This window comes from Pipistrellus hanaki (genome assembly GCF_964339955.1).
Source record: "Pipistrellus hanaki genome assembly, chromosome: 1".
Classification (NCBI taxonomy): Eukaryota; Metazoa; Chordata; class Mammalia; order Chiroptera; family Vespertilionidae; genus Pipistrellus; species Pipistrellus hanaki.
In genome coordinates this window covers 188,044,806-188,107,975 of record NC_140503.1, presented here as the reverse complement: position 1 = coordinate 188,107,975, position 63,170 = coordinate 188,044,806, and the positions used below count along the sequence as shown (strand labels likewise).

Genomic DNA, 63,170 nt, shown 5'->3' with positions numbered 1-63,170 from the left:
GCCCCCAACTGCCTTCCCCTGCTGGCCCGGTCGCCCCTAACTGCCCTCCCCTGTTGGCCCAGTCACCCCTAACTGCCCTCCCCTGCTGGCCATCTTGTGGTGGCCATCTTGTGTCCACATGGGGGGAGCCATCTTATGTGTTGGAGTGATGTCAATTTGCATATTCTGTCCTATAAGGATTATATAAGATAACATCCTATTATCCTCAACTAAAAGATGTGGCTCCAGCCGAAACTGGTTTGGCTCAATGGATAGAGTGTCGGCTTGAGGACTGAAGGGTCCTGGGTTTGATTCCGGTCAAGGGCATGTACCTTGGTTGTGGGCATATCCCCAGTAGGGGGTGTGCAAGAGGCAGCTGATCGATGACTCTCATCGATGTTTCTAACTATCTCCCTTCCTCTCTGTACAAAATCAATAAAATATATTAAAAGATGTGGTTCCACAGTATATGTCTCTGAAAATCTGTCATTTATATATCTGCCTTCTTCCTTTATCCCAGGGAAACTAGTATTACAGTTTTTTCCAATGCAAAGATAAAAGTTTATTTCTCAATATAAAATTTGAGATGTATAGAGTCTAGGACTGATTGGTGTGCTCTTATACATGAAGTTTTTTTGGGGGATTCTAAGATCATTTTAGGACCTTGTAAGTTCAGCTTGTGGTGCTGGCCTTTTAGGAAGAACAGGTGGGTCTCCAGCAGCATCCGTGTCACTGAGGTCCAACCTGCACTGGTTTTTACAGCCCATAGTTCTGACTACAGGTGGGGACTTCTTTTCCCAGATCTGGAACCATGGGCTGGGCTGGGACCCCTTGCTCTTCTGGGTGGTCCCACAGAGACCATCTCCCTCCTGATTACAAAAGCGGCACATGTGGGTGCTGTTCGGGGCCTCCGCACCTCCCACCAGTCTCAGTGTGCTTGCTTCCTAACTTCTCTAGTTGTAGGAATTCCATTCAGCCAGCCTTCCAGTGGTTCTGGATGGTGGTAGTTCTATATTTTAGTTGAGATTTTGATGTGGTTGTGGGAGGCGGGGCTTACAGGCGGTTACATACACTGACATCTTAGTTCCCTCTCTTCAGAATGTTACAATCTTTAAATAGAATATAGCCCTGCTAGTGTGCCTCAGTGGTTGAGCATTGACCTATGAACCATGTCTGAAGAGCAACGATTGCCACAACGTGTCTCTGATGCTGAAAGAATGTGGTGGCGGTGTGGACGGGATGTCTGAAGAACAGACATGGACGAGTACTACCAATAGTGGTGTGAACTGCCTTCCCTGCAAAAAAGGGAGGAAATGAGGATGCAATTATCGCACACAGTTGTGGTGGAATGTAACACGTGTGGTGTTACATGTCAGTTTTGCCTATCCCTAAATTTCTCCAATGAAATGGAGTTAGATGTTGCTTTCTCTTGAGTTCGAAGAGAGTGTGAGGTTAAAGTTGTAAATACTTCATCCCAAGGAAAGTTGGTCAAGCACTCTGAAAGTGTTTTTACTCTTAATGTGGTATACAGGGAGGAGATATTAGAATAAGTTTAATCAATATATCAGTCATTGTTTTTACCAAATTGTTGTTATATCATCTCTTTGTTGTTTTCATGACTTTGTTGTTGTATCATGTTGTTATTGTTTATTTATTAATTTATTATTTATACTAAGGTGACCAGACATCCTGCTTTTGGTGGGACAGTCCCAATTTGTCCCACGTCCCGCGGCGTTTTAAAAATATTACAATACTATTTTTGCATTCTATGAAAATTTTTGTTGCTCCATATAGACCAAATTTTTAATAAAGAACACCCCCTCCTCTCCCCCCCCCCCCCCCCCCGGTCCCACTTTACCAATGTTAAAAAAATCTGGTCACCTTAATTCATACTAATTTTTTTTCTATCTAACTTTTATTGATCATTGTTGAATAAAATATTACTTTTCATTTGCTTAAAAGAGAAATGAATTAAAAAATAAAAAGGTAACAAGAATTGGGAAGTAAAATCAAAAGCTGCTTTTCAAAATATATAAATGTAATAGAACACTGGAAAGACTCGCCAAGGAAAGGAAAGAAGAACACATTCGACGTTAGGCACAAAACCATACCCACAGACCTGGAAGGAGATGAAAGAACTCTGAGAAGATCTAGCAGAGCTCAGGGCTGCGTGTGCCTGTCGGGTAGATTCCAGTGATTATTAACAAAGCACGGGCACACGTGGTCTTTGTGAAAACAGTCCGCAGTCTTGGTCTTCCAGCTGCAGTGCTTCAGAAGGACAATGATCAAGCTCTGGACAATGACACGAAGTTGCCCAGGACTAACAGAGTTTTTGGAAGGTTTGAACACGAGGTTGCCCAGTGAGCCTTGCTAAATGTATTGGCTAAATGTGTGGGGACTGAGCTGCCTTTGAGCAGAATGGCATGCTTGTCTTGGGTGGGATAAGACAGGTTTCTGCTGCTGCTGCTTAAGAGCCCTATAGGCATAAGACTGACAGCTGTAACACATTGTCCTCACTTAGGCGCTCTGGTTTGCTTATAACTTGTTGAGTTTTTGTAGCTGGTACATTTCAAAACTATATTTTATTGATTTTTTTTTTTTTTTACAGAGAGGAAGGGAGAGAGAGAGAGTTAGAAACATTGATGAGAGAAACATCAATCAGCTGCCTCTTGCACACCCCCTACTGGGGATGTGCCCACAGCCAAGGTACATGCCCTTGACTGGACTTGAACTTGGGACCTTTCAGTCTGCAGGCCGGCGCTCTATCCACTGAGCCAAACCAGTTTCAGCTGTAGCTGGTACTTCTATTTGATTTGTTGTGTGGCAACCTACCCTTCTCATTTGCAGTCTTCAGTTTTTCTGTCTGTCTTCAGTTGCAAGTTTCATTTTTATTGGTGGCAGAAAGGCTAAGACCATTTTTAAGGATGAGATGCATTTCTGGAGTGTTCATTTATGGGTCATATCATATATGAAAACACTTTGGAAAACTGTCATAATAGTAACTGATGTTTACTGAAACTCTGTGTTGCAAGGAGGGTTGCAAACATCTGGTATGTACCAACTCATTTAATTCTCACAATAGTTCTCTGAGGTGTAAATGCTGTTATTATCCCCATTTAACAGTTCATTTGAGAAAGTCAAGGCACATATAACTTTCTTGAGGTTACACAGCATAGTCAAGATTTGAACTCAGGCAGGTTGGTGCTAGAAGATTGCACCCTTCACTATTAGCAATTTTGAAAGAATGATAGATCACAAAATTTAGGGAAATACTATCTACAGTTTGAATGGTAAAATCTTTCTAAGGAATCTCTAAAATTAAAATGTGGGCATGGCAATAGTCACCATAAACAAAGACAAATGACAGATCTAGAAATATTTTTGTAAAATATATATAGACAAAGTATTGATAGCTTTAATATAGGAACAATTTTTATTTTATTTTAAAAAAAATCTTTATTATTCAGATTATTACAAATGTGTTCCTCTTCTCCCCCCTAATTGCTCCCCTCCCCCAGGTTCCCACCCCACCCTCTGTCCTTCCCCCTTCCCCCATTGTCCTCATCCATAGGTGAACAGTTTTTGTTCAGTCTCTTCCTGCACCCCCACTCCCCTTTTTCCTGAGAATCGTCAGTCCACTCCCCTTCCATACCTCTGATTCTATTATATTCACCAGTTAATATTGTTCATCAGATTTTTTTTTTAAATTCCCTTGGTTTTTAGATTCACTTGTTGATAGTTACGTATTTGTTGTTCATAATTTTTATTTTTATCTTCTTCCTCTTCCTAAATAACCCCCTTCAGCAATTCATATAATTCTGGTTTGGTGGTGATGAACTCTTTTAGCTTTTTTTTATTTGTGAAGATCTTTATCTGGCCTTCGATTCTGAGTGATAGCTTTGCTGGGTAGAGTATTTTTGGCTGTAGGTTCTTGCTATTCATCACCTTGAATATTTCTTGCCATTCCCGTCTGGCCTGCTTGATTTCTGTTGAGAAATCAGCTGACAGTTGTATGGGTGCTCCTTTATAGGTAACTACCTGGTTTTCTCTTCTGCTTTTAATATTCTCTCTTTGTCTTTTGCTCTTGGAATTTTAATTATGATTTGTCTTGGTGTGGTCCTCCTTGGATACCTTTTGTTTGGGGTTCTGCGGGCTTCCTGGACTTGTAAGTCTAATTCTTTCACCAGGTGGGTGAAGTTTTCTGTCACTATTTCTTCCAGTATGTTTTCGGGTTCTTGCTCTCTCTCTTCTTCTGGGATCCCCATAATTCTGATGTTGGTTCGTTTGAAATTGTCCCAGAGGTTTCCTACACTATCTTCAACTTTCTGGATTCTCTTATCTTCTTGCTCCTGTGGAGGAGCGTCCTCTGGCTCTTTGTGTTCTAAATCTTTGTCTTGATTCTTGCGATCTTCCATTCTGTTTTTAGGACTCTGTGTAATATTTTTTATTTCAATGTTTTCTTCATTTCTAGTTGATCCCTTATTATTTCTAGTTGCTCCCTTTTCATATCCTCATAGGTCTCATTTATTTTATCGGCCTTTTTTTTTTTTTTTTTGATATTGTTGAGTACCTTATAAATGTAGTTTTGAACTCAATGTCCAATCTTTAATTTTCCTCCATCTCCTTCCTTTGTGTCCTTCCTCTTGTCTGCATTTTAGTTGTTTCCCTGATTTGATGGAATAGTTTTGTGTGCTAGGTGTTCTGGTAGAGCCCAGTAGCACAGCCTTCCCAGTTACCTGCGGAGGACAGTCTTGGTGTAGCCCTTTGTGGGCTGTGTGTGCAGTCTTGTTAAGCCTTGCTTATTGTTGGTATCACTGGGAAGCGTTGATCTCCAAGCCAATTGGCTGTGAGGATCAGCAATGTCTCAGCTAGGAGGTCTTCTGTATTCTGCTTGGATTGGGCTGGGTCTCAGGGTGGCGCAGACAATCTTTGGTTCCCTGTTAGTCTCACCTTAGAAAAGTCCTGTTCCTGGTGAGTTTTGGAATATTGGTTGCAGGCGCACGCACCTCTTTGGTAAAGGCGCAGACAAGCTTTAGATTCTGGACAGTCCCTCCTTAGAGAAAGCCAGCTTCTGGGAGAGCTTCTGTACTCAGCTTGGATGGGGCGGAGTCTCGGGTCGGTGCAGACAAGCTTTGTTTTCCCTTTGGCTCCTCCCAAGTCCCTCAGTAATGGCCTTTGGCTTCACACACCTCCGAGAGATCTCTGCCTGCTGCCTGACAGTCTGGCCTCTCCCTGACTGGGGCCATTTATCAGAGCAATAGGGTGATTCTGTTTTCCTCTCAAACAAGAAAGCCAGCCGAGCTTTAGCTGTCCGCCCTCTCCACTACTGAGTAAGCCAGTAGCAAACTCAGCCGGGCCCGCCCTCTCCAAGCACTGGGAGTAAGCCAGCGCCTTTCCGCGTGCACAGTTCTCCGCACCTTCACAGTTCCTGAGGTTCAGTGTGTCTTCTCTCTCCTTCCCAGATGGCAGAGCCTCCTCTCAGCTAGCCGTCCGGTGCTTCAGGGCAATGCCTCCCCTGTTTTCCAGTTCTAAATTCAAATTTGTTGTGGTAGGCTGCATTCGGGTGTCTACCCTATCCTGCCATCTTGGTTTCTCCTAATATAGGAATAATTTTTAAAAGTAAATATGAAAATAATAACTCAATAGAAAAATGAGCACAGGTAAAAATATGCATTTCAGAGAAAAAAATATGTGAAAAGATGTAGAATCTCACTAATAACTAATTAGCATGATACCACTTTTCAGCTGACAAAAACTAAAATGATTTATAATGTTTAGTATGTTGGGAGTACAAGCCAAAAGACACTCTTATGCATCCTTGATGGGCTTCTCTGGGAAGTCATTTGGTAATATCTGCTATAATAAATATATTCCTACTCTGACCCCACAGACGCGATGTTCTTCCTGTAATGTAGTCCACAGAAATACGTAATAGCTCATCCACAATTGCATTCAAGTGTTACATTGTTTTGTACAATATAGCACCATTAGCAATAGCAAAAGAGTGAATTTCCATCACTATGGACTGGTTCCATAATGGTACTTATGTATGATAGAATCCATGCACCAGGCCTCTAGTCCTTTAATGTTATAAATAACAGTGCTATAAATAACATTAAAGGACTAGAGGCCTGGTGCATGGATTTGTGCACCAATGAGGGTCCCTTGGTGTGGCCTGCAGAGATTTGGGGAAGAGCTGCTCCTGCTCATCCTGGCCCTGATCATCCTGGTCAGCTGAGTGGCACTCCCACTGTGGAAGCACACTGACTACCAGGGGAGCAGCTCCTGTGTTGAGCGCCTGCCCCCTGGTGGTCAGTGCACATCTTAGTGACCAAACGGTCATTCGGTCATTCTGTAATCTGGTTGCTTAGGTTTTTATATATATATAGACTAGAGGCCTGGTGCATGAAATTTATGCATGGGGATGTGTGCCCCTCAGCCCAGCCTGCACCCTCTCCAATCTGGGACCCTTTGAGGGATGTCCGGCTACCCGTTAAGGCCCGATCCCAGGCAGCCAGGCATCCCTCTCAATCCAGGACTGCTGGCTCCCAACTGCTCACCTGCCTGCCTTCCTGATCACCCCCTAACCACTCCCCTGCCAGCCTGATTGATACCTAAATGCTCCCTGCAAGCTTGATTGCCCCTAACAGCCCTCCCCTGCAGGCCTGGTCCCCCTCAACTGCTGTCCCCTGCAGGCCTGGGTCCACCCCTAACTGCCCTTCCTTGCAGGCCTGGTCACCCCCAACTTCCTTTCATTACTGGCTTGTCACCCCTAACTGCCCTCCCCTGCAGGCTTGATCGCCCCCAACTGCCTTCCCTTGCAAGCCTGGTCCCTCCTAACTGCCCTCCTCTGCTGGCCATCTTGTTGGTGGCCATCTTGTGTCCATATGGGGGCATCCATCTTTGACCATATGGGGGCAGCCATCTTGTGTATTGGAGTGATAGTCAATTTGCATATTACTCTTTTATTAGATAGGATGAGTTTAATCTATTTGGAAAGATATCCATGGCATATTGATTGGTCAAAAGAAATAAATACATTGCAAAACTGTCTAGAATGACTCTATTTCTGGTACAAAAAAAAATATGCAGATATATGTAAATACAGCACTAAACATGCTAATATATGCACAATTTTGGCTCTAAAAATCATTCCAAATTGAGTGAGAAATACAGCCTTTCTATCCATTTCCCTAAGGATTTGGGGAAACTGATACTTATTTATAAGGTCTGATTTCCAGCTTTCACTGAATGTACAACCTTTGGTGTTTCATTTTTACTGTTGTTTTACTCTGACCCTTTTCCCTTGATTTTTCCAAAAAATCTCCTCACTCCAGGCTATTGTGTATATTAGATTTTTAACGAGAATTTGGTGGTAACATTAGTAATTATATTGTAACAGAGTACAATAGATGACTTAATAGTTGATATTAGTCGTCTTTATTTCTAAAACTTCTTTGGCCAAATCTTTGCCCCACCTGTCTCCCAGATGATCATTGGTGGCCCTGGCTTCTCACTGTATTGCAAACCCCCTCTCTGTTCTTCAAGCTTCTGTTTTCATTCGCGTGCCAGCCACAGACTTCTAACTTTCTGTTCATTTCTTCTGATTAGCAATTCAGATAGATTGTTGTCATCTCTCTTCTACCAGCATTTTTGTGACTGATTCATCTTGTGTGTTAATATCTCCGTTAGGATTAGGTTAGATTGTGTGTGACAGAAAACCAAAAACAATAGGCAGGGCATGCAAGATAGGGGCCTATTTCTCTCTGCTACCTATGGCTTTTATTTCATGGTCCAAGATGGCTGCTCAAACATAAGCATCTAAGAAGGAAAAGACAAAAGAGCATCTCTTCCTATTAAGAACATTCCTGGAGTTATCCACACCTTTGGTAGCCAGAACAAAGTCACAAGACTACATCAGCTAAAAGGAAGACTGGACATATGGCCTCTAACATGGGCTGCAATGTACTCAGTTGGAGATTATTTTCTATTACCGAGGAGAGAGATTTTGGGGAATAACCAGCAGTCTCTGCCACAACCGGCAATGTTTACCTTGCACACAAGGAAAAGCATGAGCACACACAGAGACACAAGACTGTTAACTGTGGCTGGAACAGGATGTGTGGTGGGTACCAGGGTAGGCATGTTGATGTTCAAGTGTTTTGAAAGTCAAGCGAAGGAGTATGATTTTGGCAATAGGTAAGCCAAACATATTCTTATATTTGATATAAAATCTTCCAGGGATTTATATTGTCTCTTTATATGCTACTTTATTTTATATTTTTAATGCAAAAATTGTAACCCATGAGGCCCAATATTTAGAAAAGAGAAGAATGGGTAAAAATAGTCTGTGAATACTATCTCTCTAAGGTAACTTATGTTAGTGGTTTGAATTTGTTTCCTCATAGTCTGTGAAAAAATTGCTATAATCAACAGTGCATATACAATCCCAAGTCTTTTTATTCTTTTTTCTTTTTTACATAATCCTGCATCATGAGCATCTCCTCATTTGGCCACATGGTCTTCCTATTTTTTTAAAAAATATATTTTTATTGATTTCAGAGAGGAAGGGAGAGAGATAGAAACATCAATGATGAGGGGGGATCATTGATTGGCTGCCTCCTGTATGTCCCCTCCTGGGGATTGTGCCCGCAACCCAGGTATGTGCCCTGACCAGGAATCAAACCATGACCACATGGTTCATAGGTCAACAATCAACCACTGAGCAATACTGGCTGGGCCTAAATAATATTTTTACAAAACTGCGTAATATACTAGTAAAATAATCTATCTAACCATTTCTTTATATTTCCATCTTTATTGAGCTATACATACAATTTGTATATTTTACCAATTCTATATGACCTTCTATACTATTGGCTATTTAGGTTGAGTATTGGCTAAGTTTTTTAAAATTACATTTTGTAAGATGTTGATACCTTCATCATCAGATTTTTTTGTTATTTTTTACTACTCTGTTGGAAGAAATTTAGTTTCAAGTATTAGTTGAGCCCTAACCAGTTTGGCTCAGTGGATAGAGCGTCGGCCTGCGGACTCACGGGTCCCAGGTTCGATTCCGGTCAAGGGCATGTACCTTGGTTGCTGGCACATCCCCAGTGGGGCTGTGCAAGAGGCAGCTGATCAGTTTCTCTCTCATTGATGTTTCTAACTCTCTCTCCCTCTCCCTTCCTCTCTGTAAAACATCAATAAAATATATTAAAAAAAGAAAAAATATTAGTTGAATAACTAACTGTGCCTTAGATAATACAGGTATTTAATGATCTCACATGATAAAAATTAAGAGGTGGTTAGTGGGTCAACAATGTGAGGCTTCTATCTCTTCATCCCTGTGGTTTTCATGGCTTTCCCTCTTGTCCTAGGGTGGCTGCCGATGCTCTCAGGGCATCACCTATGATAACACCCAAAGCGTGAAATGAAGGCAGGTGCTTTATGACCGTGTCTCTCTGATCTAACTGGTGAGGCACACCTTTCCTAGGAACACCCAAAAGACATTCTTGAACATTTCATTGAATAGAAATGGGTCACATGGGTACCCATAGCTGCAAGGGATGCTGGGAAGCCAGAAACTAGAAGATTCTTTTTCACTGTCTTAGACTGGACATCAAGGTTCATCCCCTCATTTAGGACACTGTGCCCATTTCAGAAGAAAGGTTCTTTTTAGCAAGAAATAATTATTGGGCAGGTAGTCAACCAAGTTAACAGTTAAACATTGGGGCTTATTGTAGAGACAAAGAAAACCATAGAGATGGTTTTTCAGGTTAAGGTCTCAAACCTGCTGCATATAGCTACCTGGACTAGAATAGAGAACCAAACCCTCAAAATACAGTGCTGTGATTTCACATTACTTTTTTTTTTTTTTTTTTTTTTTTTTTTTTTACATTGAAACCACATTTGCCTTTTTTAAAATAAAAAATTCCTAGCAAACCAAAAAACTGAAGCGAAACAGAATGCATTAGAGAATCACTGAAGAGAATAAAACTGTTATGTTTATAGTACTTTATTAAAAATAACTTGTTTACTTTTTCGATTTTAGAGTTAATACCTACATGGTTGAAAAAATTCAGAGTGTGAAAATATTAAAGAGAAGTAAGTGAAAAAATGATTTCTAATTTTACCATTCAGAGATGATCATTTTTATTATTTGGTATAATTATTTTTAGTCTTTCAGATATGTGAATATTTTTTTTCATATAAAATTAGAATTATATTGTATAGATACTTTAGTTTTATATCTTACTCTTTATATTAATAAATCAATGAACCTTTTAAAGTAACAGTTTTTCTCAAATTTTTACATGTCTTTCTTCCATTCAATGTGTACCTCTTATTGTGTCTTAAGGAATCATTTGGGGAAAGTAGTTTGTTTTCTGGTAGGGAAAATGCTGTAGAAATAAATTGAGCTAGAGAGCTCTCTCATTCACTGGCTGCATGGCCTTATATAACTTTCTTAGCCTTTTTTGAGTTTCTGTTTTCTCATTTTAAAAGAGATTTCTGAGAATGATAATACTGTTTTTTGCTATTTTATAGTGATCTTGTGAGGATCAAATATGGTAACATACATAAAAGAACTTTTTAAGTTGTAAATTGATTTCAAAAAAAGTTTGAAGTTAAGAGAAAACTTAGTAATTTAATATTTTACTTCCAAAGCATTAAAAAAATCTCATTATTTTAATTTAAAAGACAGGAATTATGAAGAGCAAAAACAATATTATTTTATATTTTGAATACTAAACATCATAGAGCTAGGTTTCTTCAAAATTATAAAAATCACTTTGTTTTTGATAAAAATTTGAAAACTTAAAAATTTTATTTGGAAAAAAAGCTTGAATAGAAATTTTGCTTTTTAAAGGTTTATGAGATTAAAAAGGTAAAAAGAATAGGTATTTGTTTATGACTAATCTTGAAATTTTATGTATAATTTTCAATGTCATTTAAACAGCAAGCATTCATAAAGGAGAATTTACAAAAATACTCCAATTTCTCCTAAATGATCAAAAGATACAGAGGGCCACAATACTTTATGTAATAATACCAAGAACATAGCAAGTTTAGTTTGAAACCAAGTCTTGCAATCGTTGACTGCACTTGGCACAAACATGTTTTCCTCTAATAAGCATTAAGCATTTCCCACTACCTCTTTCTTTCTGAGTTCAGACACTGAATAAGTTTCCCGGAAACCTTGCTTTTATTTCTGAGTGCCCCTTTGCCTTTCCCATGAGAAGACAAAGCTACTAGACAGACTAGGAGATATTCCTCCAGCTATGATTTTCATCTCAAAGGAAATTTAAGAGAGGACAGGAGGCTTAATGCAAAAACCTCTGGAATCCCTTGTTTTGGAGTCCATATGGAGGCGGAATTTGCATCTGGTTGGAATCATCTAAATGTGACCCTGTAGGAGGAAGCTGACTTTGCAAGGTTCAGCTACGGTTCAGTGATTCTCCTCAGAATCAACTGCTATGAAATCACTGGTTATTACGTAAAACATATTGCAACTGAAGCAGTGATGAGTTGCAATATATTTTATTGCATAATGCCATATAATATGTTTATGGAGAAAACTTAGGTAAACTTGCTCAATGCAGTTAGACATATAATATGTTTCTGGAGAAAACTTAGGTAAACTTGCTCAATGCAGTTAAAAAAATCAGTGAAAAATTTTCCATCTAGCTTAAAAAAAAAAATAGGTGCTTATTATAGGAAACTTGGTTTTCAGTTGGAGGTAGTCCCATTGGTGTATTTTTGCTATTGTTCCCCTTGCCCTTGGAGTCAAATTGACAAAAACACATCTGAGACCAAGTCCAGAAGCTTAGTGCCTTTGTTTTCTTCTATGCATTTTGTTGTTTCAGGTTTTACAACCAAGTCTTCAATCTATTTTGAGTTAATTTTTGTGCCTGGTGTCAGATAGAGTCTAGTTTCACCCTTTTGCGTGTGGCTGCCCAGTTTTCCCAGCACCCTTTATGGAAGAGGTTTTCCTTTCTTCATTGTATGTTTTTGGCTCCTTTGTTGTCAATGAGTTGCCCAGATATGTGTGGGTTTAATTGTAGACTCTCACTTGTGTTCCATTGGTCTGTGTGTCTGTTCTTCTGACAATACCATCCTGTTTTGATTATTACATTTTTGTAGTTTGAAGTCAAGGAGTGGTATACTGCCAGCTTTGTTCTTCTCAGAATTGCTTTGACTAAGTTTTTAAAAAATAATTTTTATTTATTTATTTATTTTGTGGTGCAATAGAAATTTGAGGATTTTTTTTTAATTTCTATGAAAAATGCCATTAGGATTTTGATAGGGATTGCATTGAATCTGTAGATTGCTTTAGGTTATATGAACATTTTAGCAATGTAAATTTTTCTAACACATGAACATGGAATATTTTTCCATTTTTTTGTATATTTTGCAATTCTTTCAATGTCATAATTTTTAGTGTATAGGTCCTCTACCTCTTTTGGTTGATTACTAGGTATTTTATTCTTTTTGACAACATGAATAGATCTTGAGGATATTATGTTAGGTGAAATAAGTCAGAAGGAAAAAGGACAAAGACCGAGTGATTTTACTCATGTGGAATATGAAACATAAAAGTAACTAGCAAACTAACAAAACAAACTCAGAGATACAGACAATAGAATGGTGGTTACCAGAAAGGAATGTGGGTAGAGGGAGGGAGAATTGGGTAAAGGGCGGGGGTTAGAGGGGGGATACAGAAGGAAACCAGACTTTGGGTGGTGAGCATGCAGTAGAATACATAGCATGAATGATAATTTATACACACACAAAATGAAATTTATATAATGTTACCTAAGTAAATTTAATTTTTAAAAAAAAGGAAATTTGGGAAGTACAGAACAAGAAAAAGGAAAACATAAAAAATCACTAGTATCCTGTCAACCAGAGGTTAACCTATGTATATTTATATGCTAAGTCGAGTTCAAATTCAAGTTTTGAATCCTGCTTCTTTTTCACTTAACAGTAGTGTATTGTGAGCATGTTTTCATGTCATTAAATATTTTTTATTTATAGTTAGGCTGAAATTGTCAGCTTCCGAGGACTAAGCCACCAGCAGCAAAGAAGCAAAGTTAGTACGAAGAAAGTGATTTCCTCCACTGTAGAACCTGTCTCTCTCTCATGAGCACACAACTATCTTTCCTGATATGCAATGCCAGCTGGCGTCAAGTCTCGGCTGGATGCCATGCTGCGGCTCTTTTTTCTAACCCGGGGGCCTCACTGCAATGGATAAGTGAGTGCAAACGTTCACACAGATGTTTCAAGCCGGTTCCTTCCATGAAGGCTGCCTCAGTATTAAAGTGAATGGAGTTCACAATGTTACTTAGTTGACTCAACATTTATCATTTGAGCGAGCGGGTATTTCCAAGACACAAAGATACCGGAAAGGAAGAAGGGATCTGGTCATCTGAATCTGGCTTCCCGAAGCTGAGGCCAAATTATCTCAGACTTACCAACAAGCCAAATACTCATTTTCCTCTGAGGTGAACACCAGCACGTGGAGAATGCTATTTTCTGGTAAGCGTAAAGAGGTCCCCATTTTTCTTAACCATTTCCAATATTGTGAATGGAATCTTAAACAAACAAACAAACAAACAAACACAACTAAATTCAGCCAGAGCAAAAAATCTACACATACTCTGGGCATTTGTGCCAAAGTATTTGAAACTGCTCTGTGTAATAAAAACACCCCTGGCCATCTTATTTTCTTGTGTTAGTGATATGTTCCTACAAAATGTATTTTATTCATTTAAGAGGCCTACCTGGTTAGGTTGTGAACTGACCAGCTTTCTCACTTCTAGTGTTGTGTGATTTTCAGAAGACGGTGCCACATCTTTTCTGTACATCAGCACGTCTGTAACAGCTCCAGAACTCTCCTCGGGAGTGCCCACGAAAGTCATTTTTACACGCCCGTCACACGCATGCCCAGCACAACTACTCAGCAGCAGGTGAAATTTCTGTTGCTTATTCGTATAGTGGCAATCGCTAATAAAAACAGAACCTGAAAACAAATATGTCTGAAATTTATGTCTATGTACGAAAGCAGGAAATGGGAGGCATCTTAGGGGGAAAAAAAAGATGAAAAGGAACAAAGAACTATTCTTTATTTTTTATTTTATTTATCTTTATTGTTGAGAGAACTATTTTTTAAAAGTGCAAAGGAAAATATTTCTGTTGTTTTTTTTTTTTGATTGAGAACAAGGCAGTTGTTGAAGTTTAAAATGAATCTTTGTCAATGAACCGTGTGGAATTCAGGATCAGGCAAACAGGCTGGGGGTGTTGGAGTGCCCACCTGGAGTGAGAGACCTAACAAATGATATTTATTTAAAAAAATATATATTTTATTGATTTATTACGGAGTGGAAGGTAGGGGGATAGAGAATTAGAAACATCGATTAGCTGCCTCCTACACACTCCCCTACTGGGGATGTCCCCGCAACCAAGGTACATGCCCTTGACCATAATTGAACCCAGGACCTTCCAGTCCACAGGCCGATGCTCTGTCCACTGAGCCAAACCGGTTTCGGCACAAATGATATTTAAACGATATAGTTGTATTCTGTAGTTAAGATAGCGAACATATTGGCAACATTCAACTGGGCCCCATCGTAAAGAAATGTAAAGATGGACCGTGGAATCAAGTTGTACCATTTATTGCCCATGTGATCTGGAGCAAGATACATAAGCTCTCTGTGTCTCAATTTCCTCCTCTACAAAAAGAGATAACAGTGGTATCTCCCGCATAATTGTTGGGGTGGTTAAGTGAGGAAATGCATATGAAATGCAATAAATGGCACAGGGGACGTGCTCAATAAATGGCAGGCCAGTGTGCCTATTATTGAGTTACTAGAGGCCTGTGCATGAAATTCGTGCAAGAGTAGGTCCTCGGAGGTGCTGCGGCCCTCGGCCCTCGAAGCCCTGGCTCTGTCTGGAAGGTCGTCCGGAAGTTCATCCGAAAGGACGTCTGGACAGTCATTCCACTGTTTGGCTGTTCGGTCAATTTGCATATTATGCTTTTATTACTATAGATTATTATGACTTGGTAAGATGAAGGCATCTGAGACCAGCTGAAGGACAGAACAGCATTGTGACCCTGTGTCTTAAAAAGCTCCAATGACCCTGGAATTTTCCACCAGGTACTTAGCTCTGGTCAGATATTTTTCTCTCGATGTCAGCAGTCCATCATGAAAATGACTTATTATACAAGGACTCAGGGAAGAGGCTTATGAAGGGTCAGAAAGGTGGAGAAGTGAGCAGTTGGTGGAGGGCTGGGGCTGGGGCTGGGGAGTGAGCATCACAGAGCTGGCTGGTCAGCGCCTCTCTCCCTGGCCCGGGCAGAAGAGCAAACAGTTCTCTGTGTGGAGAAGCCAGGGGACCGTTAGGGACACATTGCTGATGTTAAGGACCATTAAACATTGAAATGTCGTATGTTTTTATAAAGACTTCCACTCTCATCTCACCGAGGACCTCTCCGACCATCCTGTTTATTTATTTATTAAAAAAAATATATTTTATTGATTTTTTACAGAGAGGAAGGGAGAGAGATAGAGTTAGAAACATGGATGAGAGAGAAACATCAATCAGCTGCCTCTTGCACGCCCCCTACTGGGGATGTGCCTGCAACCAAGGTATATGCCCTTGACCTGACTCGAACTTGGGACCCTTTAGTCTGCAGACCGACGCTCTATCCACTGAGCCAAACCGGTTTTGACGTGACCACCCTGTTTAAATAGGCACCCCTCCTAAGCTTCCTATCCCTCTCCCTTGCTCTATTTCCCTTTCAGTAATTAGCACACCAGAACATACTATATTACTAAATTATCATGTTATCTGCTTATCCCAACAATGGATGTGAACTCATGAGAGCAGATTACTTTACTTTTGTGGTTACTGTTCACTGCTGTCTCCCTAGAGCCTAGCACAGAGCTCAATAAATATTATAGCATTCAACAAATACTTGTGGAATGAGAAAAGAAAGGGTAAATTCTCCTCTGAAGGCATTGGTGGTGTGGTAAGCAGATGACTTCAGAAGGCATTTCTGAAGTGTCTGATTGTTCAGTGTATGCACAAGGAATAAAGTACCATTAACAGTTCGATTTGAGAATTCTGAAACTCAACATCTGTGATGCAAAGAGGAGGAAGGGTTAAAGGGAAAAAAACTCCAGAAGGCAAAAGTCCAAATAGCCATGCTGTATTGAGCGTCTACTGTATTTCAAGGACTATACAGCTTTTTTTTTTCTTCTTTATAAAACCTCTCTAAGATAGGTATCATTTATACCCATTTTCCAGATGGGAAGATCAGAGCCTCCTCCTGGCTCCTAAGGGGAGCTTGGATTTGAATCTTGCTTTGCCTGAGTCCAAACGGGTGCTTTCTCTAAAATTTCAGATCGTCTCTGGGGACAAGGTTCCCTGCTCCCTCTGAGTGGGGATCTGTTATTTTGAAAGATGACAAGCGAGCACTGGCTGGGCTTTCCCTTATAACTGAAACCTCCGCAGCCCCCGCCAGGAGCAGGTGTGCTGAGCTGCAGTTACCCTGTGATGTTTGTGCCCAAACCGAAGATCCCTATCAAGGCAACGGGTGAGACATGACTGCGAGAGGCAGCAGTCATGGCCTTCTCCCTCTTCTTTTTTAAACAACCCAGAATTCCTGCCTCCGAGCACACGGGGGCTGCTTTGCCGGAGTCCCCCAGGGGAGTTGGTGTGCTTGACCCAACGATGCTGCTCTTCCCTCACGTTTCAAACTCCTCTTCTGGATTTGCTCTCGGAGCCCGAGGCACGTTCTTCTGAATTTCTTCAGTGAGAGCAAACCTCTGCCCTTCCCCGCTGGATTTGATCTGGGGAGACAGCTCCTGGGAGCGACATCCAGTGACTAAGGTGGGTGACCACGACCCGGTTCGATGAGATTTGGAGCCAGGACCAAGTTGTGCATAGAATGCAGGGACACTGATTTTCTTGTGCAGCTTGTTATGTCGGAAGGATCTTGTCAGAAAGTTCTAGAAATGCTCTGACTAGAGTCTGTCACGTTGGAAAAGTGCACCAAACACCAAGGGGGCTGGCCATTTGGCTCCGTGAGCTGTGCTTAGAGGGAAAGGAAGAGCCGGGCCTTCACTGCAGAGCCGCGGCCCGAACGACGCCTTCGGGCGCTGCTGTCCTCTGCAGTCAGAGCTGCCTCGTGATGAATGACAGCTCTGTCATCACACGGGCCAGGATGTAGATGTTTGCCGGGCATACCCAGGGACACGGGCACATAAAATGGCAGTTGGGAGTCCTGAGAACCTAACGTTCACTGAAACAAAAAGCGGTATGCTATGTTACGTTAAAACAGCTACAGAGAAAAGAGAGGGTGAGAACGGCAGAGAGGGAAATGATGTTTTCACGGTTATGGCCAGAAGAGGAAGCTAGAAGAGGTTCGAAACGATACCCTCCTCTGCTTGGGGGAGGCCACTGCTCGCCATGAATTGAAATGAAACGTATCAGGAGGACATCAGCCATGCGGTTTCTGGCCTGTGGCATTTCTAAGATATCTGGACATTTAGAATCTTAAAGGCTACTTTATGTGAACTTTTTTTTTTTTATACACCGATGTATTATCTATCAGGATTAAGCGCTTCCTTGCATGAAGAGCTAACGTTTTACAACGCCTGTCATGCAATCCCTCAACCCGAAGGCATGCACATTGGGTTTAATAGGGCTGCTCATCACTTAGTCGGGAGGGGCGGGGGGTAAACACCATTACAGTCTGGCCAAATGCTCTGGGTTTGAAGCTCAAAGCCCTCAGATGAGGCTTTCGTACGTATTTTCCATCTTCAGAACCCACGGATACATTTTATTTCATTAGCGAGCATGGCACAGATGAGGGTCTGTGTAAACATTAAAAACTACCCACTAGAGATAAGAGATCAACCGAAGGACTTGTATACGTGCATATAAGTACAACTAATGGACACAAAACTCTGGGGAGGGAGGGTATGTACGGGAGGGGGGGCATTGGTATATGTACAAAAATAATAATTTAATAAAAAAATATATTTAAAAAAATAAAATAAAAACTACCCACTAAATCTAAACCAGTTCAGTTACTGAGCTGATAGTCAGAAGGGAGGCACTGACTAACCCAGGGGAGAACGAGCTTCGTGAAGGACTGATACGGGGAGGTTTGCAGGAGTCACTCTTCATTACAGTTCCCGTTGTCATTAAGAGTTCCCTCCGGTCTAAAGGGCAGGGCATCTGTGTACTGAGCAAGAGTACCACTTAAGCGTAAGTGCAGATACACACACAGTTGTCCTACGATTTCAAAACCCTCAGTAAAGAAGGTCCTTGTTTTTAGGAGGCTGTTAAAGAGAAATGAGCTGTTCTGCTGTCTAAGAGGACATGTCACACAAAGGTGTTTTGAGAAAGCGAGTCTCTACCTGGAGGGGATTGTGTTTGCCTGGGAATCTCAGAGGAGGGGCCCTGGGCAGAGAGAAACAGACCCAGGGCCTCGGGGCTCCGGCTGCCTCTCCCTCCCCACAGTGAGCTCTCTCCCCGGAGAAGAGTCAGGACAGACGGACAGGGGGAGTGTTTGTTTTGCTTTCCATAGGCTATAGAGTTTTATTTAACCAGTTAAGGTCTCTTTGGTTGTAAAGCAGACTGAAAAATGTTTACATTCTGGACAGGTGGCTCAATTGGTTGGAGCGTCAAGGTGGTGGGTTTGATTTCCAGTCAGGGCACATACCTAGGCTGTGGGTTGGATTCCTGATCGGTGCTAATGGGAGGCAACTGATTAATGTTTCTCTCACACAGATGTTTCTCTCTCTCTGTCTCTCTCTCTCTCTCAAAATCAATAAAAAACACATCCTCAGGAAAGGATGAATGAAAAACAATGTTTACCCCATAGGGCTATTGTGGCTATTGTGAAGATCAGCTGAGAGAGTCCATCTATCATTTAGCAAGTGGTTGATGAGTGACTATTTAGGGCAGGGGTCTTCAAACTTTTTAAAGTGGGGGCCAGATCACGGTCCCTCAGAGAGCTGGAGGGCCGGACTATATGAACTACTAATCCCTACTGTAACACTTTGGCTGCTCTCACTGCCCAAAAAACCTGGCGGGCCGGATCAGACTCCCCTGGGGGCTGCATGTGGCCCGCGGGCCGTAGTTTGAAGACGCCTGATTTAGGGTCTGAGATGCACCAGTGAGCAAGGCCAGGCCCTGGGCCTGGAGGGTCTCCCAGTTGGACTGTTGGGCGAGCACTCATAGGGGCGGTGGGAGCCCTGGGGAGGGTGTGGCCAAGGAAGGCTTCCGGGAATGTGGCTTGCAGCCAGGTCTGGTTCCTGCTGTGAACTCCACACCTGAAGTTTCCTTCCTCCCTTCCCGGCACCCCGGATTCCTCAGGCTTCTCCCCGCCTTCGTCTCAGGCTGGACTGTGCAGCATCAGAACGGGCACAACGAGACGTTTGGGTTTGTGTGTGTGTGCGTGTGCATGTGCGTGTGTGTGTGTGTGTGTGTGTGTGTGTGCGCGTGTGTGTGCAAGCCTGTAGTGTGTGCACTTACTTAAAGTCATTGGCTTCTTCCCCTCACCATTACTCCTGTCTGTTAAATGGGCAAGGGGGAGGGAGCGAGGGAGAGAGAGAAAGAAAGAGGCAAAAAGAGAGATTGCCACAAAAGGGAGAAAGTGGAGAGCTAGCTGCCCCTAACCCTCTCCCACCTCCACCAAGAAAAGACTCCCTGAGCTCAGATCACATGCGAAGAGAACTTCCTCACCGTCAGGAGCAGGAGGAGGCACACAGCCTGACTCTATGCGAACATCTAAAAGTACAGTTATGCCGAGACTGGTTTGGCTCAGTGGACAGAGCATCCGCCTGCGGAATGAAAGGTTCCCGGGTTTGATTCCGGTCAAGGGCATGTGCCTTGGTTGCGGGCACATCCCCAGTGGGGATTGTACAGGAGGCAGCTGATCGATATTTCTCTCTCATCGATGTTTCTAGCTCTCTATCCCTCTCCCTTCCTCTCTGTAAAAAAAATAAAAATAAAAATAAAAATCAATAAAATATATTTAAAAAAATTAAAATACAGTTATGTGCTCAGAGAGCAAGTCCATCGGGAGAGGATGGGTGGTCCTTGGGGAGCCAAGGGGGGCTTGCAGGCAGACGGGGCCCTGCCCTTCTCACTGCCATGTGATGGTGGGAGTGCTTGGGCCTGCGATCACACTCTACCTGTCCTGACAACCTCCTCCCAGTCCTGCCCCGCATATGCAGGACCTCCTGTGGGGGAAACATGTAAGGCCCCAGGCCCTGAACGTGTGAGCAGTGCTGGGGGGGCCTCTCCCTTTGATTCTGCCAAGGAGGAGGGGCTGTGGGCCCAGGCAAGGCCCTGGCCCCACTCCTCTGTGCCCTCACGGGACTGGGGCGGAAGAGGGAGATGGGGGGCATCAGAAAGGCCCGGATCTCTTGCTGGAAGTACAATCAACTTTGAACCCTTTGAAGCCCCACTTCTTTCAGAAGCTTCAGTGAGGAAACTCTTCTATCCTGGAATTTCTGGGCAGGTGGCTCAGTTGGTGTGCAGTCACTCTTCGTCTCTGCATTAATTCGTCTCTGCATTAAATTGAAAGGGCTAGGACGCTGCGTTAATCCCCAAGCACACCCTCCCCTGCCTCCTCCCAGGAATTCCTCTATAAATCGACTCCTTTGTGAGATGAAACCGGCCTACCCTGAGGGAGAATGTAAGGGACCACCCCCAAGACTGGGCACTGGCTGTGTTTGGTCTAAGGATGGTGTCCCCTCAGCGGTGATGTCCTCTCTGTGAGAATTCCGGTGCCAAGTTTCTCTCTAGTCTCAGCACCGGGAAGCCAGGAAGAGCTCACCGTCCTGAGCATTACACTCTCCCTACCCCTGGGCCTCAGTGTTTGCCGCTTCATGCCGTTGCTTAAAAGCTCAGGAACCGCAAGGCATGTGTTTTCGCCCTTGGTTTTAGCTTAAAATTTTTTTTGGTCTTTATTTCCTTGGGCTTTATCTTTTCAAAAATTTTGTTTTATGTTACCAACATGTATGTTATTTGTAGTAGCAACCTTCAGTCTCTTGATGATCAAAACGAGGTAAAACAAGTATCCTCCCGCACTATGTTCTGCTTGCCTTAAATATCAGGATGGTGAGCTGGCTTTTCAAAGAGAATTTTCTAGAAGATAAGGTGCTCATCAGAGGACTCCCAAGATCTCACCTGGCAGATTTGAGTTCTTCCTGCACAGGAACAAGTTGAGACGGGCTCATGTCAGAGTCTCTTATGGGCCTAGTGACTGTGTGTCCATCTCTGAGAATGCTCAGCCTGGGCTGTTTATTCTGCCACCTCTGCATGCCAGACGCATTCATCCCCTTCACTCCTTTGAACAACCCAAGCTCTTTCCTACCTCAGGGCCTTTGCACATGCTGCTGGCTCTGCTTGGACTCTTTCCTTCTACTCTCCCTAGTCTCCTCTTCCTCATCATCAGAGGGTAGCAACATTTTAGAATAATTGAAGGAGTTTGTATTGATGTCTAGGCGCCAACCCAGACAAACTAAAATCTCAAGGGTAAGGGTTGGGGGGTGGGTGGGTTAGGTATTGGTATTTTTAAAGCTTCTCAGGAGATTTTAATTTTTAGCTGGGGCTGAGAGTCGTAGCTGTAGGTCTCAGCTTAATTGTCAGTTGCTCCAAGAGGCCCTCCTTGGCCATCTCTAGGATGTAGATTTAGTCTTGCTCTCTAGCTCAGCTTTCTCCGATTCCTTTGTACTAGTTACTACAAGGTATGGTTACCGTGTTTATTAGAATGCTTTCATTTATCTTACCCGCTCTAGGACATAGGTACCGTGAGGACAGGGAGTATGTCTGTCTTGGTCTTGGTGCTTCTCTTCAGTGCCCAGCGGCAGGCACAGAAAAGGGTGAATGCATGGAGGGCTGCTTAAGCTCTTGGTATGGCTGAGTCCGTCCACTCTGCCCCAAATTATTATTTGGTAGTTATTCATAAAGCAAAGCAAAGCAAAGCATCCGCCTACTGCTTTCCCTCCATAGCATGCTCATCAAGCTGACTCGAGTTCCAAGGTGCTTTCTGCTAAGCCTAAATTAACCACGGCCCGTCAGAAGAGTGGACTTTTTAATTTCTTTTTTCTGCCTTATTTCACTTCCTTAAGGAATCATCTTGGTTTTTCACTCTTCCTTTCTTGCTTTATGTGGGTGATTTTGCTGGTGGGAAATGGGGGGACAGGGCAGAAAAAATGGTCCCGGGAGAGTTGATGTATGAAACACAAACCCAGCCATGCGGTACGGTCTCATTCTGCCTCTTTCTTATCTGGGGAAGTTTTCAAATTGTCATGGAGAGAAACGCACGTGCACACACCCTGTAACCCACACGAATGAAACCCCTTCTTCGGAGAAGCGGGTAACAGGAAACTGACTTCGGCACAGGAACTTGCTAACCTCTTTTGTCACATTCAGACGGTTCCTGCTGCCCCAGTCACCACGCACCCTCCACCCAACCGTCTTGGGTTGGGATTTTTACCAGCCCAGCGCTTACTTTGTTAGTCCTTCCACGGTGAATCAGTCGCAGTCTTGGGGAGGAAGGAAAAGGTTGATCGCAGAAGGAAATCCTCACAGTGAAAGGGCCTGCCTGCTTTTGTTTTTCCTTACCTGCCCCAAACAGCGCTGACTTCCGGAGTCAGTCATTTTGGTATCAAGAAATGTCTTTGGCTTCTACAGCAGGTAAGACTCTTGCTTCTTTAAAAATATTCCTTCAGTGTCAAAAGAAATCTTTCTAATTTTATTTAGCTTTTACTCTAAGCTAAACACAGTGATTACCCTGTTCTCCCTGATGTAAAATATGGAATGACTATGGGGAAAGGCGTGTTGCTTTGATGTACAATTACCACCCCCCACCCCACCCCGAAGTCCTAACAAGATGCATGTAGCTTTTGAAACATTAAATATTGTAATCGTTGGCTTTTGGTAATTGGGTAGTTTAGTATAGTTTCAGATGGGTACTAGCCTTATTGGGATGATGACTTCATTAGCTATAGGATGTCTATATTGTATCCCTGAAACAAATATAATATTGTATGTCAACCGTAATTGAAAAATGAAAAAGGGTAGTTGAAATACCAGCCTACATCTGACGAAATAAATCTAAAGATTTCCTAAATGGTTCAAATATGAGTTTTAAAATTTTCTAATTCAGAAAAGAAACAGAACCAAAATCCAGGTGATGTAGGTTTGGATCTGGAATTCCAGGCTTTTTCGTGTACTGCCAATGCTGAAGTCCTCTTTCTAAAAATTGTATATGATGTATACATATATATTTTTAAATTAAATTAATTTTTGAGGAGACATGCTGTGAAGTGCCCATCAGTAGCCTGGGTTATAAATAAATAAAGTTTGGAAAATCACTGGTTTTAGATGCTTTATTAAATGAAAACTGCCATCAAAGTAAACAACAAGTAGTCAATAATCCATTGTAAATTCTAAGCAGGTGTTGTGGAGGATGTACGCGAAATATAAAGAGTATAGAAATTCTGGAAGGACCTTATTACTGTATTCACAAGCAGTGTAAGAAGTAAAATTTAGGAAGAGTCTGAGATGGGAATTAGTGATGAATGCGATGGCAGAGGCTGTACGAATTATAGGAGTTCTGAGAAGGGAGTTTGAACTGGACTAGTCTGGAAGATTCGGGCCTTGGGAAGACAGAAGATTTGAGTGGAAGGAGAAGGTTAGTGCACCCTGGGAGGACTGTGGAGGCAAAGGCTCAAAAGTGAGGCTGACGAGCAGATGACCAGAGGCCCTGAGGAGACTGGCCCGAGAAAGGCAGAGAGTCTGTTTTACACCTTGGCCGGAAGTGAGCTTGGGAAGTTAATGTGAGGGCAGGTTATGGAGGACCTTACAGGCTGTTGAGAAGAACAGACTCCATTCAGTCACTGTCTTCTCATGTCCTTAGGCGTCTCGTTCTGGGCTTTCTCAGTTCTAACAATTCCGAGCAAGGGGAAGCCTGGAGGTGCTTGCTGCTTCACCCTTGGGACTGATTTATGCCCCGGGTCCCCCACTGGCCCTCTGCTGTCTTCCTTTAGTTCGCCATTGATGTGGAGAAAGGGTTGTGTGGCTTGGGGTGCTTGTGAGACCTCCATTTCTGGTTACTACTTCTTAAGAGACCCTTCACTCAGCTGGTAACTAAAGTAGCCTTCCTCTGGGGAGGACAAGCTGGCTGGCTGATGACAAGCAAATCTCTATTCTTCAAAAGCCTGTTCAAAAATCCCAGGAGCTATGCGATTTCCTTTGCATGTCTGAGTGAGAGTTCCTGCTGCTCTTTCCCTCATGATTTGGAGCACTTTCCTCCCGGACTATGAAATGCCCGTGAACACACAGCAACAAAAATACAGGACAGCGAGTAAGAACTCAGACTTTGGAGCCAGATTGCGTTGTGCCGAAGGCCGGCGCTGTTGGTTCTGAGCGATGGGACACTCGGACTCATTAGGACTGGACTTCTCCAGTCCTCAGACGAAAAAATCTGTTAAGTAGTTGTAATAATAACTGAAAATACCTGCTTCAGAGGGTTGTTTTAGGGATAAAATAAAAATATGCAAAGCATCTAGCCTAGCGCCTGGCATAAAATTAACTCTCAATAAATGTAGCTAGTGTGATTCTAATTAAGGACCTGACTGGGGACATTCGAATGATGTGGTCCCTAGTCTGGGAATAAGGTATCTGTAAAGTATATGGGGCGGATGGGCAGAGGCTGGGAATTAACATTTTTTGAGTAACAGGTATGAAATAGGCACAGCCACGGGGGTGGGGAACCTTTTTTTCTGCCAAGGGCCATTTGGATATTTATGTCATCATTTGTGGGCCATACAAAATTATCAGCTTAACAAGTAGCCTGCTATATTTGGTCAAACATTTGATTAACTCACCCCTAATGCTCTGGCAGGGCCAGATCAAATGATTTTGAGAGCCGTATTTAGCCCTCGGGCCGGCCGGACAGTCCCCACCCCTGGTTGATAGGGGTATGAAAAAGAGAAAGGATTAGAAACTGGCATGTTAAGCCTTTCCATATCAGACCCTCAGACATTCAGACACTCTCTGAGTGACTGCGTGCTCTTTCGGGCATCTGCATCGCCGAGTCTCTCCGAGTCTCTCCGAATACAATGGGTGGAATCCCACAGGCGCTTGGAATAGAGGCACCGAGGACTCTTCCACCTTGCTCAGCCTAGGTTAAATTATTTAATCTTATTATGTTTTAATTTTAATGCCAGCAAGGCATAGCTAAAAATCCATTCCTATTTGAGAGTTGGGACCATTTTGCAATAAGTGCCCAAGGTGCCCATTTAGGTTCTAGATGCTTGGGGTCTGGGTGAAAGCCAAGACTAAGAAGCACCCTGCTTTCCCGTCTCACTCTCCAGATGAGAAGTTGTTTTGGGTTAAAAGTGCAAATATGGCCTGTCTGTTCATTATGCAGGAGATTCTCAATTATACGTTACTTTAGTCAAATAGTAATATCGTTTTCCTTCCAGAGCCCCACTGATAACATAAGAGAGGGAACTTGGGGGCTTTGTGCATGGGATGAGGTGGACCCAAGTCAGGATGGTGCCCAAGTGGAGCATGCTGGAAGGCAGTAAGGCAGTATTGGGTGTTGGGGTTGTCAGTGAGAGATGAACGGTGAATAGATGGGGGGGGGGGGGGGGGGGAGGAGGGGGGAAGAATGCCAGAAAAAAGGCTACTCCAGGTTCTTTAATCATTTGACTCTTGTAGCTGCTTAAATACCCTGAACAACTTCTTGATGCTTTGTATAAGTAGATATCATTCTGTCCCCCTGATGTAGACAGCTGTTCAGAGACGATTTGCTTTGTCTGGTTCTGGCCCAGAAAAGTCATTCCTAAAACCACTTGGGGGGCTTTTAAAAAATAGAAATTCTCACCGAAACTGGTTTGACTCAGTGGATAGACTCTATCCGATAGAGCACATGTGTCAAACACAAGGCCCGCGGGCCAAATCCAGCCCGCCAGGCCTTGCAATGTGGCCCGCACCGCGCTGTCATCACTGCACTCCGCTGTCAGTTTATGACATTGTCAGTTTATGACTGTTCAGTAAACCATTCGGCCCGCGATTTAGGCTGGATTTTAGATTTTGGCCCCTTCTCTGATTGAGTTCGACACCCCTACGATAGAACGTCAGCCTGCAGCCTGAAGGGTCCTAGGTTTGATTCCGGTTAAGGGCATGTACCTTGGTTGCGGGCACATCCCCAGTAGGGAGTGTGCAGGAGGCAGCTGATCGATGATTCTCTCTCATTGATGTTTCTAACTATCTCTCTCTCTTCCTCTCTGTAAAAAATCAATAAGATATATTAAAAAAAAATAAAAAATAACAATTCTCATGTATCACAACCGGCCCTGGAGTGGGGCCCTGGAATCCGAGTGATAACAAACACAAACCCTTTCTCCTAGGTGACTAGGAGGCAGCTGTGCCACACACAGAGGAACGGTTGGCAGCCATTAACCCAGAACTCTCCTGACCGGGCCTCACGCTCCATGATGGTAAGTCCAGTAAGGGCTGAGACACGGCAAAGTGATCTTCCCTCTATTGTGATTTATTCAAAAGTATTTTCCTTTGTTTTGAATTGGTTTCTTAGGAAAGTCCCTGGGAGTGGGGTGACTGAGCCAAGGGTATGGGCATGGGTAAAGGTTTTGTCAGCCATATTTACATTTTAGCACACATAGGTAGGGAGCGCTAACGGAATTCTAAAGTGTTCACTAGTTTCAGATGTAAATGAAATCATACGGTACTTGTCTTTCTCTACTGGCTTATTTCACTTAGCATAATACTCTCCAGGGCCATCCATGCTGTCCCAAAAGGTAAGGTGTCCTTCTTTTTAATGGCCAAGCAGTGCTCCATTGTGTAAATGTACCACAGGTGTTTTTTATCCATTCATCTGCTGATGGGCACTGAGGCTGCTTCCAGTACCCCTGAAATGGACATAACTTTATTAACCAATGTCACCCCAACACATTTAATGAAAATATCCTAAGGTGTTTTATGCATATAGAGGCTCTTTGTAATTACCCAGAGAGGGCCCAAAGAAAGGAATTCACTTTAAAAAATGGTGAAGGTGTCAAGTCACCCTCCCAGTTTCTCTTTTCCAGTGAAACAGAATAGGAGTGCATCACTTTGGGGAGAGAACTGCAGAGCGTTACCGAGTGCTCTGTTGTTTCTTGGAGCGTTAGTGGCAGGCTTCTTATCGCTTACACTTAGCTTCTGGTAAACCGAAGTCAGCAGTGACCTCTTCCCCATTTCATAGAAAAGAATACCCAGGAAGAGGGTGGTTAGGTAACATGTAACACGGCTCTCATCACTTTTGCCATGAGAACTACGTATCGTATGTTATCCATTCAGCCATTGTTCGGGTTAATACATGACTGAGTCATCTTTATAGGTGACCCCGTGGAAAAATGCTAGTGAGAGGAATGCATGAGGGGAGGACTGTCCAAACTGGGGGAGGGTGGCCCAGGCAGGCCTCTTCTCTATCTTTTATTTGCATTATGTTTTATTCGTTTTGTATTTACATAGTCTGCTACCCTAAAAGCATGGTTATTGTTTGCGACACAGAGGGAATAAGGTGACTATTCAGTGACTTCAATAGAAAAAGAGAAAGGAAAGACATGCTCTTGCAAAATATCAAAGTGAGGTATCGGCAGTGATGCACAGGAGCCTGCCTGTACTTGTTTGTAATAGTTGATTGTAAAATTTTCAGAAAATTTGCAAGCTGGTTGTTCAATACATCCACCATGTAAGTTAAATTATATAACTTCGTTAAATAAGTTATGTTAAAAATAAACGTGGTAGCCCTGGTTGGTGTGGCTCAGTTGATTACACCGAAAGGATGGTTATGGGTTCGGTTCCTGGTCAGGGTATATACGTAGGTTGCAGGTTTGATCCCTGGTGGGAGAAAGTATGGGAAGGCAACCAATTGATATTTCTCTTTCTCTCTCTCTCCTTTCCCTTCTTTCTAAAATCAATAAGCACATCTTTGAATGAGGATTAAAAAAAAAAAAAGATAAAGGTAATAAGGACTCAAAACTCACTACTTCCTAATTCTTTACTACCTTTTGCTGTTATCTATGTTCTTAATTTGCTCCAATTTAGTTGTAGGGTAGAAATATTATATAATGGTATTAAGAGCATCTCTTTCCAATTTTGCATTCAGTGATGTAATGTTAGTAGCTTGAAATTGGTCATGGTAGAAATGTCTACACTATGGAAATTGGCAAACACTTTTTTTTTTGGAGTTCCTATTAAACATTTATCAGCATACCATCAAGGAATCTGATAAAATGCAAATACAGTATGGCAACTTGGCAGTATGTGTCAAGACCCATTAAAATATCATATGCTTTGATCCATTAAGTCTATCTCTGGGAATTTACTCTAAATAAATAATTCAAAGAAGGAGAAAATAACATGTGTGAACACATTCAGTGTGTTATCATTTATAACAGCAGAATATGAGAGTAACCTAAAGTGTTGAGATTCTGGGAGCATTAATTTCATGGAATACTTTGTAGTAACGAAAGGTCATCATTACAGTAGTCAGGAAAATATATCTGATATGGTGTTGCATTAGAAAATTAGGGTTAAAATTTCACTTACATTCTGGTTTCGTTGTGAATGAGGATTAAATGCGAGGATAAAAAAATGAAAGCATTTGGTGTGTTAGAATGGTAAAATAGTAGAGTTTTGTTTTTACTTCATTTATAATAGTAGTAGTTATTTATTGTGTGCTTGTGTATAAGTGATCTGAATGAGTTTTAATAATTAGGAGGAAAGCTACAAGTTTTGTGGACCAGATGGGGGCCCTGCCTTTGACAAGCGAATCTGTTCTGTGTGTGAATCCCTGGGCAAGGCGGAGTGGAGAGAGTCTGGGTCCAGGCGCCTGGGGCGACAGATGCTAAGGGGGTTGGTTTCTTGAGGGTAGCTCAGGAAAGAGGAGGAGGTGACTAGTTGGATGCTGAGGATTTGCCATGGTGGACTGCAGAGGCTGAGAAATAGCTCACAGAGCTACTGGCTGGGAGAGAGAGAGAGAGAGAGGGAGAGAGAGAGAGAGAGAGAGAGAGAGAGAGAAAGAGAGAGGGAGGGAGGGAGGGAGGGAGGGAGGGAGGGAGGGAGAGAGAGAGAGAGAGAGAGAGAGAGAGAGAGAGAGAGAGAGAGAGGAGAAGGGGAGGGGGAGGGAAGGGGGAAGAGAGAAACATTTCTTAGGAAAAGACAGGGGGATGCCGATCTTAGAGACGAGCAAGATGAATATGAAAATAGTTTCACGTAGATCCGAAAACAATAGGGCTCAGACCAGAGAGGAAATGGTTGCTTTAAATCATGAGCTCTCAGACTGTAGTGTGTTTTAAACTCCTCTGGCTGGAAGGGCAGGGGGTTGGAAGATGAGGGCGGGCATGTTAACAAATGCAGTTCCCTGGGTTCCACCTCCAGGGACTCTGATCCCATTGGGGTGGGAGTTGTCAGGAATTAACGTTGTTAACAAGTCCTCCCACCCCGGAACGATTCTGATACAGATGGTCAGCAGGTCACACTGTGAGAAGCACCGAAGGTAGTAGTTTCATGTCACTCATGCCACCAAATTCCCTCACACAGGTACACCGGCCTTGGGACCACCCGAACAGGGTACTAAAGCGGGTAGCAATAGGGGAGAATCTAGGACCCACAGACATTCTAGTGCAGGCCCCGGGGAGGTGGTAATTAAGAATGAGGGACTTGAGAGGCCTATGCAGTGCTTTGGAGAGGAAAGGAAGTCTAATTGCTGAGGAAATACAGTTTATTATAGGGAACGTTAGCCCTGAAGGTAGTCAGAGCGATTGGAAAACTGCCATGACAACAATGCATCACAAAATAAACATAATGAAAGTAAAGGACGCGGCTGTGGCAGAGGCCCTGGTGCTGAGACACCGGCTTCAGGAGAACCTCAGATAGTAACGAGCTCTCCAACAGCCTTCTGTATTGGAAATTGTTCAACTGTACACTGAAGATGATCCTTTTACTTTAAAAAGATTTCCACATTCCCTATCACCAGGGTCACTCGTCTCTTGGGCTGTAGCATGACGAATCAAGGAGAAATAAACCGTTCCTTAGCCAGGGTCTGTTAGGGGGACAAGGGTCTGACGCCTTCCAGAAGCACCTGCTGACTGTCCTGTTCCCCATTTGGCAAGGTTGTTCACGAGCCGATGGATTCACACTTAGAGTAGTTTCCTAATCTCTTTTCTGGTCACAAATCCTTTTGAGAATCCGATGAGAACCAAAGACCTTCTCCTTGAGGAAAAGCACAAATACTGGAACATGCACGTTTATAATTTTCAGGGGTTTTGGGATCCTCCAGAACCCATCCACGGGCTCCAGCAGTCCAGAGGCCTCCGATTAGTAACTCCTGCAAGGAGGCTGTCAGCACACCCAGAGGCCGAGCAGAGGCTGAGAAAGTTCTGGCTGTTCTTGGTGTCGGATTCAGCTGCTAAGAGGAAGGCTGACTCTTCAATGGATGGCCAAGATGAGAACAAAGGGGCTGATGTTTTCTAGTGTCGGGTCATCACGTTGGGTAAACACGGGGGCTGTGTTAAGGCCTTGGTTCTGAATTCTCTTATGTTGAGCCAGGGTCAGGTCTCAAGATTCTCCTCGAATGGCTCATGTACTGTCCTGTGGTACCTGGATGGCACAGGACACACACACAGGCTGTAAATACCAGCCTGGCCACCTCCAGAGGGCAGCGTGGCCGGGGGCCGGCTGACCCCCTCAGCGAGTCCCGGAGACCCGCCAGGCTGATGGTAGGGGCGGAAGGCTTTTGATGGTAGAAGCGCTTGCTTCTGGGTGTAGAATGTAGGCTTTCCTATCTGAAGCTGAACATCTGCTTGGGCCCTGATGGCTTTGAAGATAGTCCTTTTCCTGTGCGGCCTTCAGACCACGGAAGCCCAGCTGGCTCTCTGCTGTTCGTGGGTACCCGCCTTGCAGGCTGGGAAACAGGGTGTTCTCAGCTGAAAGCTCACTCCTTGTCCATCTCCTGGCTACGTGGACGAGAGGGGCTCACGCGAGGTCTGATTTACCCCAGACCCATCTGCTGAAGTTAGCCAGTGCTGTGGACACCGAGAAGAGCCTGTTGCTCTGTCACAGTCCCGGAGCGGGGAGACAAAAGGATGAAACTGTACCCCATCATCAACCCTCCAGAGAAGGAGCAACTGACTGAATAGATTGCAAAATATGATTCAGGCTTCTCTTGGTCTGGCATAAGGCAAGAATCATAAATCTTTCTTTGAGGCAGAAAAGGAAAAATCCATAACAAATATACTCAAGTAATTAGAGCACCTCAGCTTCTACAACCATTTTAATTATTGTACGCCGGGACTGGGTCTCCTGCCAACTTCAAGTGAAAAATACATAGAATACATTCAATGTATTTCCCCATGCATTTTATTTATTTTTTAAATCCTTTTTATTGATTTTAGAGAGCGAGAGAGAGGAAGGGAGAGGGAGAGGGGGAGGGAGAGAGAGAAACATAGATATGAGAGTAAAACATTGATCGGTTGCTTCCCATATGCGCCCCAGCTGGGGATCGAAGCCACAACTTGGGTATGTGCCCTGACTGGGAGTCAAACCTGTGACCTTTTGGTGTACAGAATGATGCTCCAGCCAACTGCGCCACACCGACAAGGGCTTTTCCAATGCGTTTTAGGATTTATAGAATCCTCAGGTTCACAAAACGGAAGTATTCCATGGACACCGAAGGCCAGTCGCAAACTCTCCACCCCTCTTGTCCCCTGGAGACAGCGTCTCCTGCTTTGTCATTCCACAGAGTGACCGGGTCACTGGGCAGGGAACTGGCTGGCATGCATCTGTCCCTTGGTGCGTTTCCTTTCTTTCAGAGGGTCCTTTCTTTGGGGCCAGATCCCTACTTTTCCTTTGCTTTGAACATCCCACTGATGTTCTAGCCGCTGCCTTCCTGGGCACTTCTCAGTAAATACCCATCTCTTCACGAGCCTTTTCCTCAGCTGCCAGAAAAGATTCTGCTCGTCCTTGTCCCCATGCGAACTAAAAATGATCTCAGCCATGACTGAGAAGTGTAAGAATTATTCTAGCAAGTGAAATGAAAGCCACATATTTTGACTCAGTTTTAGGTAATGTAAAACTACTGCCATCAACTACAAAAACCCTTATAGTAGGGGTGTCGAACTCAATCAGAGAAGGGGCCAAAATCTAAAATCCAGCCTAAATCGCGGGCCGAATGGTTTACTGAACAGTCATAAACTGACAATGTCATAAACTGACAGCGGAGTGCAGTGATGACAGCGCGGTGCGGGCCACATTGCAAGGCCTGGCGGGCTGGATTTGGCCCGCGGGCCTTGTGTTTGACACATGTGCCTTATAGGGTCTAGAAAGCCTGCCCGATTTTCCTCAAGTCCCAGTGTCTCTGGGTAGTAACTTGCTGAAATGTTTGTTGTATGTAGTCTCTCTCTTTCTTCCTCTGGCTATGAGGGGGGACTGGAAGGGGGTGCTGGACATTTATACAGGAAATAGGAAGGGAAAAGGCAGAGAGACCTCACATATTGATAGCACCACAATTTCCCACACCTGCTAAAGTAATATTGTTACTATATTTCCTACACACAGAATACCTGGTAAGATTAGAGAAATTTCTGTAATAATCTTGAATTTAAAAATGTTATAGTAATTCATGTACATTGTAGCAAATGTGGCATATGCCTTTTAATTTAGATATGCATGTTCATACTTTATAAAGAATTAAATTAAAATTTTTTTTTATTGATATTTAGGGGGAGAGGGGGAGAGAGAGAGGGAAAGAGAGAGAGAGAGAAATGTGAGAGCTTGGGATCGGGCCCACACCCCAGGCATGTGAAATCGAACTGGCAACCTTTTGGTGAATGGGTCGACTCCCAATCAACTGAGCCACACTGGCCAGGACAGTAATTAAGTTTTTATATATAAAAAATGCCTCATCTTTGTGCTTTCCCTTCATGTGTGAAGTCTATAGAAAGAAGCTTAAAGTGAATACTGTGTCCTAATGTCATAGAAATACAGCTGAAGCTTAAAAGGATCATTGGATTAACAAAGATCAACCATGGTATTTTTTCTGAGTCCTATAGCTTCCTCCCCTCTCCTCCCCTACTCTCCTCTCCTCTCCTCTTCTTAATCCTCTACATCTCAGGAAAAGCAATTTCAAAATGTAAATTGGTGCAATGTTTCTGTTAAATTCAGAAGCCATGAGAATACGTGGACAGCGTTTTCATGAGAAGTTCTGCATAAAATTTGGATCAAAAGTTCAAAACCCAAAACCATAGTTTTGGATTTCCCCGAGGGCCACGCATTTTTACATGCCATGCAGGAAAGACCCAACACACATACTGTGTTTCCCCGAAAATAAGACCTACTTACAGGTTTCCTTCTGAGTGAAATATAAGGCATCCCCCGAAAATAAGCCCCCCCCCCAGGCTAAACAGGAGAGATTTGGTCCACTGATTCTGAAAGAAATGGAGTCACAAGAAATTCACCAGGAAATTCAGGAATTGGATTGTTATGATGATGTTCCAGAAGATGATGACATGATTGTCATTGAATAAATGAGTAAATTCTTGATACTGTAGGATTCACAGTTTGTCTGGTTTGTGTTGACAACTACCTTACTACCGTACCGTATACAGGTAATAAATTTCCTTTATTTTCATTTAACAATAAATGTGTACTGTATTCTATTTCATGGAAAAATAAGACATCCCCTGAAAATAAAACCTAGCACATCTTTGGGAGCAAAAATTAATATAAGACACTGTCTTATTTTCGGGGAATCAGGGTACGTGGAAGGGAAATAGAAGTTTCTCTGCCAATAGGGGCCAGACTCTTGTGGTTTTCAGTTTAAAAAACTAAATTGTGCAATTTGTACACATGAAATTTAAAAAAAAAAAAATCACCAGTGTTTTCAGCTCAGGTTCATGTTCCCTGTGGCCAACCAATCTCACGAAGTTACATAATCTGACAGCTTCCCCGGCTTTACCAGCCCTTTCTCTGAAGAGCCGAAAATTATCGGACATCAAGTTTCCTACACTCACTCACTCACGCTAATTGGAATTAAAACGTTAGTGCTTCTTCCTTTATATATTTGACCATGACTGGTTTTCTTTCTCAACAGGTAGCTCATTGTTTTATGTACCAATTATAATGCTCAATTCTTTGACAATTTTGAGAGGGCTTAATAATTCTTAAATACTAGATCTTTAACAAACCAATTTTCTAAGTTAAACAAATTCCATTACCTTCAGTCTTATAGAGTCTTATCAGGCTCTTTAACATTATTATCAGGTTTTTTTCTTTTTCTATAAAATATTAGCTAAAGTACAATTTATAAACAGTAGCACCAGCCAGTCTGAAAAAAGAGTTGAATGATCCCTTGTTCTTGCCACTTAATATACTCTGTTCTAAATGATTATTTTAAGTGATTTTGGAGGCTTTAGGAAGGCCTCTTTTCAGAAAGATTGCAAGTATCTGGGCAGGATGACTGAATAACCTTAAAATGTTCACAGCCTTTGACCATGTCTAAGAATTATTCTCTCTGTGTGTGTGTTTCGCCTTTGTGTTTTCAGTGCCAAATACAGTGTCTGGCATACTATAGGAATTTAATATATATATTTAAGAATATATTTTATTGATTTTTTTAGAAGAGGAAAGGAGAGAGATAGAAAGTTAGAAATATCAATGATGAGAGAGAAACATCAATCAGCTGCCTCCTGCACAACCCCCACCGGGGATGTGCCCACAACCAAGGTACATGCCCTTGACCGGAATCGAACCTGGGTCCCTTTAGTCCACAGGCTGACGCTCTATCCACTGAGCCAAACTGGTTTCGGCAGGAATTCAATATTTATTTAATTAGTTACTATATTAGGAAAATAATTTGCTCATTCTAAATATTTAGCATTAAGGCAATGAGTAAAATAAATTATTATATAGTTTTACAATAGAATATCACACACCTTTAGAAAATAACATCGGTCAATATTAATTGACCTGAAATGACATTTACAATAAAGTATCAAGTTACAAAAGAACATGATTTAATTTTGTAAAAATAAATTTAAAAATATTTCCAGAATATATTCTATACTACAATATGTATGAGTTATAAGATTCAGCTGTTTTTTTCTTCACTTGTATTTTAAAAAGTTTCTACAAAGGCTGTGTATTAAAATCCTAGAACAAAATAAGAGAATGTTTTATAAAATTCTAGGGTAAGTAAGGAAAAGATTAAAGTTACATAATAATGGAAATTTTATACTACAAATTATAATGCTTTGAGGCTATGTTGAAATAGTATCTATGAGTTTGTTAGTTTTGTTTCTTAATTTGTTGCTTTTTGTTTTATATCCCACATGTGAGTGAATGAGGATTATTCTTAAGAAAATAATAAGAGGTATTTTGTTATAAAAGCAAAGCTTTTCAATGCAGTGCTTTCCTTTTATTAAAACAAAATCTAAAATGTCCAACAGAAAGGTAAAATTAAATACATTAAATGTCAGCTTATTAAATATTTATTAAAATATTTTTATGAACCTTTAATGACAAGTAAAAAAATTAGTGTAAACAATTACATATATTTTTGTTTAAGAAGACCTATGTATATTTTATACATGAATTTAGAATATGAAAATAGATAAGCCAATGTTAAAAGTTTTCATCTAATGCATAAGATTAAATACGATTTTTATTTTTTCCTGTATTTTATATAAATAGCATATGTTATTTTTATAATATAAAACGCCAAAAATTCTTCTTAAAAGAAAGTAATTTTGTGATGTGAGGTTAATAATGAAATTAGTAAAATAATTTTGCTATGAGGATTATTTTGACATTTTGAAGGAAACCCAATGCTTTGAAATCCCTAAGCCTACAATTAAATTTTGTCTTTTAAGTCTTAGAGGATCTTTAGCTTTAGAGGGATTTGGAATCTCTTTTATCTTGAACCTTGATAAACCATAGAAAATTACTTTTAATGAGAAATGTTGGAGTTATTAAATAGTATGTGAGTGGTTTATGTTTTTTAAATAAGAGAGAATTAGCGTTAGCTAGTGTCAGAATTTAAGTAAAAGATAAAACATTCAAGTGATGAATATAGATGATTACTTAAATGATTTTAACATGTGAAAAAAATTCCTGAAGGAACATATTCCTATGCATCTTAAATATTTAATTTAGAAATAATTGACTTTCAAATATTTTGAAAGACCTAACTCCTGTGCATATCATAAATGCATTCATTTTGATATAGAGGAGAAAATTAACTTGTAGCCTTTCATGGCATTTTCTATACGGTAATATCAAATATCTAAACGTTTATTAGTTTCAAATGCCAAATAGTAGCTGGAGTACTTTAAAATTACTTGAAAGGTTAAGTTAGTGCAGGGGAAAGTTTTCCTCTTAAACAGGAGTAAAATTTCCTGTTTGATTCGTGTCACATTCCCGATCACATGTTTTGTTTTTTGCACGTACTTCTCTCTGGCTTTGCTTTAACGGCAATTCAAGGTCACGTCCATGGGCAGCTATTCTGGGTGAGACATCCTACCAGTGAGCCACGCTCTCAGCTGCTAAGTTGTACAATACCTGACCAACAGCAACTCTGAAAAACCCAGATTCACGTCTCCCACGTAACAAGAATTCTGCGGGACTGTGCTTCTGTCACTGGGTCAGTTGCTCAATGAGACTGTCTCTGCAGTTCTCTGGGCTTTCCTGACAGTTGCGAGAGGGCTGCTGCAGCCTTGAGCCCGCGTCTCCTTGGAGAGGGGCAGGGTTTGGTAAAGATGGCATGGAGGCTGACGCAGCAGTCCGTGGCTGTAGCTTTTTCTAGGAAAAGGGTTTTTCCAGAGACCTCCAAAAAACACACTTACTGGCTTCTGGGTCATTGCTACAGCTGGGTTATATGGCCACCCCAGCTTCGAGGAAGGTGGGAACAGGAAATAGAATGGTTATAATTGCTTAGAGCAGTGTTTCCCAACCTTCTCTCATGATGAGAATCACCTGGTGGAGTTGTTAAAACACAGATTCCTGAATCCCAACTAAGAAGTGCTAAACTAGAATTTTTGAGAACATATAGGTAAAATTGCATACCTAACTTAGTGCTCTGTATACAAAATCTGTCTTAGATTGCATACCTAACTTAGTGCTCTGTATACAAAATCTGTCTTAGAGCACTAGTTAAGTATACAATTTTACCTATATGTTCCCAAAAATTCTAGTTTAGCACTTCTTAGTTGGGATTCAGGAATCTGTGTTTTAACAACTCCACCAGGTGATTCTCATCATGAGAGAAGGTTGGGAAACACTGGCTTAGAGCATGGGTTCTTAACAGGAGGGAGGGTGAAGAATGGGGTAGGGATGGGGTGTAGGTGGGGGTGGGGTGGTGCCACTGTCACCCTGGAGGAGGAGAATATTATCTGGGTGGGGGGAAAGGCAGAAGAAAAAATCTTACTCTTTTTATGTATAAAGCACAGCTGTACATGCAATACATAAACAGACACATGGTTTATCTATGGTATTAAAATTTCAAGTGTGCGGTGGTTAGGGAAAAAGCATCTAAAAAGGTTCTTAGAGGTGTGATAATGGAAAAAGAAAAAAGGTTGAGAAATGGTGACCTGGACCAAACAGGATCCTTTTCCTAAGGTTTTGCACATTGTCTTGCAAACAAAATTAGATTCTGTAACTAATGACAGATATTGAGTAGAAAACTAACAATGTCTACTACAGAGAATGTCATAAATTACACTAATGAATGACTCCCTCCCTCTTGTAACAGTGGTCTTTTCTTGTTAAGATTGTGGACTTCTTAAGAGTGAGAACTGTGTCTTATTCCCCTTTGTATGTGAGTACACTTGGCTCTCAATCTAAATATATATTAGATTGAATGGAACAGACTTTGTGTAAGCTATATTTTATAGCTGGACCAATTCCCCTCAATTTGAGCTTATCACCCTACACCAAAGCTTCAGTAGCTTCCAATTTATTATAGACACAAGGCTCAGCTTCTCATTCTCACTCCCTGCCATTTCCTCAGCTGAAGTCTGGGGTCCAGGCACACTGATCAACTTCGATCCCTAAGCACATCTTCGCTCTCAGTCCTCTGCGTTCGTATCTACATTCAGTTCCCTCTCTTGTTACCTTCAAATTTCTTTCCCCTCAAGACTCAGTCCCAGGTCACTCTTAGGTGGTGCCTCTTGCCTGGAAGACCTTTCCTTTCCTCTCCGACATTTCCCAATCCTTCCCTTCACAGCTTCGTTCAAGTCCTGCTTCCTCCCCAAGTTCTTCATGGGGATCCAACCCAGGTACACCTCCATCCTCTTTATATTCTATTGTATCTCTGGCCTGTTGTCACTCTTGGGTCTATCTAGTTAAGTAATTAGATGTACTCAATGTCTTTACTTTTAATTGTCCAACTCAAGGACCTGTATCTTGTCTCCACCATAGGCTAGAATCCAGGTGAGCAGGGAATCCTGTCCAGTGTCCAGTGTCAATGCTGTGCATCTAGGAAGCAATCAATAAAAGCTGGCTTATTAATAGAGTAAATCGATAAATATCAATAGATGAAACGAGAGCCAATAAGTAGTTGAAAATTCTGCTTCCTTTGCAGTTCTAAAACCCAAGGTCTTTGTATTTTCACATAAACATGCCCAGTGTGGTGAGGATTCAGGCACAAAAGAAAACCCAAAAGGCCTGCCTTAAGCGCTAGAAGCTGCCCACCAGTTTTGTTCTGCCTCCCAGTGCCCAGGCCCCTCTGCATGTACAGTTCAGGGCTTTGAAGTTAGCCAGGGATGAGTTATTTGATTTCTCTGTGTCTCAGTCGTTGCATCTGTAACACGGGGATAATATTGATACCCTGTTTCCCCGAAAATAAGACAGTGTCTTATATTAATTTTTGTTCCCAAAGATGCACTAGGTCTTATTTTCAGGGGATGTCTTATTTTTCCATGAAGAAGAATATGGTACACATTTATTGTTAAATGAAAATAAAGGAAATTTATTACCTGTATACGGTACGGTAGTAAGGTAGTTGTCAACACAAACCAGACAAACTGTGAATCCTACAGTATCAAGAATTTACTCATTTATTCAATGACAATCATATCATCATCTTCTGCAACATCATCATAACAATCCAATTCCTGAATTTCCTGGTGAATTTCTTGTGACTCCATTTCTTTCAGAATCAGTGGACCAAATCTCTCATGTTTAGCAATAGCACTGTCTTTAAATGAGTACTTCTTGTCAAGGTAGCCTGCTCGCAGTGCATTTGCAATGCCACTGTCCGCTCCGCCTCCACACAGCAGTGACGTCAGGACTCTGCTTAATGTCACTGGTTGCTAGACGCCAGTCGGGGCAGCCCTAGCGACCAGTTTACAGTAAATTAATTTTCATTCTGAGACAGAGCCTTATTTTGGGGGGAGATGCCTTATATTTCACTCAGAAGGAAACCTGTAAGTAGGTCTTATTTTCGGAGGATGTCTTATTTTCGGGGAAACACGGTAGTTTCTACCATGTGGGATTGTTGTGAGGATAAAATGCTAGCGCCTCCTCCAGGGTCCGGGATCACATAGGCACTGAATAAATGGCGCTGTGGATGGCTTGTCTTCTCAGCCTGATGCTTGGGGGCGGGGGGCAATATTTGCTTCAATGAATTTCCCTCTTAATATCCCCTTGAAGTGAGGAGGTTGCTTAGATGTACTTGATTAAGAAGTATTTCTATCTGCGGAATGAGAGTAGCAGCCACATTTCATAGCATGTTGAGCTGGAGTGAAGCCTCGTGCTTTATGAATGTGGAAGGCATACCCAGAGAAGGTGAGAAGCTTGCTCCTGGTTCCAAAGCCAGGGGCCGATGAATCAAACCCAGATACCCTGACTCCTGATTAGGGTTTCTCCCCACCCCTTGTCTAGGGCTGTCAGATCGAGCAAATAAAACAAAAACCAAAGCCAGAATGCCAGTTAGATTTTGAATTTCTGATAAATGTTTGTTATAAGTCCATTCCATGGCCATTAGTTAAAGAAAAAACAATGATTTAAAAAAGAAAAAACAACAACAACTATTTGAAGAACAGATTAGGGAAAAACAGATATATAGGGGATATCTGATATGTGTTATGCTATGGGCAAGCTGTTTTTTTATAAGCATTGAGAATGTGCCTTGGTACAAAGGGGAAATGGCACTTTGGGGAAGTGAGGTGGTTGATTTTTTAAAAAATTGTTTTATAATAAAAATTTTGAACACATCTAAAAGGCCACATATGCCCATCATCCAAATTTAGCAATTGATATTGCCATATTTATTTCATCTATTTTTTTCTGAAATGTTTTAAAGTAAAGTCCAAACATCATGTCACTTCACTCATACATGTTATGCATCTCTAAAATCAGGAGTATTTTTCTCACACGGTCATGCTGCCATTATCCCACCTAATAAAATTGGCAGTAATCCTTCGGAATCTTCTAATACCCAACCCATAATTATATTTTCCTTATTGTGTCAAAAATATATTTTCATAATTGAATTCAGTATCCAAAGTCCATCCATTATGCCCAGTTGGCGTGGCTCAGTGGTTGAGCTTCAACCTATGAACCCGGAAGTCATGGTTCAATTTCCAATCAGGGCCATGCCCGAGCTGCAGGCTCAAGACCCAGTGGTGGGGTGGGGTGTATGTGCAGGAGGCAGCCAATCAGTGATTCTCTCTCATCATTGATATTTCTATCTCTCTCCCCCTCTCTCTTCCTCTCTGAAATCAATAAAAATATATTTAAAAAAACACACCAAAAAAACAAAGTTTATCTGTTACATAGTTGTTATGTCTCTTAGGTATCTTCAATATTATTTTTAACAGCAAAATGAAGTGAGGAAGAAAACATTGGTTGAAGTCTTGAGAAAGTTTTATTGGGGCCATAGCAAGCTCTTGTATAATTGGTACAAAGACTAAAAGAGGTTTTGAAAACAGCCATGTCATAAATGACTGTTTATGAGCTAATCAATTCTGGTGGTTCTATTGCTTTGTTTATCTATACTAATAAAAGGGTAATATTCTAATTAGACCAGGAGACCTTCTGGGAAACCTTCTGGACGTCCTTCTAAGCAAAGCCAGGAGGCAGAGGTGGTTAGGGGCAATCAGGCCAGAAGGGGAGGGCAGTTGGGGGTGGTCAGGCTGGCGGGAGGGGGGGGGCACAGTTGGGGGCAAGCAGGCCAGCAAGGGTGTAAGCAGGCTGGTGGGGGGTAGTTGGGGATGAGCAGGCCAGCAGGCAGAGTGGGTTAGGGGTGATTAGGCAGGCAGGCAGGTGAGCAGTTAGGAGCCAGTAATCCCGGATTTTGAGAGGGATGTCCGACTCCCAGGGATCGGGCCTAAACCAGCAGTTGGACATCCCCCAAGACTCCCAGATTGGAGAGTGTGCAGGCTGGGCTGAGAGACACCCCCCTGTGCACAAATTTTGTGCACTGGACCATAGTGGAGAGAGATTTTGTTTTGTTTTGTTTGAGCTGATTGTGTTTTTCTGTGTGTGTGTGTGTGTGTGTGTGTGTGTGTGTGTGTGCGCGCGCGCGCCAAAGCTGCTTCACATGTAAAATGAGGATAATAATATAATCATCCTTACTTCCCAGACTGTGAAGGTCAAATGAAAAGCTGTCTGAGAAAGCTGTGTGTAGCTGTAGAACAGTGCTTCTCCAGTCTGACCCTGCTTCTGAGTCATCCCAGGGCTTTACAAATCGTTTCTATGGTTCTCCCCAGACCCACGGAATGAGACTGTCCTCATGAGAGGTGCAGGAAAACATTTCAACAACCTCTCAGGCTCTCGCCGGGAGCCTTATCAGCAGGGGTGGCGGCGGCTGCTGCTGGGTGAGGGCGCTGCTTCCTTTGCCGTCTCCCCGTGGGGAGAGTTTCTCTGAGTGGGGCCTCTTGATTATCCCAGATCAGGACTTGGGTTGGGGGGAGATGATCAGATGCCTTCAGCGGCAGTGATGATGACTCAGACTGGAGAAGACACTGGGATTCAGCCACAAGGATATTACCGCAGAACGAGATAACAGACTTCCATGTGACAGAGAAGGAAGCCCTTTATCTCCCAGGAGCCCAGTGATGCAAAAAGGAGGGGACATAGTTTACCCACTGACAACTGATTCTATGACAGTGAAGTTTTTGGGACCTTATTTTAGAAAAATTCAAGCACTACTCTGCTAGTGCTTGAATGTGTATGTGTGCATACACACACACACACACACACACACACACACACACACACCCTAGGGCCATGCTAGTAAAGCCTCATGGGAAACAGAGCACTGATTAATTCGCTGAGAGGTTTTCAAATTTAACCTTACTAGGTAAACATGTTGGTGACGATAGAGCAGAAGGAAGCGTTCTGAAGGAGTCTGCATGACATATGTGAGTGATACAAGCTACAGGCATAATACACAAGTGATGAGAGGAAGATGGAATGAGGCTAAGGGATGATTTTTTCTGGTGCATTTCACTTCACGGTGGGATTAAGGATTTAAGAAGGTTGGCTAATGCTCATGTCCAGGGTGGCTCCTTTTGGAGTTTCACTATTGTATCTATTTTTTTTTTTTAAGTTTAAATTTATTGAGGTGACATTGGTCAACATGACTACTATTGTATCTTGAAAGTGACTTTGGGTGGGCGTGTACGACTGAGGCTCGGCCAGGGTAACCTAATACATGAAGGTGACTTAGAGAGTTATCTCCCGAGAGTTGTATTTACATGAAGAGGGATGAATCAGAAAGAAGAGGGTTGGTCAGCCATGGAAACAGAAAACAAGCCAGTCTGAGAATCATACTTTGGCCGCGTTTCTCTAGTCATTGGCAGTGGGGAGAGAATCTTGGCGAATGGACTTCTGCATTCTGGTCTCATTCTCAAGACCCTCAGGAGGAAGAGAACCAGTGACCCTTAGGTTAAAGTATGTTCTTGACCATCTGGTACTCAATGACAAAAGGAAAGGAGTTCCCACATCTCCTACCAGTGGCACCCATTTCTATTACACAAGGAATTCCTTCTCTTAGGATCTTAGTCCCACAGGAATTTTTCTAGCATGCTCAGTACGATGCTGTGAGCACAATCCAAATCACTGAAATATTCCCATTATTATTATTTATTTTTTTTTTTTATTTTTTTTTTACTTGAGTGGTGTCTGAAAGAGCCCTGCTGTGAGGAGGACCAGACAGAGTGAGAGAGGGACTTATGGGTCCAAGGACAGACGAGGTGACTAGGGCAGGAAGGAGGCTCTGGACTCGGTCAGGGTCATTTCCTTTGTCAGGGGATGAGCCTGACCCAGGAGAAATGCCTGGGGGGAAACGCCTGGGGCCCTGGAGGTTAGCAGGCATAGGAAGGAGACACGTTCCACTTCTGTGCCCTGACTTTTCCTGTAGACATGTATCAACTAGTCAACAATGTAAATGTAAAAACACTCAGAGACAGCATGTGAGCTCAGATGAGGGAGAAAATAATGCTTCTTGGGAGCTCCTGGGAGGCTGCTTGGAGGAGGTGATACTTGAGCTGGGACACAGAGAACTTTTCCAGGAAGAGTCCGAGCAGGGAAGATCATATTCAGGAGATGAGAACAGCACACGTAAGGCTATTGATTCAGGAAAGGCAGGGAGAGTTTGGGGGCATGTTACATGGTCTGGAGAGATTGCAGCAATGGTTGGGTGGAAATGGGGATGGGGAGAGGAGAAAGGTAATGAAAGATGGCTAGATGGAGTTTTATTTTATTTTTAGTACCTTTTTATTGATTTCAGAGAGGAAGGGAGAGAGAGATAGAAACATCAATAATGAGAGAGAACCATTGATTGGCTGCCCCTTGCATACCCGCTTCCCCGCCCCCACCTCGGGGGCATTGAACCTGCAACCCAGCATGTGCCCTTGACCAGAATCGAACCTGGGACCCTTCAGTCTGCAGGCTCTGTCCACTGAGCCAAACCAGCTAGGGCATGGATGGAGGTTATTTTATACTTGACATGGAGTAAAGGGCCCCAGTGCCCCTTTTCTGGATCATCTCCCACTTGTGCTTTAGCCACAAAAGCCAACTCTCAACCCTCCAGATACATAGACCTTTCCCACGAGCTCAGGTGGGTACCAGCCACTTCCTCTTTCTGAATGAGGCCCTCCACTCCCACTTTTCCTCCTCCGAAACCCATCTCAAATGTCACTCCCCTCCTCCCCGACTGCTCTCAGAGATCCAATCACTGTCCTGAGTGTTCTCCTGGCATTTTACATTTGCCTATGTCTATTTAAATTTTAATTTCTGTGTGTGGGATGAAGCTGAGTGTGAGGCCATTTGTATGCAGAATTGTGCTTTTCCCCCTCTCTAATAGGATTTTGTTCACTAAGCTCCTGGCTAGATGGGACCTTATTATGATGAAGTACAGCCATGCCTTCTGCCTCTACACGGCCATCCTATCACCTCTCCCCATGAAGTCGTTTCTTCTAATAGAGAGAAAGAAAAAAGTGAGGCTCAGAGACATTATTAACCAAGTAAGGGAAGAAAAAATTTAAACCTGTAGGCTCAGTCTAAGCTATATTAACATTTTTTTTATTATCTTCGGTTCCCATTAGACTCTTTCAAAGTAGGTATAGTTTAAAGCCAATTAAATTAGGCAGCTATCCTGACTTTCCCCCCAGACTTCTATAGAATTTGGAACCTAATGCCAATAGAATATTGTGCATGAGCATTGAATTAAACAGTTAAAACAAGGATTTTGCCCTGGAGTCTCCTGGGGCCGCAGGGCTGTGATGAATTTGTCTCTCCCACAGTCCTTAGTCATCCAGGAAGATAATTACGCTTACTGCTATGCATGATATCTGTACTATAATCAATGTGGAAAGAACAGGAATCTATATTCCAAAAGGGGATTTAAAAAACACATGAAAGGCTGTACAAGCTGTGTTTTTAGCTTATTTCTCTTTGTTCTTTTTCTCCCTTAGACAAATTAGGGATATAGTTTTATCGATATAGTTTATGCCATATAGTTTTATCCGTAGAGGGACATGTGTAAGACGAGCTGAGAATCCACAGTGAGCCTGCATTTGCCCACCTTGCCCTGATAACTTTGCCCCTGCCTGGACCAATATTTTTTTGGGGATTCTGGTCACCAGACCAGGGTTATCTGTTTATTTTTCTACACAAATGGGACACTTTACCAAATTTTCCAACTGCTTGCTTTTATTCAGTGGTTAATAATGTCATGGGTACCCTCCTTACTCAATACATACGGCTGAGTTAACTCTGTTTAATGCTGTATGGACTCTACTGGACGGACAGGGCAGAATTAATTTAACTGCTGCCTCTTGGTGGACCTTTCGGTTACCTTCCCCCCCCCCCCCCCCCCCGTTCTTTTTTGGCTGTTATGAATAATGCAGCAAGGAGAATTCTTGCACATATGTCTTGATTACTTGTGTAGGTACAATAGGCCAATGTGTCTAAAGAATTGGATGTTTCCAGGTTAAAAGGTATATGCTTTTAAATGTGAATAGCGCTCTGGCCAGTGTTTCTAAGTGGTTAGAGCATTGGCCAAAGCACCGAAGGGTCGCAGGTTCGATTCTCGGTCAAGGACATGTACCTGGGTTGCAAGTTGGATCCCTGAAAGCAACCAATTGATGTGTCTTTCTCACATTGACATTTCTCTCTCTCTCTCCCCCCTCCCTTCACTCATTCCTCTCTTCCACTCTCTAAATATTAATGAAAGCTGAAACCGGTTTGGCTCAGTGGATAGAGCGGTCGGCCTGCAGACTGAAAGGTCCCAGGTTTGATTCCGGTCAAGGGCATGTACCTTGGTTGCGGGCACATCCCCAGTAGGGGGTGTGCAAGAGGCAGCTGATTGATGTCTCTCTCTCTCATCGATATTTCTAACTCTCTATCCCTCTCTCCTCCCTCTCTGTAAAAAAAAAATCAATAATATATATATTTTTTAAATATCAATGAAAAAAATATCCTCAGGTGAGGATTAACAAAAATAAATAAATAAATTTTTAATAGCTACTGGAAAGGCCATGCCACATGGGCAGGAGGGTAGAAGGGGGTCCATCTTAGTGAAGGCATTAAGGGAGTGCATTATCTGTCAAGAATTTTAAAACAACAGCAACACCAATACGGGTCTGCTTCTTTAAAACATTTCTTTATTGATGAAGGTATTACACATGTGTCCTTATCTCCCCAGTCCCCGTGAACTGGCAGCAATAAAGTCACAGTAGATTCCCAGTGGTGACGTCCAGATCCAGTTTGCAGTTAAAACCCCGTGACACTCCGTACACATTCCTGAGTTTAAACTGTAAGTTAGAAATAAAGAATAATAGCACAATGATGACAGAGCCTATGAAACAGAACTTGATTTCCTTCAATTCTGTTATTCTATGTGACCTTTTTTTTTTTTTTTAAATATATTTTATTGATTTTTCACAGAGAGAAAGAGAGAGGGATAGAGAGTTAGAAACATCGATGAGAGAGAATCATCGATCAGTTGCCTCTTGCACACCCCCTACTGGGGATGTGCCCGCAACCAAGGTATATGCCTTTGCCCGGAATTGAACCCGGGACCTTTCAGTCCGCAGGCCGACGCTTTATCCACTGAGCCAAACTGGTCCCGGCTCTATGTGACCTTTTGGAATTTTGTGTTTAAATGGAAAACGGTGAAGCAGAGTGCAAACTACCATGTGTAATATTATTGATTGATAATGGCAAGTTTTAGTTCATACATGACATATTTTACAGTATTTGAAAAATACTTCTAAAAATTGAAATTTGACTCTGAGTGGCAAATACTCCACGTATGCAGCTGGATTCTGTTAAATTGCCAGGTGACATCTGCCTCAGGGAGATATTTTTCAGACGTTGTTAGAAGCCAGGCCTGGAGCAGGAGAGAAATCAGCCACCAGCTGAGAAACCTCCTTCCCGAGCCGGCCTTTATTCTGGGATCGTGTCTTTGTCTGCGTGGGCATCTATAACAACATGGCATAGACTGGAATTTATTTAAACAGAAATGTATTTCTCTCAGTTCTAGAGGCTGGGAAATGTGATTATGGCCTGTGCCAATGTGCAGTCTAGTGAGGACTCCACCCCTGAGTCACAGATGGCACTTTTCCACGATGTCCTTGTTGTGGGGTCGAACCCTGGGTTCAAAATAAGACCACTGGAGGCTGATGATTTATTAAAAAAAGCAGGCAAGAATTTATTGAACTGGCCAGGGCAGCCGCAAGAGCACCACACGCAGGCGGACCCTACACGACTGTGCCGCTTTAGGGGCAGGTAGTTATTTTTAAAGGTTCTGAGAAGGAAAACCCCCATTCTACAACAAACTGTTGTTTGGAATTTTCTGCTATTCTTCCTAGATAAAATGTTGCTTTCTAGTTTGCTGTAGCCCATTTGAAGAATGATGAAGATAAACTTAGCTGCCTGACCTTGTAGGCCAGAGACCAGATATGCCCACAATGTCAATACCATGCCAGGTGCACTTTTTTAAATTGGGATAGAACAGCATTGTTTTTCAAGGCCAGCATCGAGATAACCACTAAGTGCACATAGGGCTGGCTCTTTAATAAAAAAAAGGAAGTTCTACCTGTAACCTTGCTTAGAATTTGAATTCATCCTATTTCAGTCCTCACATGGTAGAAGGTGCTAGGCGGTCTCTGGAGTCCCTTTTATAAGGGCACTAACTTTATTTACTCTCACCTCCCAAAGGCCCTTGGGGATTCGGTTTGAACATATGAATTTTAGGGACATGCAAACATTCAGATCATAGTGTTATAGAAAACCAGAGAAGAACCAAGCAATACTTATAGAGATGAAGTTACATTTATTATTATTATTAATAATAATAATAATAATAATTATTATTATTATTATTACTATTACTACGTGTGGGCCCAGAGGAAAATGTCTCTCAAATTCTGGGCCCCAACATGGAGGAATTTTCCCTATTTATATGTTCTCACCTTCTTTGTCTCCCAAATATGGGGTGTTTCCGGCCTTCTTTGCAAGTTCTTAAAGAGCCCCTATATGCTGGGGCCTTGAGACCTCAAACCAGAGGCCTGGCCTGGTGCCAGCACTGATAACTTCGTCCGGGGAAGGTTTAATGGCCTCTCTGAAGTGGGAGTAGTCTTATTTTCCTTATTATTTAAGCAGGCATTTACAGAAACCAAAGAGCAGGGTTAAAATTTCAAACAGTTTTTATATATTGATAAGATAGATGCTTCAATAGCTGATTACTTCGTTTCATCAAGGTTGCAAAGGCAGGCAGGCTTCCCGCAGGTGAGAGGCGGGGAGGAGAGGTGGAGATGGCATTGCAAATGGGCTTGGGGTTCAAACCCCGGCAGCTCTCCTCACTAGCTGTCTCCTTGGGCAGGTTACTTTAATTCTGTACCTTGGTTTCCTCAGCTATAAAATGAGGAAACAATGATATGGACCACATAGTATTGTGGTTATGATTAATGAGCTTTCACGAAGAACTTCCAACAGCGTCTGACCAATGCCAAGTACCATGTGAGCTTTTATTGTTATTCTCATCTGCGAAGGGCCTGGCAGGCACTTCCTCAGGCATGGGAGAGAGCTGCCTTAAAAATCCTACGAACTATGCGTCATTACCCACATTTTGTGGTTCTGGTTATGTGGCTTGCTCAGAGTTATACTGCTAATCAGCGATGAAGAGGAGCATCTAACTGAGACCCCAATACCACAACCTGGGCTCTTTGCAAACGATGGAATATTGGCAATTTTATACATTGGACGTGAGACCAAATCGGCTCATTGTATTCAGAGCTCTGGGCTAAATATCTAGAGCAAAATACCTTGCCTTTTGCAGTTTGAGTGATTTGTAAATTAGGGTGTATTTTAATTCTAGAGAATGTTGGAAGGCTAAATGATTCCCCCTAAAAAGCGGTGATCTATCTCCCAAAGAAAGTTCATGAGAAAGAATGTATTTTTCTGTTAAAGCTGGAAGCTCTCTTTTGAGTAAAAAGTCACCAGTTTGAAATACCTATCTAAGCTATCTCTATGTGCTTTGTATTTAAAATATTAAGGAAAATAAGTGTGGGCAAGAAATTGTAGATGTAATATACAGTATTTGAAAAAATCCCGTGTCGATGGAAAGAATGCTGACTCAGCCGATCTAGTTTCTGGCCTCGAGTCAGCCCCCAGTAGCTAAACCGCTTCTTCCTCGTGGGGAAATGAGTGGGTTGAACTAGACGACCTTTTCATCTAATTGTGCTGTTTCTTTCCACATCAGGGGGTGTGCTCTTTTACATTCTGTTTAGTGGTTCTCAATGTTGGGGAGTGCCAGGAATTTGGGGAGTTCCGAGAATATAAAATACAGATAAAAAGTGGCAACATATTTATTTAACCAAGAAAGGATTAATGTCCTCAATCTTTAAAAAGATATTTAAAAATTATTAAAAAAATATGATTACCTTGCTAGAACAGATGGATTACAAAAGAAAAAAGTGAAAATAGTCAATGAAAAGATGAATTGTAATTTTCACTAGACATAAATGAAATGCAAGTGAAAACAGATCAGATGGGCAAATATTATACCCATTGGTTGTTGGTAGTATGATCAAATGAAAACTCTTGTACATGGCTTATGGAATATAAATTGGTCCAACATTTTGATCTTTTTGATCCAGTAATTGCACTCATATCTATTTGTACTAAAGAAGTAATTTATATTTATGCAAAGTTATTTTTAAAATATTTGCTCATTACTAATATGGTAAAAATTACAAACAATTTAAATGTCCAACAGTAGGCAATTGGTTAAATAAAAAATGCTACATTCATATTATCCAGTCATTAAAATTATATTTGATGAATCTTAATGACATAGGAAATATTTATGAGATCAATGTTAAATAAAAAAGCAAAGTGCCAAACATATATAAAGTATGGTATTAGCTTTGAAAAAAATAACGCACTGAAAAAAAGAAACAGGAAAAGGTACACAAATATCTTACCACTTTCGGTTCTTGGTGGTGGTTGGTTTTTCGCTTTAGCACCTTTTGATAGTTCTGTGTCTTCAAAATGTTCTCTAATGTGTATGTGCTATTTTTATAATCAGGACAACAGGGTGCATAGAAATAGTCCAGAGAAACGACGAGAGACATTAGCCAGAGTGGGGGGGGTCGTCTTCAGTCTCATTTCAGCCAATAGGAGAGGGCGTGCCGCTCCCCACGGTGGCTTGAGCGTGTGCAGTGGATGATGATGGGGTGGTGGTTCTGGCCTGGGGGTGGGGCGGGGCGGAGAGTTGGGGAGCCCCTGGGGTGTGGTGGAGGTCCACCCAGACGTCAGGCGGATTTCATGGTTTCACAGTCAGTAAAGATCAGGCAGGGAGCTGCTTTCAGTCTCAGCAGAAACTCCCCACGGCCCCCGCCGCGTCAGACAGAAAGGCCTGCGGGCCAGAGGGTCTTTCTCGCTCTCAGGGTTACTTTGATTTGTGATCTGGTCTTGGGTGTGTAATACATTTTCACTCCTGAGTTTCTTTTCTTTTAAGTTATTTTCATTATGACTTTTTGCTCTTTTGCAAAAAGCTAATTCTGCAGAATTGGGGCAAAGAGGGCCAAGAGAAATTAGTGGGGGTATAATTATACCGGCCAGGAAGTTAAGGATGTAGGTAATTTCAAGAGTATCCTTTACACCTTTTATTTTTTTTTTTAATTTTTAATTTTTTAATTTTATTGTTTAAAGTATTATAAATTATATATATAAAGAGAGAGAGAGATGGGTGGGGGAGACAGAAAGAGATAGAGAGAGAGAGAATTATGACTGGCCAGTGTGGTCCCTGGGCTCTTCTGTACTCAGGAAAACCTAGCTGAGCAGGTGTGGCCCCCCTGAGGTCCTGGAGGGCAGGCACATCTTTGCCCCTGTGCCTCACAAAACCATGCACTGTGATCCCAGGGCTGTGGCTAGAGGGGGATGGGGGATGGGGGAGGATTCTGGCTTTTCTCTCTCTCTCTCTCTCTCTCTCTCTCTCTCTCTCTCTCTATATATATATATATATATATATATATATATATATATATATATATTACACACACACACACACACACACACACACACACATTAGAGGTCCGGTGCATGAATTTGTGCATGTGCATGGGTTGGGTCCGGCCATCCTGGCCAGAGGAAGGGGACATGGGTGGTTGGCCGGCCTGATTGCTGGTAGAACTCCTGGTTGAGGGGATAATTTGCATATTAGCCTTTTATTATATAGGATATATACTGAGCGGCCAGGTTATTATGTGTTCACAGAATGACCCATTGGCCCTGTAATGCCACGTTTGTGAATATGTTCCCTAAGAAAACGGTCCATATATGGCTTGGGTGTGTGTGTATATAAAATGGCACAGTTGTTCATTATGATGAAATACCAGAGCCAGCTCAAAGACGCTGCTAGCAGTGGGGAATAGGCGGTGCAACTGTGAATATTTGAAACAACGGAAAGCTATTTGTCTAAAGCCTGGCAAGCGTGTAGACTATGTTGAAACTAATTTTTAAAAAATCTGAAGATGTGTTTAGAAGATGTAGACAAGTGTATATTTATTAGAGAATAAAAACTGAGCAAGAGTTTGGAGTAATAACATTTAGAGATGGTTATTCTTTTTAATGTTCAGTTGCCTGGCATGATGATTCTCTTTCCTGGGGAGAAAAAGAAAAAAATGAAGCCCCCGGTCCCCTTGCCAGACGGGGGCTCCCTGGGTTCGCCATCCCCAGCAAGGCCCGCTCCTGCTGTGGTGCTCCTGCTGGGCTGTGCAGGGGTCGCTGATGGCGGAGATGAGCTGCTGAGGAGCATGCGATTTCCTAACCATCTAAATGCATTAGGTTTATGACAGGATCACCTAAAATATATATTTTTATTGATTTCAGAGAGAGGAAGGGAGAAAGACAGAAACATTAATGGTGAGAATCATTGATTGGCTGCCTCCTGCATGCCCCCCACCCCCCCAATAGGGATCAAGCCTGCAACTTGGGCATGTGCCCTTGACTGGAATCGAACCCAGGACTCTTCAGTCTGAAGGCTGATGCTCTAGCCATTCAGCCTGACCCGGTTAGAGCAGAATCACTTTCCTTAATGAATTGACTGCTGCCAGTGCAGGTCCTATGCCCAACGTGCTTTGGAGGAGCATGCATTTAGATGTATTCTCTATACTGGACAGGCCACCCACGGCCAATGGCTGCCATGGGCTCATATATATTTTTAAAAATATTTCTTTATTTTCATTTAAGATCAAACGAATCTTAAATTTAAAGGACCACATTTACTTTATTTTTTATTGGGGTGACATCCTATATAATAAAAGGGTAATATGCAAATCAACTTAATGGCTGAAGGACCAGTCACTATGATGTGCACTGACCACCAGGGGGAAGATGATGCTCAATGCAGGAGCTGTCCCCTGGTGGTCAGTGCGTTCCCACAGGAGTGCCTCTCAGCTAGAAGCCAGGTGAGCTCACTGGCTGTGGCAGGAGCCTCTTCCATCCCCAAGTCAGCGCGAAGGAGCAGTGAGCAGGCGGGCGGTAAGGAGTGACTGGTATCTCACTGTAGTTTTGACTTGCGTTTCCATAATGGCTAGTGAAGTTCAGCATCTTTTCATATATCTGTTGGTCATTTGTATATCATCTTGGGAGAAGTGTCTTTTTAGGTACTCCGCCCAATTTTAAATTGGATTGTTTGTTTGTTTGGTGTTGTATGAGTTTTTAAAACTATCTTTTGGATAGAAATCTCTTGTCAAAGCTGTTTGCAAATATCTTCTCCCATTTGGTTGGTTGCCTTTTTGTTTTGTTGGTGGTTTCTTTTGCTGTGCAGAAGCTTTCTAGTTTGATGTAGTCCTATTCATTTATTTTTGCCTTTACCTCTCTTGTTTTTTGGGTCAAATTCATAAAGCCTTATCTAAGACCAAGGTCTATAAGCTTAGTACCTATGATTACGTCTATATAATTTTTTGTTTTAGGTCATACATTTAGGTCTTTGATCCATTTTGAACTAATTTTTACATGTGGGGACAAACCACAGGTTCATACTTTTTTAAAAAAATAAATATATTTTATTGATTTTTTACAGAGAGGAGGAGAGAGGGATAGAGAGTTAGAAACATCAATGAAAGAGAATCATCAATCAGCTGCCTCTTGCACACCCCTTACTGGGGAATGTGCCTGCAACCAAGGTACATGCCCTTGACCGGAATCGAACCTGGGACCTTTCAGTCCGCAGGCCAATGCTCTATCCATTGAGCCAAACTGGTTTCAGCATGGGTTCATACTTTTGAAAAAAGAAAACAGCCGAGGATTCCATCAGCATTATGAAGTAAGCCACCTCATAAAGTCCAAATAACTTAAAAACTACTATCATAATTTTTTGGTTAGTAATAGTCATAATTTCACCTTAGTTTTATACTGTGCTCTATTGTTCTGAAGAGGCTTTCTAACCTAACAAATAAGAGAGTATTTCCAAATGTACAAAGTCTTGTGAGAGTCCAAGCACAAATTATTGCATTTGTTATATATTTCCACGGAGGAAGGTGGGTAGATCTAATTCCATCTTCACAGATAAGGGATAAACACAAGAGGACCAACATTTCAGCAGAGTGCGATGATGATGATGGTATGAAGAGTGGGGGTTCGTATGGCCACACAGAGGGGGCACCTGGTCTACCAGTGGGTTAGGTGATCAAAGAAGATTTTTTGAGAAGAGATGAGAGTTGGGGGGTGGTGAGTGAAGGGCAGGTCTTTCCAGACAAACAGAGAGGCACAGAGTGTATCTGAAGAAAGAGGGATAGTAAAGAGTGGGTATCTGTTAGTTTGGATGAGAATTGAGGGTTTCCTACTGGACAGCCCTCAGAGCTCCAGCAGATGAAATGGATGAGAATTCATCCCTAAGCCCTCCTGTCCTCTGCCTCTGGGCCTTCACTATACCTCTGCCTTTGCAAGATGAAGCTCTTTTCTGTCCTCTCTCTGTGTGTGAACCACAGGGGCCTGTGCAAGGCACCCTTTCTGTGAAAACGGCGAAAAGAGGAGAAAGAGACGAGAAATCAAGTTATTGAGACCTGAGAGGTGCCGGGGATGGGAGGTTCCTAAATTGCAGTCGGCTTTAAGTCCTACAAGGGTTGCTCATGGCGCTATCTGAAGTCACTCTCCGTAATTCTTGTTTTGAGAGACACATGATTGAGGCATCCCTCCAGGTAGCCACTTGTGAAATATCACTGAAATCCTGCTTCTGTTTCTCACGTGGTAACAACCCCTTTAGGAGAAATCCCGCTGAACTCAAGCTCATTCGCCTTCCACACTGATGATGCGGCCCAGGGCGGCTCTATCTCGGGCACATGTGACACACCGTCTGAAGATGGTCTGTCATGTCTATATAGGGTATCGCTCTAGCCTGGACCGGAGCTCCTCCCCTGCCCTCCTCTCCCAGCTCCATATTTAGCATCTGCTAAAGGCTACGCATGTCATCATATAGCTCTTCTGTGCTCCTGCTACGGAATCATGCAGAGATTTGTTCTTATAGCCACTGTGGCAGGCAATAAAGGTTTCTCCTCTGGCTTTAGTTTCAATTGAACCACAGGGAAAGCTGGTCTTATTCAACCACTTTACTGTTTGGGAAACTGAGGCCCAGAGAGCTGACTTGATGAGCCTCTGAGTGCCAGATGGGCTGGGGGGGTGAAGGTCACTTGACTGAACAGAGTCTTTTTCTCCTGTCTGACTCTTTGGAGCTCTCTAGATGGCAAAGCTCAGACAGAATTTCTTTGTTTATGTATAGATATATTTTTATACTATAAAGATACCTTCCTTTTTTTGTAGTCATAACTGGATATAAGATATACAGAGTATCTTTTGCAGGAAAAATACTCTTTAGAGCTACTTCAAAGTTCCCACTTATTAATAATGATCACTATGTTTATTTTATTATTTTAAAAAATATATATTTTATTGATTTTTTACAGAGAGGAAGAGAGAGGGACAGACAGTTAGAAACATCGATGAGAGAGAAACACCGATCAGCTGCCTCCTGCACACTCCCCACTGGGGATGTGCCCACAACCATTGACTGGAATCGAACCCGAGACCTTTCAGTCCGCAGGCCGACACTCTATCCACTGAGCCAACCGGTTTCGGCAATTATCACTATGTTTAGTAATTATTATCTAACAGTGATATTAATAAGGAATACTTGTTGTGTGTTTGCTATGTGTTGACTATGTACATATAGTATGTTTACATTATGCACTATGCTAAGGAATTTATACATCTAAGCACATAATACTCTCAGCAACTGGTGATGTTGGTGCTATTACATTGATTTTACAGAGGAGGGAAACTGAGGCTGAGGTGGGTTAAGAATGTCCCTTAAGGCTGTCACACAAGTCGTTTGGGCAGCCCAGATTCAACACCAGATCTACCCGACTTCAGAGCCCGTGTTCTTAACAATGTTGCCTCGTCAACTTCTTTTTGCAGATATTTAGTCAGGAAATTTGGCTTTTACTGAACCTCATTAGAGAGATTTTATTTGATAACCAAAAGTCTGGCGCATGTCCATTTTTCCTAGTTCTGGTCCTGCTACATCGGGATCAGAATAAAGCTTAAAAAATGTCTTAACAGGTCTTAGATTTAACTAGGTAACAGTGTATGTGCGTGTGTGTGTGTGTGTGTGTGTGTGTGTGTGTGTAAAATGTATTTAAGTCATCAGTAAGTCTAAGGATCTGAGGTTTGAGACCGATGGAGCCCAAGGAGACTTTGCTCCAAGGTCTGGAGACAAAGACGTCCAGGACCATCCTGCATGACAGTGACCCACGATGGTCTTTAGATAGAATCAGCTGAACCTTGGACACCCTGGCCCTGTGCCATGGACACTCGGTGTTTGGTATTTTAAATAAATAGTAGTGCAAATTGGTAACATGATGGCTCTCTATAGATCCCAGATGCCAGGTGCTGTGCTGAGCCAGACTCTCCACATGCTGAATTCTTACAATAGTTACATGAAAAAGGCACTTTCTTCTTCTCATTTTCTATGAAAAACAAAACAAAACAAAAAACAAGACTCAGAGAGGTTAAGTAACTTAACCTCTTAAGTTAAGTAACTTAACTTAATCAAGAATTTATTTGATCTTTTCATGAAACTCAGCTTTTGTGTGGTTAAAAAAAAGTGAATACATGAAAATCATGAGTTATTTGATTAGCTCATTTGCAAAGGCTATTTTATCTAATTAAACCAACAGAGACCGGGGGTTGGCAAGGATAAAAATGTATTGGAGCCGAAACCGGTTTGGCTCAGTGGATAGAGCGTCGGCCTGGGGGCTGAAGGGTCCCGGGTTCGATTCCAGTCAAGGGCATGTACCTTGGTTGCGGGCACATCCCCAGTGGGGGGTGTGCAAGAGGCAACTGATCGATGATTCTCTCTCATCGATGTTTCTAACTCTCTGTTCCTCTCTCTTCCTCTTTGTGAAAAATCAATTAAAAAATATATTTTAAAGAAAATGTCTTGGAGGTGGATGGCAGGATTTAGAGGAGTGACCTTTAAAAGCTGAAGCAGACCTGGAGGTTGGCTTTACATTGCTTTGCATGTGACATGTCAGGAAGATCCCAGGCAGGGGAGTTTGTAAGCCTGGATTGTATTCATAAGCTGTACTTTGGATTTCGGTCTGAAAGACCTTTCCTTTGTCTGAGGCAGGGCTGGCCTTGTGATGATGTCCCTTGGCAAATAGGTCACTGTCTCCACTGCTGGTCTCATCATCGGGGTCTCGCTCACCTGCAGTGGATGAGGATTTATTTGATCTTTTCATGAAATTCAGATTCTGTCTTATTTTATGCAGTCTTGTTGAAGTGACAGGCACTGAATGTGATTACTTTTAAGCAAGTTATTTTGTTTAACCAGGGGCCTATCAGAGTTCTGATATAGAGGTAGCTATCCAACAATGTTGAAAGCAATGCACTTGTGTGCATATAAGCATAACCCGTGGACACACGATGGGGTGGTGAGGGCTTGGGGTTGGGATGGGGGCACGAACTGGCTGGAAGAGTTTAATCGGGGAAAAAGGAGGACCTATGTAATACTTTCAACAATAAAGTTAAAACACACACACACACACACACACACACACACACACACACACGCCCCACAAAAAACAACACACCACATTGAGAGAAAGAAATAATTTAACCCTCACATCTCTGAGGAGCAGCTCCTAAATTGATCATAACCGTGTAGATGTGCAAAACGAGGCTCGGAGACCAAGCAGTGGCTGCTCCAAGCCATGTTGCTGTGTAAGTGATGAAGTCTGAGCTCAGATGCAGACACGCAAGGACAGTGCCCTTTCCATTAGAACAGTAGCCACTTTTTTGGAGGGAAAAAAACAAAAAACTCAAGGGGGAAAAAAAACACAGCAAATTTTTAGAGTTCTGGTCATTTCTTTTCTCTGACCTCAACACACATTCCCACATAAACCAAGGACTGGCTGGTTAATCCATCAATGAAAGGAAGTGCTGGTGATGCGGCGGCCCATTACTGGCCTCTCCCTGCAGTTCCCGAAGCGGCTGGGATCCATTAGAAACTGAAGCGGGAGAGCACTGCCAGCTGCCTTCCCTGCTTCTTGGGGCGGAAGCCAGAGAGAGAGAGAGAGAGAGAGAGAGAGAGAGAGAGAGAGAGAGAGAGAGAGAGAGAGAGAGAGAGAGAGGAGAGAGAGGGAGAGAGCTGTTTGAAAACGGCTCATTCACACACCAGGTTGCTATCGAGGTCTTTTTCATGTTATGATCAGAGCAGTTGCTGGTGTGTTTTTTTTTTTTAATCACTAGGCTGATTTTTCGAGATAAAATCAGCTTCTGCTTCTTGACTGGGTGGAGTTGCGGGTGCATGAGCTGGGGGATAAGCAGACCCAAGCCCTCTTTGCTGGGGAAGAGTGGGTTAGGCGAGTCGGGGAGGGCAGCTCACTGAGGTGGGCCCCATGTTTAACCCGCTCGCCAGGGAGCAAGGGCCCAGTCTCATCCAAAAAGGAAAAAAGAAAGACTCAATGTTCCCTCTTCTCTTTCTGTTCCAGCTGAAGACCAGACTTTGGGGCTTTTCGAAGTAGACTGAGGTCTCTCTCGGGTGCATGGAGAGAAGTAGCGTTCTGCAGGTTGCTGTTGGAGACCCTGGGACCACAGACCCATCCGGTGTTTATTCCCTGCGTTGAATGGCATTGGCTTCGGCCATCCAAGGGTTCTGAACACGTAACGAGGGATCCAAGCTGGGAAGATGCTGAGCTCCATCAAGTGTGTGCTGGTGGGGGACTCCGCCGTGGGGAAGACCTCCCTGTTGGTGCGGTTCACCTCCGAGACCTTCCCAGAGGCCTACAAGCCCACGGTGTACGAGAACACTGGCGTGGACGTCTTCATGGACGGCATGCAGATCAGCCTGGGCCTCTGGGACACCGCCGGCAACGACGCCTTCAAAAGCATCCGCCCCCTGTCCTACCAGCAGGCCGACGTGGTGCTGATGTGCTACTCCGTGGCCAACCACAACTCTTTCCTGAACCTGAAGAACAAGTGGATTGGCGAGATCAGGAGCCACTTGCCCTGTACTCCCGTGCTGGTGGTGGCCACCCAGACGGACCAGCGGGAGGTGGGGACCCACAGGGCCGCCTGCATCAGTGCCATTGATGGGAAGCGACTAGCCCAGGACGTGAGAGCTAAAGGCTACCTGGAGTGCTCGGCCCTGAGCAACCGGGGGGTCCAGCAGGTGTTTGAGTGTGCCGTCCGGACTGCCGTCAACCAGGCCAGGAGACGCAACAGGAGGAAGCTCTTCTCCATTAATGAGTGCAAGATCTTCTAACCCCCAAGAGACTTCACCCAACGTGCATTTACTCACCCACCTCAAAGACTAATGGGCACAGGGAGAGCCAACAGCAAGGGTTGGTGCTCTTCCTGGGTACATCCTGGGCAGTGTGTGCTTTGAGATATGGTTTGTTGATGGGACTTGGTCGCTGGTGGTTTTATTAAGTACACTCTGCAAACGGACTCCTTGTCCTGGCCAACGAGGCAGTCTCTTGAGAAGCTGGAACGAATATTCTATCTCTAGTTAAGAAACTAAAAAGGTCCCCATAATTTTGGACAGGGAAGTGAGTTTTCCAAAGAATTCTATATTTAAAGACAGGTTTTATTTAAATGGTAACCAAGTGTAGAGCTCTTGTACATAATTAGTTTTCATGCTTGGGAAGTCTTTTCCTACAGACTCACAAACACACTCCGGTGTATGTGTGTGTGTGACATGACCTTACAGGACTCCGCCATGTGTTCGGGGTGTTATTTTCACCTGAAGTAGTAACTTTTGTTGAAGCCACTTGCCTACCTGATTTTACTAGGTGATCAGATTTTAAAAGGACTGCCAGCCAATCCTAGCTATTCATTCTCCGCCCAGCTGTTAGCCAATTTGTGCATAAAATACATTCGATAACATATGCTACTTTAATACTGCCTAACGAGTTTAACAGTTACCCGTCTGTTTTCCTGTAATTATATGTAAAAAAGCGTTTCTTATTTATGGTACTACCTTTCACTCAATGAACTCCCATGATGCACTAAGTATTCTCTTTCATTTACCAAAACAGATGAAAGGAAAACCGTTTGGGGAGGGAATCTGACTGCCTCCAAGTAATGGCAGCAGAGCTCAGAACAGAATTTAAACATCTCCTTTTCCTTTGGGAACTGCTGTACTCTGCCTGGGTTTTCCGACACTGGCCCACCCTGGCTGCAGGCCTTATGAGTGAGAGCAGGCTCGGCGTTCTGCATGCTGGTAATCTGGGGAATTGGTTACTTGAGCTCTTAACTGACCTGGAAGGGCAACTATAATTTATTAATTTTAGGATGTAATCAGAGTAATGATTAAGGTGTCTATGTATATATGTGTGTGTGTATAAGGGAACACAGGTACAACTTCTAGCTTTTACTATTTCATCCATGTGAAGCACCAGAGTTAAAACAAAAACCAAAGACAAAACAAAAGCCCCACAAATTCCAAGCACAGGGAACAGGAAAACTGTATAGCCAATTTTCAGATAAAATCTTATCAGGGAAAATATTGAATGATGACTCCGCCTTAAACCTCATTCTATCTAAAAAGCTTCAAAACAATGGTATCAATCATCTGTTAATGTTGAGAACAGAGACCATGTAACTCAAGGAAGAAATTGCAAATGCTGGCACCGGGTACCTCATTCACTCACCTAACCCAATAAAACTCAGAACCACTCTGTACCACGTTTGTTAAAGTACATCGTTGTTATGTTATAATGTGGCCATTAGATACAAATGGTAAGGCACTTGGCATAAATGACTATGATTAAACTTAGGTTGACATAAACCAAGCCAATTGTTGAGTTTCCTTATGTGGTCAGGTCTTGATAGCTATAATTCGTGTGAAAATCAAATGTATGCTCATCAACACTTTTCTCTCTCATCCACATCCAGTAAAAGGCCTGGAAGCTGGATCTTAAGTCTTTGGGGCTGAGGTTCCCTCAGTTTCCGGGGCTGATGTATCTGCTTCCACCCAGCCTTCTCTAGTCCTCCAATCCCGTGGCTTGTCCTCGCCTCTGTGTCACCTGTGTCCTTTGACTTGAGACCCTTGTATCCAGCTCTCTGGATTGCACGTCCGAGGGTTGGAGGGCTTAAACCTGACCAGGCTGGGAGGCGATGGAGCTCACCTTCTTCAATACCCCTGTTGATCCTTGTCTTTTTCATCAACGGTCTTATATAACGCATACAGATTCTCCTTCAGGACCAGTCTTTTTAAAAAAATATATACATTTTATTGATTTTTTACAGAGAGGAAGGGAGAGGGATAGAGAGTCAGAAACATCGATGAGAGATAAACACCGATCAGCTGCCTCCTGCACACCCTCCACCGGGGATGTGCCCGCAACCAAAGTACATGCCCTTGACCAGAATCGAACCCGGTCTTGAGTTCACAGACCGACGCTCTATCCACTGAGCCAAACTGGTTTCGGCCAGGACCAGCCTTTAGCGGGGAGACTATTTAGCTTGTGAGCAGGAGTGACTTTGTATTCACTACTATGGGCTTTCCCCAAGCTTTTCTTCCTTTGTTGCTGAAGGGAGATGAGGGCACAGGTATCTCACGGGGGGAAGCCCAGGTCCTTGATTCACAGTGAGGGACGAGGAGGTGATTCCGTTAGGAAGGAGGAAGGGAAGGCCAGAGAGGGCATAGTCACCTGGACAGACACACCAAGGAGCCTTCTGCCTGCTGGCAGGAGCCATGCCTAAAGGTTCCCTCTGGAACCCTCACACTGAGAACAAGAATCTGTGTGTACACCTTCCTAGCGATGGGACCTGGCGGAAAATCAAGGCTCACGGGTGTCTGTCTCCCCTACCAGGCTATAAGTTCTTGAAGGCAGAGCTACCTCCCATGTGTCTCAGTGCCCCCAGGGCCAGCATAGATAAGACACTGTAGCTGAACAAACTTGTGTTGAATTAGAGAGGGGAAAGGAATTGGGCTGCTGTGTCGCAAAGCGGGTCTGGGAAGCAAGCAGACCCCGCTGGCCTTGCAGGGGTTAAGAAGTGAAAGTGGCCGAAACTGGTTTAGCTCAGTGGATAGAGCTTCAGCCTGCGGACTGAAAGGCCCAGGGTTCGATTCCGGTCAAGGGCATGTAGCTTGGTTGCGGGCACATCCCCAGTGGGGGGTGTGCAAGGGGCAGCTGATCGATGATTCTCTCTCATCGATGTTTCTAATTTTCTATCCCTCTCTCTTCCTCTCTGTAAAAAATAAATAAATAAATAAATAAAATATATATTTTTTAAAAGGTGAAATTGGTCATTTTTGTCAGAATCCATGCAATGCATGTTCTACATGAGTGCATATTTATGTTTGCCTGCCTAAGCTCAGGCTCACGTTTCTTGCACTTTAAAACTTGCATAACCTTGCTGTAGGCTAGAGCAGGTTGATTTCTTAACAATTGCAATGCTAAGTATGCTCTTAGTTTACATGAAAGAGTTGATTGGAGTGGTAGAGTTAGCCATCTTCTTCTTTTTCCCCTTTACACCAACTGCATAAATGGGCAGCAGAACCCATGGTGGTGAAATCAGGCTGAATGACGAGACGCTTGAAAGCACCCTAACCATTCCAGTTTGCCGGGCGCTTCGGGCGGGCCGGCCCTGTCTCAGCGCTCGAGTGCGCACCGTGTCAGCACGTGGCGTGTAGGCGGCCGCTCTATAATGAGCATCCCCCCTGAGGCCTGGCCCACTGGCGTGACAAGCCCAGGCCATCCAGCGGCTGAGCGGCGGCAGCAGTGGGACCGGAGCAGGTCTGTCTGTCTCCAAAGCCCTGCTCAGAGCCGCTGTGCCCCACTTCCTCCCAGAGCAGCCTGACTGCACGGCTTTGCCACATCCGACCTCATGCAGCCTGTCGGCCTCACCCCCACCAGTCAAGTGGCCTGTATTTTAAAGTTACTTTGAGTAACCGATTCCAAGGCTGAACTTAGTCCTCCCCCTTTCTCTCTGGCAATGAGGACAGGACCTCTCTGAGTCACAGAGCACCATATTGGCCAAGGCCCCTGCTGCAGCCCCTGGCTTTTAAACTTTTTATTTAAATACGTTTTTATTCATTTCAGAGAGGGAGACAGAGAGGAGATAGAAAATCGATGATGAGAGAATCATTGATTGGCTGCCTTCTGCACGCCCCACACTGGGGATCTAGCCCACAGCCCAGGCACGTGCCCTGACCGGGAATCGAATGGTGACCTCCTGGTTCATAAGTTGATGCTCAACCGGAGCCACACCAGACTGACCAGCCCTCGGCTTTTAAATAAACCTTTGTAGGTTGATTACATGTGATCGGCAGAGAGGGTATGCATCATGATTTGATGCTTTAAAAAAAGCTTGGGCCGAAACAGGTTTGGCTCAGTGGTAGAGCGTCGGTCTGCGGACTGAAAGGTCCCAGGTTCGATTCCGGTCAAGGGCATGTACATTGGTTGCGGGCACATCCCCGGTGGGGGGTGTGCAGGGGGGCAGCTGGTCGATGTTTCTCTGTCATCGACATTCTTAACTCTCTATCTCTCTCCCTTCCTCTCTGTAAAAAAATCAATAAAATATATTTAAAAAAAAAAAAAAAGCTTGGAAAATATTCTCTTTTTCTTCTC

General features: G+C 43.0%; 1 protein-coding gene across 3 annotated transcripts; it reads left to right on the top strand.

Moving 5' to 3' along the window:
• Nucleotides 1-16,506: 16,506 nt before the first annotated feature.
• Nucleotides 16,507-61,666, top strand: RHOH (ras homolog family member H). 3 transcript variants are annotated; one of them, XM_084901370.1, is made up of 3 exons: nucleotides 16,507-16,875; nucleotides 26,430-26,519; nucleotides 58,083-61,666. In XM_084901370.1, exon 3 carries the CDS (start codon nucleotides 58,280-58,282, stop codon nucleotides 58,853-58,855), a length of 576 nt encoding a protein of 191 aa, XP_084757496.1. In that variant the 5' UTR covers nucleotides 16,507-16,875; nucleotides 26,430-26,519; nucleotides 58,083-58,279; the 3' UTR covers nucleotides 58,856-61,666. The 3 variants fall into 3 exon arrangements, with proteins under 3 accessions (XP_084757496.1, XP_084757497.1, XP_084757495.1); XM_084901369.1 differs by lacking the exon at nucleotides 16,507-16,875 and adding an exon at nucleotides 21,692-22,704; XM_084901371.1 differs by lacking the exon at nucleotides 26,430-26,519.
• The last annotated feature ends 1,504 nt before the right edge of the window (nucleotides 61,667-63,170 follow it).

Coding starts and splice junctions, on each gene's coding strand:
- RHOH (XM_084901371.1), top strand. CDS start 58,280: ATGCTGAGCTCCATCAAGTGTGTGCTGGTGGGGGACTCCGCCGTGGGG.